Source organism: Rattus norvegicus, chromosome Y (assembly GCF_036323735.1).
Source record: "Rattus norvegicus strain BN/NHsdMcwi chromosome Y, GRCr8, whole genome shotgun sequence".
Classification (NCBI taxonomy): domain Eukaryota; kingdom Metazoa; phylum Chordata; class Mammalia; order Rodentia; family Muridae; genus Rattus; species Rattus norvegicus.
Window position 1 is genome coordinate 43,543,481 of NC_086040.1, and position 72,089 is coordinate 43,615,569.

Here is a 72,089-nt window from a genome sequence, read left to right on the forward strand (position 1 = left end):
AGAAAGACCAGTTTGGGAAATGACATTTGAAATGTAAGCAAATAAATAGATTATTTTACATATATAATGTATATAATTAATATTTTTTAACAGCAGAGATATTCCCATCTGTCTCCTTAAGGACTGTATATTTCATTATCTGTACTATAGCTTTATTGATAGTTGAAATCCATAAGTACTGTGAGTTTCTTATTATTGAAATTTCACATAGAAACACCCAATCAATGTTTTATCTTCTGTCCTTATAGCTTTAAATATTTAGTTTGACAAAAAACATAATTAAATAAAAAAATAGTTTTTATTTCTGTTGCATATGGTTTTCATTCAATGCCTCAAACGTCTCCCAATTTAACTGTACATCTCTACATTCCCTCCATTGTCATACTCTTCCCACTCTCTTCACATTTGACATTCCTGTTCCTGACAGTATTCCTCTGCAATCCATAAGTACATTTGTACATCACAAAGTGAGGATAGTCTGGACCACATCCCTTGACTTTTACACTAAACTAATCAAACTGATACAGTGTGGAGAATTAATATTCAGATTAAAGTGAAAATATATCCCATTTTTCTCTTAGGTCCGGATTATCTCATCTATGATGACTTTCACATGATCCATTCATTATCCTGAAAATTACATGCTTTCCTTTTCCAATCTGTAAAAGCACCACATTTTCTTTATGCATTCATTTGTTAAAAAACAACGTGAATATTTCTAAATATTCAAGAGTCTCTATACTAGCATGAATCAACATTTCGATATATTTTCCTCGCGTTATATCTTTAGGTGCATACATTTCCATGTTCCTGAAGAAACATCATACTGATTTCCAAAGTTGCTGTTGAAATTTGCATTCCCACCAGAAGAATATCATTCTTCCCCTCTCCCCATAACACAGCAAACATAAGTTGACTCATGTGTTATAAAACTAAAATTTCTGAAAGGGAGGAAAAAAAAATATCAGAATAATTTTGATTTGCATTTCTGTATTGTATAAGGATGATAAATATTTCACTTTCGATTCTTAGTCACTTGAGTTTCTTCACTTTTGAATATTTTGCTTAGACATGTAGCCAAATTTAATTATGTTTTCTTGACATATAGTGTTTTAGTTTTTTCTATTATTATTTATAAAAGCCCGTTTTTGAACATGTACATGGAAATAATGCTTACTATTTTTGAAAATAGCCACTTTAAACTTATTAAGATCAAATTACATAATGCACATATTCAACTCACAGAATTGGCAGATCTGTTTTAACCAAGCGAAATCATAAGGTCGCTTCATGAAGTATCCCTATATAATAAAATATTTTCTATGTACATAACATTGAGGAATAGAGTTCATATATTTTATTCTTTGAGAATTTCCGCCAATGAATTTTGATGATAATCTTTCCATTTATTTTACCCACTCACTCTATTTCTTTGAATCCTAAATTTGTATATCTTCTACATTAAAGTACTGTTTAATAACTCTATTATAAACCCTTACAAATAATTTTTTTATGTACAGCAGTTTTTAGGCCTTTTCACTGCATTCTTGACTGTTGACTGACTTGAAGCTTTGCAGGAAACCACAGCTGCTATGTGACATGAGGGCAGCACCTCTTGTATCAAGAAGACGCTTTATGTCTGATCCCATCCACAATTTTGGGGACCTATAGTCTCTTTGCATCTTGTTTCAGGATGGCTTTTTAGCCTTGGGGAAGGGGTATAGCATGTATATCCAACTCATCATGGCTGAAATCAATAAAATGTAGACAAATGTAGACAATATAATGAATGAAAGGAAGGGGTCACTCTTGGAAAGTATTAACAGGATCGTCATAACCTCTGGCCATGTTAGGTAATGAAAGGTTTGAATTAATAAAATGAAAGAGAAAATCGGAAACATGGAGAAAACACAGATTATTTATATTTACAGTCCAAAATCTAGAATTTTTTTAAAGCATTCGGATTTACTGTGGGGAGCGGGTATAGCGGCAATCCCAAAATGGAGCCCGGGACTGCTGCCGCGTCTCATTAATAGCACCTGAAATTAAGCCATTCCCCATCGTGAGAGCTGCGCAGGCGCACCATGACGATATATCAGACCATGTGACGTGGACCTAGGAATGGAGGTCACGCAGACTGGACGGTTGAGGTGGTTGAGGGAGGATATAAGGGATTGGGCTCGGGGGCTGGATGGAGGCATTGTTCCTGCTTGCAGACAAAAGGGTTCCTGAAAAAACTGCTTTGAGAAGAATGTGTGGTGTCTCTCCTTTCCTGCTGGTCGGGGTTGGAAGTGACAGTAAATACTAGATGTATTTATATACCAATATTAAATCAGCTCATTTTGCATAATTTAAAAAGCTATATTCTAAACAATTACAAAGAATCAGGTTTTTAATTTCTCCCACCTGAAATATCATAGGACCACATGTATTCAGTTGAACAGAAATGAATATACATTTAAATAGCATTTAAAGTATCTAAGACTATTCAATAAAGTAGACAAAAGGATTGAATACATTAAAATTGTATTTTGAATCTGGTATTATCTAACAATGACAGACAAAATAAGGAGAGAGAATGAGACATGGGGACAATGAGGCAAAAGGGAAGGTAATGAGAGAGGGAGAAAGAGTTACAAACGACTGACACAAAGAGAGGAAGAGAGAGAATTACACACTAATTTACTCATATACACACATATTCTCAATAAAATACTTGTGAACAGATTCAAGTCAACAATAAAAATAATCTTCTACCAGATAAGCTTTCTTCAAATCCCAACATAAAAGTTTGATTCATCCTGGGGAAGCTGTAGATATGGAGGTTATAGTTCAACATAATAAAGGCAAGGTACAAGAAGCCCAGCACAAGCATCGTGCTAAAGAGAGAAAAATTCAAAGCAGTTCCACTACAAGCAGGAAGAAGACAAGTATATACACTGGTTTCACAACTATGTATTACAGTATGTGTAATTTTAGCTAGAGCAATATGACAACCGAAGAAGATCCAGGGAATACAAATGAAAAATGAAGAAATGAAAGTATTCTCATTTGCAGATGTCATGATACCATTTTAAAAACTCTAAAAATATGTCAGTCTCTTAAGACTGAAAAATACAGTCATAATAGCAGAATATCATACGAACACACAACATTCCTTAGCCTCCTTTATGCCAATCCAAACCATACTGTGAGGAAATATGGGTGAAATTCCCCTCACAATACTCTGAAAATATAAAACAAAATATTGTGGACGAAAGTATTTAAAATGCAAAGACCACTATGAATTAGCTAGACGTGATCCTGAATAGAGACAATTTTTCTTTAAAAGATTAAGTTTCTTAAAGCTGAAAATGCATTCATGAAATAGTAGAATTCAAAGTGAACACTCAAAACACGTTATCTTTTTGTTTTCCAATTTCAAACTATGGGCGAGTCATCAGAGAAATATTCCACTTAAACACTCTTAAAATATATATCAAATACCCTGAATTCGCATTGTTAGAAAGAACACTATGAGTTAGAAGACATATGAAGTAACCATGATACATCCAGATTATACATAAGAACGTTCCAGCTGATGTTCTGAAGGACCTTACAGCCTTGAATGAATCAAATCTTTTATAGTTTTAAGGATAACTAGATAGTATAATAATGTCAATTTTTGATTAATTAATAAAGTTAATGCAATAAATATTGATTAGAATATTTTACTACAACAAATCACCCACTTTTATGAAAATCAAAAATTTGACTATACTATTTCTATGGGACATAAGATAACTTAAAACGACAAAGTGCTAACATGTTTAGGGAGATAATTTTAAAGAGAAAAAATGTGGGAGGAAAAATATGAGATTAAAAAAGTAAGTTACATACACAGTGTGATTTTGTTGGCAGAGTGAATATGTCAAAAGTTTGGAGTGACTTAGATTTATTTATTAATTTAAAAGGGTAGGTTACATGCCAGCAGGAGGATTGACTATCGGATCAGATCTCAAGAAAATGCCAAATGTTCCAGTTAGTATGACTATGTTATAGTAAACATAAAAATGCCAGTGTGGGAAATTGAAGGTTTAATTCACCTCACAAGTTCCAGTTCATAATCAATGGAATCCAAGAAAAGAACACAAGGCAGCAGCATGAAAATAAAGAGGAATTCTGTTTACTAATCTGCTCAGCTACCTTTTCTCTGTAACCTCTTCAGCTTACTAGTGCTGTTACCATCCACAGTGGGCTAAGTCACCTTACATAAACTAACCATCAAGAAAATGCAAAATACTGATGCCCGCAAGCCATTCTTATGGAGTCAGTTGCTCAATAATGCATCATTTAGACAGTCACAATAAGCAATCACAGCAAGCCATAAAAGCAAAATAGAAAACTTAGCCAATGAAAGATAAGAGTACCTCTTCATGAATGGAATTTGAGGTCAAAAGTGAAGTTCTATGTGAGGAAGAAATTAGAAGGAATTATGCCAGAAATCACACTTTATTTAAAATAAAAAGTGAAAAAAAGACAAAGCCACAATTAAAATATTGTTATGTTTGACACTTTGAAACCTCTTCTGGATTGCAGGGTAGAGTCAGGACTTGGTTTTTGGCTGGCAGCACAATTGATAGTCCAGAGTTTTGGTGGAGGATTTTCCATCAGAAGCCTTAGCTTTACCACAGAGGCTAGACCCAATTTAAAAATCATAGTCAGTCAACAGTTTGCCAGATCTTGTGCTCCAAAGAAAGGAGCAGTTCATTTAGTGATGATTTGGTGATGACTCTAATTCATTTCAGAGTCATAGATATTGCCAGCATATAGAAAACCACAAAACCCATTGTCAAACACCAATATTCTCTGCATTGCCCACAGTCACCATAGTAATATCAGTGTTGAGCTCTACAATATGATTTTTTTCTCTTTCCTGTTGTTGCAGCTTATAAACCTTGTTTCTTTGACCCACAGAGAAGTTTCAAATAAAATAATGACAAACTTTTGCATTGAAAGCTATTGGTGACTTGTAGTTGTAGTTAAAAATGAGGACCTCAAGCAATCTTCACTCAGTCCTCTTCTTTTAGGATTGGGTTGATTAGCTATTGCTTTTGCTTTTGGTTTCATTTTGGTGATTTTTTGTTTTATTTTGTTTTCTTTTTCTTTTTGTTCTTTTCTACATGCAGAGATCAAGAGTGGTTAGAAGAATTTCAAGTACAAATTCAGATGGCTGGAAAGAGACCAGTCTTTCTAACAGGTCCACATTGTTTGCTGTACTAGGGATTTTTCTCTTGCCTTTAATGTTGCCCATTTCCACTTTTTGGATCCTTTTATCCTGGCATAATTAATACTACATATATATTATAATTATTTAAATTTCAACTCTGAATCTAAGTGCTCTATCTCCCTCCCAAAACCAGAGACATGGATTGAGTCTTGTTTGCTATTGTTTTGATTCTTAGATCGGGAATCATCCTGCGAACACTGAAGGTCCTGTTCCCAAATTGATTCTGTATAGTTCAATAAAGATGCTCTTGGCCAATCAGTTGTGTGGATTTCTACCAACAGGCTAGTAGACACAAGGGTGGAGAAAAGATTTAGGGTGGAGCAAGAGTTACCAGTCATGTGAGATCTAGTATGGAGTGGCCATTGGTGTAGCAGGCAGGATGTTAAAAACACAGTAAGATGAGTGCATATTTGGGGTGCTGAGCTATGACTAATGTCAATTGAGAAATTGAGTTAGGGCAGATTTAGAGGTGTTGAGAAGGGGGTAAAAAGGACAGCTTGCTATTTGGTAGAGGCTTAAAAAAACCTGACAATAGAGCTAAAGCACATCAAAAGTTCCTAAGCATATGTGGCTTTCAAGTGCATTGTAAGGGAACTTGAACAGCTCTGGTAGCTTGTAATTCCTGGAGTTTAAAGTGAGGCAGTAGGAACAACCATCTGCAGAGTATTATGAGAGCCATCCATGACCATAAGGAGAATGTGCAAAGTCATCTTGACCATGAGAGTTAGACTGTCCCACATGTATCTTTTGATTATAACCATTTCTTCTTTGTGATCTTTTAGTGTTCCATTTGCTTAAAACTATTACTTAAAAGGGTAAAATGATTCTAAAGCCTACTCTTCATTGTCAACTATTCATTAGAGATTAATTAAACCCCAACGATAGAGGGAATATGTGAAGAATTTCTGCATAATATAAGGTCAATGTCAAATGAACTTCTTATATGTATCTTTGTGGTAAGATGTTTCAACTTTAACCTAGATCTTTATCAAGAAATATTCTTTCTATAATTTTTTCAGGCATCTGCAGATACATCCTTTTGAGGAATGAATTCTTCTTACTGGAGACTATAGAGGGGACCTGCATTTCAGTGATAATTAAACGTCACTTCAAGACATCAAAGCAAAATATCAAAGTGAGAATGGAATAAATTTATTAAGACAGTGTTTTGCAAACAACTTCTTTCACAAACATCTTTGGAAGGAGAATTCTGAAATTTTGCATTTCCTATTTGACTTTGCTAGTACTCTGACAGAATCAACTCTCAATTGTTTGGGACTTTACGGGGAATTAAACACTACAAACAGAGATGAATGCATCATATGCTCTGCCGTCTGTGTTAATATGGCTTCAGTGAAGAACAACTATGCTACAGCTATTCTTCTGTTTTTTCAAATATTATCCTCATACAAAGTGTGGAATCTAAGGGTTGCTGGATGGATAGGTCGAGAACACTGGCTGAGAGCTACAAATGCAGAAGTGGGATGGTACATGCTTGGGGCGTAAAAAGCCTGTGTGTAGATCATAAATAACTTCAAAATATTCATTGCTTTAATAATTACTTGGAAGTGGACTTCTGTAAAATGACTTCAGCAGACCAGCATGGTAGAGAAACAGTAACTGATTCCCTGGAGATTTAAATGCACTGGATTGTGAAACATGGACTTAGAGGTAGAGACAAGTCAGTGAATGAAGACTGGATTATCAATCCTCTGTTGTCTCTTAAGTTTCCCTGCCCCATGGTTTGAGGCCTACAGCAAAAGATTTTTTGGAATGAGGAATAGAATGAGGAATAGAATGAAAGCCAATTTGTTGAAAATCCCAGTCATAAGAAAATACTGACATCATCTGTGACAAACATCAAGTCTCAGCATGGCTTCAGCATGTCTGAATGTCTGCTGTCAGCATGGGCTTTTACTGCCATCCCTTTAATAAATGCAGAGCTCCAATCTGCTTCAGCCACATCATCATCTCTTCATTCTGTTGCAGGTAGATTAGATCACTGTGTCTGCCTATGCGGTCTTTCTCTACATATAAGGACCCAAGGAACAATTCTCACTCCAGGGAGCTGTTGAAAGTAATCTTGAATTGCATTGGTGTTGTTAGTAGATGTAATGTCTTCAAATCCCAGAAGACCATGTTTGCAAAGGAGTTGATTGAGGAAGTCTTGGGTATTTTAGTATTAGGGGCAGGTTGGATCGATGAACAGGACCGCCTTCCCAGACTAGATCTTGCAGTTCACATACACGTGAGCCATGCTGACAGGGTGCAGCTTCCAAGAAAAGAATGTTCAGTTGAAGATATTGGTCTATTTGAGAATGGCAAACCCAATGTATTCTAAACCATGCATTCTATTTGAATCCCCGTAGAAAACATGGAAGAAAGAAGCCTTTACTTTTTCATTTTTGCACTCACAGTGATACCAAATCCTCATAGACATTAGAACCTGCATACTGAATATTTATCCATATGTCAATTACCAGATAAGACATCTTGCCTTTTGGACTAATAAACTAATGGATTCTAGGACTTTAAAAATAGTCAGTCATTGTTAAATTATGTGTTCCATAGTCTGTGATCATTGTGACTAGTCCGATTTCTCTGTACAGAGAGATTCATCCTTTACTGTCTGTTGGGGAACACCAACTACTACACCAGATATCTAGAGAAGACCTTTTATGGCATTTTGTCTCTAGTAAGAGTTTCAGGTCAGTTACAAATTTCCAATGGCCACATTACCTTAGTCGGATTTTCATATGATGCTTTGATACAGTCCTTCTTTTTTTCTATAGTTCTTGGCAACATAATTAAAATAGCAATTGTAACCTATTAAAGAAATGCACAGTAATCTATTTGCATGAATGCAGCAGAGAGGATTATAGGATAAACAAGAATTGGAAAGCAAGATATCCTTCCTTCCTAGGACCAAGACCAGGAAATCTTAACTACATAAAAATCTTAGACAAGTTGTCTGAAGTTTGTTCTTTTCTTCAATCATGGGGATCCTAGTGAAGGAGCTCAAGTCTGAAGAGTTGGCAAAAATTACCTTCATTTCTGATCCAGGTCAACTGCTGAATACCTCATTCATGGACCTGAAGAAACTCTGTATCCATCCTTCTATAATGTGTATATATCAATGTATCATTCATAGAATGGACACTTTACTGTTGGTTTGAAAGCAACAATTTGTCCCTGGAGAGACACAGATTTCTTCTTTCGCACATTATTTGACAGGCTGATGGTGGGTCTCATAAGTTCATTCCGGGATTTGCTTTACAATAATCATTCAGTTATCTGGAAGAAACACTTTTTAATGTAGTGAGATCTACTAGAACAATATCAACCATCATCTTCCATTCCCAGTTTAATGCTGAATCATTCTCCACTAATTGTCTGTGGTCTCTGATGACAGCAGCATCTCCACAGACTAGTCTGAATATTGCTCTTAGCACTGCATTTAGGATACATCAATGTGATTTCCTTACCACTTTCATTCCCAGGAGAGTTTTTCAATTCATTTCATCTGATGCGTCTAATCTACATTGTCAGCCAGGATGAGTTTTGAGAGTTTTTCTAAAAAAATAAAGAAAAAATGGAAGAAATGAAAGAAAGGAATCCGGCAAGTATATCTCACCAATTGACTCAGAAATCTAAAGTGTTAGTCAGTGGAAATACTAGTGGAAAGTCTGAGATCATGAAGTCTCAACTAGAAGCACTTCTCTCTCCAAGATATCAGTGTAAGAGAGAAACTGCACTATTGGTATCCAAAGCATGGAGAAGTTTACTCTGAGCAGAGGACACAATACTTTCCTTTTATTTCTTACTTAAGACCTTTTTATAATTGACAAAAAGAATAAATGCAATGAGCTCTCAGTAAAACATCTGTTACCTTCAAAATTCTTGGCATTTGGAATAAAGAAATGAATGATATAAAAACTCTGACTTCCAGGAGCCATAAGAACTGCGAAGTCCAGATGTTTCTGAGAGGCTCGCAGCTCTAGATTCCCATATGCAGAAGGCTCAGAACAAGTCTATCTCTTCAGTGATCCTACTCAACTCCTACAAGGACTCACTGAGCTTTCTGAAATACCATGTATTTCATCCTTTTTTTATAACAAGACAGAAGACCACCTCCTTCTTCCCATCTCTGATCTCATCATCCTCTTCCTTCTCACTCCACAATGACTGTTTACTCTCGATTAGAGTTAAATTAGTAAACACTAGAGGTACTGAAGGGATATCTGAAGGGAGTTGCAGTCACGACAACACTTGTGACATCACAGAAGAAGCTAGTCCTCTCCAGGTTTCAATAGATGTTTCAGGGAGGGCCTACTGATTATGTCATTGTGATGTGCCATGGCTTACCTGTTAAACATCTTTCCTTACATTGATCAGATTCAAGGGTGCCCATTCCATGTATGTCTCATGTGACACAGTAGAATCCTTTATGTACTCCATCTCTCTAAAGCTAGAGACTTCTCCTTGCTTTATTAGCAGTTACAAACTTGGGATGGAGAAAGGTAGTCACTGGCTTGGCATGGGTAGAAAAGATTTTGGAACATCTAGTGCAGAAGATTCTTCTAGATAATATTTTTATTCTCAGGTTCATTCCTGAGATATAGAGTTCAATTTTCTTGGTTATCTATGTATCACAAAGGCCAGTATTTTCCCTACAGACCTTTAATTAAATGAATATTTTATATCACTTTCTTATTGTACTTTCCTTGACAGGGGACTTCATAAATATTCCTGAATGTGTACTGAAAAATTCTTTTTTCCTATTCCATTATCTGCAACAAAGTGATTTTTGCAACAAAGTGTGCCCAGCTATAGAGTGAGCATAACAGTGTGAGTACTGTGTACTCACTTCAATTAATAAACTCCTAAAAGCTTCTTTTATGTAAAAATTACCAGGCATCAGAAAAGCAAAGGGCAACATGGACTACAGAATTCGGTTCTCTAGTCCCATTTGATATCAAACCTGCACTACCTATCTTCCTGTGTTCCCATGGCCAGAATTAAGGGTTTTGGATGTTTTATCATTATTCGTCCTTAAGTAGCAACCTTAGATACAGGAGGATAGGCAGGGAGAAGAATGACATGTTTATCAGTCAAACCTCAAACTCATTATGTTCATAATACAGGAGGGAGTCTATTTGACATTGTCATTTCTGAATTCTACATTCTTGACCTAGTTTGGCAGATTTTATGTTAATATTCCACTGAACCACCTAGCTGTAGGAGCCACCAAAAGTGTATATATATATATACATACACACACACACACACACATCTGGCACCAAAATGATATAAAATTGATGAACCTAAGAACTGCAATCGGCCAGGAATCATATATAGACATTTCCTGAGAGACACTGCTAGAGTATGTGAAATACAGAGGTAAATGATAGTGGCAAACCCATGAACTGAAAATGGACTTCTTGTTGGTAAATGTTGAGAAAGGATTACAAGATCTGAATGGGGCTTTAATCCCCACAAGGACAATGCCAATACACGAAACCTTTCTGGTACTAAATCAATATTCAAAGACTGCTCATGGGCAGACCAATGTCTCCAACTGCAAATGTAGCAGAAGATGGCCTTCGTGACACCAATGAAAAAAGAGGCCCTTGGTCCTCCCTAGATTTGATTCCCAGTTCAGTGGACTGTCAAGAGGCAGTAAGGGGGGGTTATTGAAAAAGGGGAGGGGGACAGGTTAGGGCTCTTATGGACAGGAAACTGAGAAAGGAAATTACATTTGAAATGTAAATATAGAAGTATCCAATTAGAAACGCAATAAAAATTCCTAAAGAAATGATAGAGTTAAAAGAAAAGAAAACTGTCAATGAATCACACATATTGACACAGAAATCTAAAGGGTAACTGTCAGGGAATGGTAATCAGAGAAATACTAGTGGAAAGACTGAGATGATGATGTCTGAACTAGATGCACATCTCTGTCCCAGATATCTGTGTCAGAAACAAAGTGCACTATAGGAATCCAAATCAAGGAGGAGTTTACCTTGAGATGACATGACGATACAATACTTGTTGTCCCTCCTTCCTCAGGACTATTTTTCCTGGGGAAAAAGAATGAAAGCCATTAGCTCTCAGAAAAACAACTGTAAACTTCCAAATACCTGACTTTTGGAATAAAGAAATTAATGATAAACAACCTCTGACTTCCAGGAACCATAACAAGCAATGAAATCCAGATGCTACTGAGAGGCTCCCACCTCCTGAATCCCATATGGGGAAGGCTCAGATCAAGGCTATGTGTTCAGTGAACCCTCACAACCCCTACACAGCACTCCTTGTGCTTTCCCATGTACCACATATTTCTTCGTTTTTTAAACTAAAACTTCCTAGGCCAACTTCCTTCTCCCCTTCTCTGATATCTACATCTTCTTTGATCTTCCTCACAAATAGGTGCTTACACTGAAATAAAGGCCAATTAATAAACCTTAGAGGTACTGAATGAATGTCTGAGAGGCAGTTGCAGTCTGGAAAATACTGTGACATCACAGGAGAAGCTAGGGATCTCCAGTATACAAGAGATTTTTCAGGGCCAGCCTAATGATGATGTCACTGAGAACTGCCATGGCCTACCTGCTAAAGAGCTTTCTTTATATTGACCAGATTCTAAGGTGACCTTTCCAGGTGTGTCTCCTTTGACACAGTGGACACATTTATGTAGAACATCACTCTAAAGCTAGACAGTTCTCTTTGCTTTATTAGTGGTTACATGCTCTGAATGGAGAAAGTTATTACGGGTTTTGCATGTGTAGAAAAGATCTAGGAACATGGGATGTAGGACAATCTTCTGGATTATAATTTTATTCCCAGTTCCATTCCTGTGACAAACAGTTCAATTTCCTAAGTTCTATCTGTTTCCCAAAGGCCATTGTTTCCCTACAGATATTTAATTGAGTGGATTTTGTATTTCATTTTCTAATTGTTCATTCCTTGATAGGGCACATTATAGATATTCCTGAATATGTACTCAAAAATTCTGTTTTGCAATTCTAGTTTTTTGCAATGATTTTCGCAACAAAGCTGCTCAAGCTAAAGAGTGAATGTAATAGTGTAAATATTGTGTTCCTACTTCAAGTGATAAACTCCCAAATTTTTATTTTATGCAAAAATTACCTGACATCAGTAAATCAAAGGACAGCATGCGGTTCTGTAGTCCCATTAGGTATCATTTCTGGAATATCTACCTTCCTGTGTTCCAAGGGTGAGACTTCAGGCTTTTGGATATTTTACAATGATTCTTTATTCAGGCCATACAAAAGATACAGGATGATGGGAAGGGAGAGGAATGCCTTGAGGCCCAGTAAAAGCTCAACTTCGATAGGCGCACAAGAACAGGAGGGAGTATATTTGGTATTGGCATTTGTGGATTCTCCATTCTTGACCTAGGACCTCAGAATCCATGTTAAAATTTCAACTAACTTCATAGATGTATAAGCCATCAAATATATGTACATATATATAAATAGATATAGATAAATAGATATAGATATATAGAGATAGAGAAGAGATAGAGCTAGAGACAGAGGCAGAGATAGATAGATAAATATATGCATAGATAGATAGATAGATAGATAGATAGATAGATAGATAGATAGATAGATAGATAGATAAATAGATCAGACACCAAAACTAGATACGATTCAGATTAATAAAGCTAAGAAGTGCATGCTGCCAGTAACAGGTTATAGATCTTCCCTGAGAGACACAACTAGAGCATGTCAGTTACCGAATTGAATGCTAGTGGCAAACCAGAGAATTGTAAACGGACCTCTTGTTGATAAATTTTCAGAAAGGATTACAAGAGCTGAAGAGGCTATCAACCCCATCAGAACAATGAACAAGAACTTTCTGGTACTATACAGATAATCAAAGAATGTACATGGACAGACCTATTGCTCCAACTGCATATGTAGCAGAGGATGGCATTGGTGGACACCAAAGGAAGGAGAGGACCTTGGTCCTCCCTAGGTTTGACTCCCAGTTCAAGGATATGTCAAGGGAGAGTAAGGGTGGTTTAAATGTCAAGGAATGGAAACATTTAGGTCTCTTATGGAGAGGAAACTGGGAAAGGAAATAACATTTAAATGTAGATATTGAAATATCCAAAAAATATTAAAATTAGCTTAAATTAAAAAAAATATGATAGAGATAAAAGTAAATAAAACTGCAAGGTAATCAGACATATTGATTCAGAAATCTAGAGGGACACTGTTAGGGAATGGTAGTCAGCATAACACTAGTGGAAAGACTGATATGATTAAGTCTGAACTAGAAGCATTTCTCCCTCCCAGATATCAGTGTCAGACACAAACTACAGTGTAGAAATCATGTACACGAAGGAGTTTACTCTGAGCTGAGGATACAATACTTGTCTTTCCCTTCCTCCTCAGGACTTTTTCCTTCTGGAAGAAAAAATAGAAGCCATGTGCTCTCAAAAAAAAAAAAAAAAAAAAAAAAAAAAAAAAAAAAAAAAAAAAAGCTGTACCCATCCCAACACCTGACTTTTGGAATAATGAAATTAATGATAAAAAAAAAAAAAAAACCTCTGACTTTCAGGAACCATAACAAGCAAGGAAATCCAGTTGCTACTAAGAGGCTCCCACTTCCTGAATCCCATATGTGGAAGGCTCATGTGTTCAGTGAACCCTCACAAACCCTACACGGCACTCACTGCACTTTCCCATGTACCACATATTTTTTTCATTTTTTTCAAACTAAAACAGAAAGCCAACTTTCTTCTACTCATTTTTGTTATATACATCCTCTTTGTTCTCTTTCCCAAATGGCTGTTTGCACTGAAATAGAGGCCACTTAGTAATCCCTAGAGGTACTGCAGGAATATATGTGATGCAGTTTTTTGTGACATCACAAAATTAGGGCTCTCCAGGGTACAAGAAATTTTTCAGGGAGGGTCAAATGATGATGTCAGTGAGAACTGCCATGGCCTACCTCCTAAATAGCTTTCCTTACATTGACCAGATTCGAGTTTGCCTTTTCCAGGAATGTCTACTGTGACACATTGGTAACATTTATTTACTACATCTCTCTACAGCTGGAAACTTCTCTTTGCTTCATCAGTGGTTACAGGCTCTACATGGAGAAACTCAGTTAGGGGCTTGTATTGAGAAGAAAAGATGTAGGAACATGGGATGTAGGAGATTCTTTTGGATAATAATTCTATTCCCAGTTCCATTCCTCTGACAAACAGATCAATTTCCTATTTTTTCCCTGTTTCCCACAGGCCATTTTTTCTTTACAGATGTTTAATTGAGTGCATATTGTATTTCATTTTCTAATTGTTCATTCCTTGAAAGGGGTCTTTATAGATATTCCTGAATGTGTACTCAAGTATTCTGTTTTCAAATTCCAGTTTTTTGGCAATGATTTTGGCAACAAACGTGGCTAAGCTATGAAGTGAATTTAACAGTGTAAATATTGTGTACCTACTTAAAATGATAAACTCCCAAATTTTTATTTTATGCAAAGAAATAACTGCCTGAGTAAATCAAAGGACAGCATGGACTTTGTAGTCCCATTAGATATGATCTCTGTAATATCAACCTTGTCGTGTTCCAAGGGTGAGATTTCAGGGTTTTGGATGTTTTAAAATGATTCTTTCTTCACGCCAAAGATAAGATACAGGAGGATTGGCAGGGAGGGAAGAACTAGAGGTCCAATGAAACCTCAACTTCTTTAGGGTCATAAGAATAGGAGCGAGTCTATTTGGCATTGCCGTTTGTGGATTCTACCTTCTAGACATACCTGCTCAGAATCCATGTTAAAATTGCACGTAATCTCATAGTTGTAGGAACCACCGATATATATATATATATATATATATATATATATATATATATATATATACACAGAAGTGAATGTGTTGTTGCAAAAATATAAAAATAAAAAAGGTGTCTTATATCCCGCTATCTCTGGCACTGTAGTTTCCCAAGTCTCTGCTAGATATCTTGGTTGAATACATCACCACTCCTCAGCTGCCCAGTGTCTCTTATTGCCACACATGTTTTTACACTCAAAACCTCACATGAAAGAACACACAACACAATAATCTTTGACCGAATTGATAAGATATAGTAGCCCACATAAGCATACAAAGCCTGGTACGATCCATACCTTTGGGACAATAATAACAACCAGTAAATACACAGAGCAGTATCTTAAATTCACCTGCCATGGCTTCTCACCCTCTCCTCTTCCTGTCTCTCCTTTTTCCTCTAGTCTCTTCTACTTCCGTCAAACTTCATTCCTGCCCATACTTCCTTCTCTTCCAATGATAGGCCTGCTTCTATCCTGTACCTGCCCCTCACCTGTACTTCACAAATTTAATGTGAAAGCTGTTCTGTAGAATTCACCAGAGTTCTGAGTACAGGACAAGGCAGCTGTCCTTGGAGCAGTGGATTAGCATCAAAATACAGATAACTTTAGTGTAAACAACGTTTCCCCCTTTTTGTCCAGTTAAACAGACTTTTCATTTATATATATCAATTGAGTAAGATTATTACTATTCTACAATTTATAAAGCATTTGATATACTCAAAACCCAGTATGTCACTATATCAGTTAGAAGGAGCATTTAGTTCTTCATTCCAGCTTCAGAAAGGCTTAAAATCTATATTATGTCTTGGCTAGCTTGTATACTATCTGATAACTATCCAGTAAAATATGTATATTCAGAGTTATACAGCCTGATAAGCAATGAGGCTATAATCAGTCTCCTACTCCGTCAGAAATCTGAGAGTGACCAAATATCTATACACATAGGATGTCTTAGAGGGCTTCTAGAACTGAGAGGTTGTAGAGACAAATCTCCAATAGCACAATCCCCTGTTGGCAACATGTGAGCTTAAGTCATCAGCCTTCTGACACAAGATCAACTGACAGCCTATTGAAAGGCATACTTGGAAGGGCTGATTACCCTGTATTGGCAGGGTTTATCCCTCAAATCCTCTGCATAATTTGTCCTTTTCTGGATAGTATTAATCTGCATATGAAACAGGCATTTTTTTTCCAGTGACTGCCTAGCCACAAAGTATTGCCTCATTTGGAGGTAGAGATGTTCAAATTCTTCATTAAATTTGCCAAAGGGGAACAGTTAGGAGAAGATATGACTCAACAAAAGATACGTAATAACTTTAAATCTCAAATTTTGTGGATTTCTTACATTTTTGAAAAGCATCTATCTATCTAAGTCAATCTGGACTGTTGTCTTTATATCTTAATTTTTTCTTGATAGTACTCTTACAAAGTCAGATGCATGACTTTAATATTTCAATCTTAACTCACAGGTTTAATCAACTCAGAAGTGTGTAATGACAAAAATAATAGAACTGGCTCTTGTAATTTTAATTTTTTTTCCAATTATTTCTATACCCAAACAAAGATACGATTAAGCTTAGTTACCAAATACGATTATGACTGTATAACTAAATCTAGCTTATTCCTCCCTGCTAAATTTCAACCAATTTTCAATTCTTTATAAAAACATCTTTAGAATAACCACTTCCAACCCACCCCACAAATTCCAGGTAATTGAGACAACGGATCCACCATAACTTCTTCAAGTTGTACATGGGCATCCTTAGGTGTAGGGGGTAGGAAAAATGAAACAATTGCGATAGCCGATATGTCATGACTGGACCCAGCTGAAATTCACTGAAACCAGGATTCCAAGTAGGTACACTCTACAAAATACAACTCTCAGGAAAAAGGTTAAGAATCGATATATCTTTTGTTTGATTCTCCTGAATATATATTTGATAGCCGTCTACTGATATCAAACCTGATCAGTATGACTCTGTGAGGTTCCCAGAATCCTAATCACAATTTTTAAAAACACAAGGACAAAATCTTTCTTCCAAAATACTCTGTTTCTTAATCTGAAACTAGAGAAGCTTGTATCTTGCACTCTCTCCCAGAGTAATAATATAAGCATAAAACTCAAAGTCACATCCATTCTGAAGATTAAACAATTTTTAAAAAAGGAATTTAAGTATAAAATGAGCCTGATATAACTCAGTACTTGGTGATATCAGGAAATAAACCCAAAGTTCCCATGGAGCCCATGTTAAGAGAATTTGAACTTGCTATTGTCGTAAATATCAAAAGTAACCACAAATCATCGTTAAGCGTCATCAACGAGCCATATAGTGGGATAATTCATAAAACTAATCGAATACCTTCTATCAATTCTAATATCAATAAGAAAACTTCAAACCAGGACTTTTGCCCAAAATATCTCAGTCTGTTAAGCTCTCTACCTGAAGCCACAGATTTTTCTTTATCGTTAATAACTTCTACAATATATGTCTGCATTCACTTTCCCTGTTGTTACAGACATTTCATCAAAACTCTCTACTTGGTAGTGCCTAATTTTTCCCTAAATTCTGAGCAGTAGATGAAAATCCCCACCTGATTCAGGTAATCTCACTACTCTCTTCTTTCTTAAATAAAACTTAATCACTTGTTAATAATACCTTAATAGAAGAAGTATCTTGTGTAACTAGGATTTCCATAAAAAATTCCCCTGTGGAGCCTATGTTAAAAAGAAAATGTGTATCCTGAAAGACTTACTAAACAACTCTCATTAAAAAGCAGCTTTAATCTCTTAACTCTCTGAACTGCCATTACTTATCACACAGCAGGGGACCAACAGGCTGTCAGCCCTTGCTGCTTCCCCATTTTTGTTTTATATTCTGCTCTTAAGTTATCAAGAATTAATATGGCACAGGTGTCCTCTTACTTAGAAAATAAAAAGGTTCTCTCTACTTTTTGATTACTAGTGGATTCTTGCCCATCACCTTGTTTTGCCATCTGTTGTTGTAAAAAAAAAAAAAAAAAAAAAAAAAAAAAAAAAAAAAAAAAAACTTGTCTTTTACCATGCTATCACTAGCACCGTAGTGTCCTAATATAATAGGTAGATATCTTGGTGAAAACACATCCCTACTCCCTGTCAGCCCAGTGTCCCTTGCCGCCACACACTTTCCTATACTCAATCCCTCACATAGAAAACACACATCACAAAAATTTTGACCCAATTGCTAAGATATAATTGCGCACTTAAATATACAAAGCCCTTTACCATCCATCCCTTAGGAACATTAATAATAACCTGTAAATACACAGACCATAACTGTAACCTCACCTGCCATGACTTCTCACCCTCTCCTCTTCCTATCTCCCCTTTTTCCTCCAGTCTCCTCCTCTTTCTTCAAACATCTTTCTCACCCATTCTTCCTTCTCCTCCAATGACCTCCTTCTTTACATGGTAAAGAAAAGTTCTTTACATAGTACAAGTAAAGAAAACAAATTACTCCCAAAGCATCCTTCTATCATGTACCTGCCCCACACCTGTACTTTACAAATTCAATGGGGAGGTGGTTTTGGTGAAGTCACCTGAGTTCTGAGTACATGAGTAGGCAGCTGTCCTTGGGGCAGTGGAATTAGCATCAAAATACAGATAACTTCAGGGCAAACCACAGCAAATAGCTTTGATATCCTAGTGAAATCTTTCAAGCCAAGTAAAACGGCAAATGTGATAATGTTCTAGTTTCTTCTCATGCTTGATGCTGAAAAGAGTGATAGTGTATGAGAAGAAATATTACATAGTACACGTAAAATAAACAAATTACTCCCAAGGCCAACAAGGCTCATAAGTAAGCAATTTGTTATAGAGTAACAAAGAGTAAGCAAAGTAGTTTTCTCATTCAGTTTCCCTTCACTGTAGGCAGCAATTTGAATTTACAGAGAAATGGTTGATACTGTATCATTTATCTTTAAACGTACTCTAATAAGAATCTTTTAAAAAGCACAAATCTAAATATGTGTATAAAAATGTCATATCTACTTTAAATGATCAGAATGCACACCTGTGATTGTCAATCCTTATTAAATCCTATCAGGAACTGAGGCTAAACCTGGGACAGAAATCAGTCCTCAACAGTCCAGCATGTGTGACAGTCACACCATTAGCCTGTGCCACCATTGTTCTTGATCCCTGGCCTTAAAAAGTCCCTGTCTTTTCGAACTTCAAATTGTTCCCTAATTTTTTTTACATCAGAGGCAGTAGTTAAAACATGTTAGCCAGCCTAACAAACAATTTTATTTTTCCAAATGCTTTTTAAGGGTGCTGTTCGTCACTAATTATTCTACATTTCCTTTGGTGATGGTGGAAGCATTGGTCTTCCACAGAGGAAATTCCTAAAAGACCTCGACCACTATTATTGCAAATGCCAATGATGTTGCTCCCTGAGTGGTGGTAAGCTCCAGGAGGATTTTTATGTACTTCTTAGAATTAGAGAGATATGAGGGGAACAACCGAGCGAAACGCTGCATGAAGTTCTCAGTACAGTTGGTCCTTGGGGCTATGACTCACCAAAGAGCAATGAGGCTGTTCTAAAGAGTGGGCCATACCCCAGGATTTTTAAAATGTTGTGCCATTCCTCCTTCACAGCACTTGGCAATACTCCATGTCAGAACCAAATTTGAACCATGCTTTTACCCTGGATAGAATTTCAAATACTATACTGAATAGGGAGAGTGGGCAGCCTTACCTTGTCCTTCACTTTAATGAATTGTTTTAAGTTTCTTTATATTTAGCTTGATGGTCATTACAGGTTTCCTCTCCCTTGCTTTTACTATGTTTCTCCATAGGACTTGTATCCCTTATCACTCACACTCTTTTATCATGAAGTGGGGCTGGAATTGCTTTTTCTGCATCTAATGAGATTATCATGTAATTTTTCCTTCAGTTTCACTTATAGTGGATTATACTGATGGATTTTCAGAATTTGAACCATCCCAACCTCCGACTAGAAATTAAAAATTACACAGCATAACCTACGGAAGTACTCGCCTGCATACTCTAACAACCCCCCCAAAAAAAACAAAAACAACATGCAAACAAAAAAAAATCATTCACCCTACAGAACAGATTTTATACTAACATACACACTCAAACATCCCACCCAAAAAAAACAAAAAAAAAACAAAAAACCAAAATACATGCAAGCAAGAAAACCCTGCACCCACAACATCAAAATAGCATGAAGTTAATATCACTGGTCATTAATACCGTTAAGCATTAGTGGCCTCTATTCAACAACAAAAGGACAGAGGTTAAAATAATGGATGTAAAAACAGGATCTGTCATTCTGTTGCACTCAAGAAGCACACTCCAGCAATTGAGATAGACATAACCTTAGACTAAGGTGTTGGAACATGTTTTCCAAGAAATAAAACAAGAAACAAGATGGTGTAGCCATTCTAACATCCAGCAATCAGACTTCCAAACAAAAGTAATCAAAAGAGAAGGGGAAGGACACTTCATATTTATTAGAGGAAAAACCCGCCAAAATGGCATCTCAATTCTGGATGTCTATATCTCAAAGACAAAAGTAGCAACATTGGTGAGAGAAATATTGCTGAAGCTTAAATATCACATCGAACCTCACACATTAATAGTGGGGGATATCAATGTCCCATCTCACCAAGGGCAGGTCATTGAGACAGAAACTAAAAATAAAACAATAAAAATAGAATATATAACTGCCAATGGTTTCAATTAATCTGACCTCATTCATATCTACAGAATATTTCACATGAACACAAAAGTACACACTTTCTTTTCTGTACCTCATGGAACATTATCCTGAACTGATCATGTTCACCCTCAATAAACAAGTCACAACAGACACAGAAAGACTGTGCTAACCATTGGATCTTCTCAGATCACCATGGATTTAAACTGGACTTCAACAATCACAAAAAGTCTATAAACTCGTGGATATTCAATAGCTTGCAACTGAAGAACCACAAGTTCAGAGAAGACTTGAAAAAAAAAAGTTCCTAGAATTCAATGATAATGATGGCATATCGTCTCCAAACTTAAGGTACATAAGGAAAGCAGTGTAAGAGGAACGTGCACATGCAGCACAGAGCAATTTTATAAAGAAACTGGAGAGACCCCATACTAGCAGTTTCCCAGCACACATGAAATCTCTAGAATAAAAAGAAGCAAACACATATTAAAGGAGGGGACAGAAAGAAATGATCAGACTCAGGGTGAGAGTTATCCACCAGAAACAAAAAGAATACAAATATTAACAAAAACAAGAGCTAGTTCCTTGGGAAAATCAACCAGACAGACAAACCCTTAAATAGATAATGTAATACGAGGTAAGACAGCATCCAAATAACAAAATCAGAAATGAACAGGGAGACACATCGATAGACAAAGATGAAAGTCACAGAATCCTTAGGTCTCACTTCAAAAACCTGCTTTCTACAAAATTAGATTCTCTGAATTAAATGGATGTTTGTGTAGATGGATAACACTGACCACAGGTAAACTAAAGTAAGATAAACTATGTAAATAGCTGTACAACCCCTAAAAAGACACAAACAGTAATTGAAAGTTTAACCACTGAAAAATTCTCAGGGCCAGTTTCATTGAGCGCAGACTTCTACCAGATTTTCAAAGAATTCTCAACCTACTCCAAAACACAGAAACAGAAGGAAAATCACCAAACAGATTCCACGACACCACTGTCGCCCTGACACCGAAATCACAAAATGACTCAACAAAGAAAGAATTTCAGACGAATTTTCTTTACAGACAATGGTGGAAAAAATACTAGGTAAAATGCTCAAAAACAAAATGAAAAGCATTTCAAACTGCCATTCAGTGCAATCATGTAAGCTTTCTCCTGAGGATGCAGGAGTGGATCAATCTATGAAAACCCATTAAAGTGATCCACCATATTAACAAACTTAATTGAAAAAAAAAATTGTGCCCTCTGCACTTCAAATTAACGTGGGAGCTCCGCTTGGATTTAACTTTTTGGTAGTTGCATATCATAATATATATTTTTTTAATAAAATACATATATATTTTAATAAAGTAACATTAAATTGTTATATCCTAACATCATAATATATAACTAATATTAATATACTATGTTAATATTAACATGTATTTATACATTAAATTATTATATTAATAAGGTAAATATAATTAATATTAATATATTATGTTACTATATTAAATTAATATATATTGATATAATAATGTAACTGATATATTACATTAATATATCAAAAATAATATATTAATTATTAACATATTTAATATGATTTATTAATATTCACTATTACTCAATGGTGTGAAGGAGCAGAATTAAAGAAAGAAGGAAAAAATGCAAGACTATCTCTTAAATGCTGAAAATGCTTTTGACAAAATCCATCGTCGTTCCATATTTAAGGTCTAAGGGAGACCAGGGATGTCAGGCACATACCTAATGTAATAAAATACTAAAATAAATACAAAAAATGTTATATAAAATGCAATATAGCAAGCCAACAGTTAATATCTAAATAAGGGGTAGGGAAGCAAAAGGCAATTCTACTAAATTGGAGAATGAGAACAGACTGCACACCTCGCAGCATCCTTTCAGTAAAGTCCTTAAATTCCTGCTAGAGCAATAAGACAACCAAAGGAGGTCAAGGGGGTGATATCGCAAAAGGAGAACTCAGTGTATCACCATTCACACATCATATAATAGTGAACATATGTGATGCAAAAGTTTTACCAGAAATGACCTACATATGAAAAACACCTTCAGCCAAGTGGATGGATGAAAAATTAAATGAAAATAATATGCCATGCAAATGACAGAGAGGCTGAGAAGAAATTATGGAAGACATGCCAATCACAATGGATATATATATATATATATATATATATATATATATATATATATTATGAAATATAAATTAACTCTTACCTAGCACATCAGAAGCATATCTGGTGTGAACTCCAAGTCTCTGAAAAGAGACACTGAGGAAGGTAGCAGAAGACAGAAAGACCTCCCATACTCACAGACGGGTAGGATTAAGAGAGTTAAAGAGGCCATCTTAATTTTGGGTGTAGATTCAAAGTTCCTATCTTGCAGTCAGGATGACATGGTTGCCAAGGTGCATGCAGGAGAAGAGGCAATCTTGCAGTCACATGTGGAGTCAAAGATGACATCATCTTGCTGTTTGGGTGTCACATGGTTGCTCATTGTGCACATGTGACATAATTGGCTGTGGAAGCAGGGTCAACCTGAAACATCTCTGGCTTTCTACCATGCAGATGGTGTTACAATTTCTAAATCACATCAATCACCAAAAATAACCAGGGTAAAAACCTGTGACAGAGGGATGGCAGCCATTACTGGAGAAGGAAATGGCTTTGATGTCCCTAAGAAAAAACTGCTCATGCCATGGCCATTCAGGCAAAGCAAGCATAATGGGATGAGGAGATCTAGATTTAGAGACTGAATGTTTAATGTTTTCTTGGGAAATTTTAGCCTACTCACGACGGTTCACTGTTATCAGAAAATTTTTAAAGTGGAATTATATGCAGGTATGAGCAATAAGGACATTGTGAAGCTGCGGTTAACTAAGTGGAACAAGTTGAGAAACCTGAAACTCCTCTGGGTGAGATCATTGAAAACCTTGAGAAAAAGGAACACTGGGCATGGATCATTGAAGAAACAGATATCCACAGAAAATACAAGAGACATGACTGAGGAAGAAACAGCTGTATCTACTGGACTATGGAGCAATGGTTAGAGCCCCTACAAGGGGTGATCTCTATTAACAGAAAATTTGATTCAGAAATACTGTTGAGGAAAGCTTGTTGGAATTTCCAAACCCAATGACCCATAAAGAAAACACACAACTTGGTTATTATAATTATAATCTATAAACGTGTATTGGGTAGATCTAACGTTATCATAACTTATACTCCAACAATAAAACCCCTGCTACATGTGCATTCTTCAGGCCACATGGATTGTTTCCATCATTACTTCCTCCTCTTTTTCTTCAGTCCTCTCCCTTCCCCTCTTACCCTCTTCTGCCTCTCTACCTAACCCCACTGTCATACCTCCGGTACCAACTTTCCCCTCCGGCTATCAGTAATAGGCTCTAGCATTTACTGACCGGTTAAAATGGGAAGAAGTTTCATATGTGATCACCAGTGTCCATGATAGAGGGCTAGTTGGTGGGGGGAGACCTCCTTTGAAGAAGCAAATAAATATCAGGATACAAATTGCATTTGCTTGGGAAGAGCAAATCTGTATAATGCTATCAATATCTGTCCAGTGGATTGTGAGAAAATGGGGAATATTCTTCCTAAAGACCCAGCTATACTATACCTGGTCTTATATCTGAAAAGACCTCTGCCATGCAGAGAGTACATGTGCTCCATCATGTTCCTAGTGGATTTCTTCATAATGAACAGAAAATAGAAATAAGCCAGATGCCCCTCAACCAAACAGTGGCTACAGATAATTTAGTTCATTTACACTATGAAATACTATACACATATGAAAAATAAGGACCCCAGCTCTGAAAAAAAGAAAAAAAAAAGAAAGAAAAATAAGAACATTGAGAAGCTGCGGTCAAGAAGATGGAGTGAGAAAGTATTGTCCTGAATGAAGTAATTGAGACCCAAAATAACATGTATATATTCACTTAAAAGAGGGTATTAGTCATTAAGTACAGAATTCACACACTAAGTTCTATGGAACCAAAGAGGATAAACAATAAGAAAGGGCCAAGAAAAATGTTTGAATTTCACTCAGAAGGAGGAACAAAGTAATGAGAAGAGGCAGTTGGAAGGAAAGGATTGGGTGACTGAGGGGATGGGAAGGTAAATAGGGTTTGAGAATCATTTCTTGGGAGAGACGAGCAAGAGGGACAGAGCGCCAAGAGAATAAACTGAAATCAGTGACTGTCCAGGGTTGGTACTATCTCTATGATTTGCCAGCAATCTGGGATGTGTGAGGATACCCTGGCGTCCATGAGGGTGACTTTAGCTGAGACTCGTAACAGTGGGGATACGGACACCGAAATGGTCAATTTCTGAAGCCACAGAGGACCCAAGGTGGAAGGATAAGGAACCAAACACATCCCCAAAATTTTGACCCAGAAATTGCCCCCTCTATAAGAGACACACGGAGAGAGATCGAAGAGGAAATGAGGAAATGGCCAAAGGAAAAGTGGCCGGTTGTGAGACTTACCCTATGGGCAGACGGCAAACACTGACATTATTAATGGTCCTTTCTTATGTTTGCAGACGGCAGTGTAGCATTATTGTCCTCTGCAAGGCTCCAACGAGCAGCCGACTAATACAGATGCACAGGCACAGGGCTTGATATCAGACAGTGCTCAGTGTGTCTCACTAAAGAGCTGAGGGAAGGACTGAGAGAGGTAGAGGAGCACAATGGTTCTCACATGAGTTCAGTAAACCCGTCGCCTGTCTGTGCATCCTGTTCTCCTACCCGGGCTGCGTTTTCAGGACCTAGTGGGAGACGATGAGTCTAGTCCTGCAGAGACTTTATGTGCCAGGAGACGGGGTGTACCCAGAAGGGTCCTCTACTCAATAAGAGTAGAAGGGGAGAGGATAGGAGGAAGAACTGTAAATGGTGGGTGCCTGGAGGAGTCTGGTGACAGGGCAGAATTCAGAATGTTACCTGGTGAATATATACAACCATTCTAACAAGGGGCCAAGGCATGACATCATGGGGGTGGGGCATGACATCATAGGGGTGGGGGAATGACATCATAGTGGTCGAGGCATGATATACTGAAGCCAAAGAGAAAATAGATGAAACTAGAAAAAAAAATCAGCCCAAGAGGGAAATGAGACCTAGAGACACAAACATGGCAGGCGTTTACCTATGCATGGTATCGGCTGTGAGATAAATCATATTCCATCTACAATCCACAAATGCAGAGAGGACAAAGGAAAGGAGAAGGCACCTTGAGAAGAAAAGCATCGACCTATCTGAAAGGAAAAACTGGAACAGATTCTGTGAGTGAGTGAGTGCGACTGAGGACAGGAGCAGAAGTTCAGAGGGGAAGATGGAGGGATAGCGGGTGTAGAGAGAACTGGCCAGAAATAGAGGACATACGGGTTAATGCAGAAACTCGATGGAAGCACTGGTTATTTCATGATGTCTAGAGGGCCACGTTCCTGAGGATTTATTCTGACAGAGAATGCATAACATGAACCTGCAATCCTTTGAAATCGAGCAAGTAGGACCTCAGGGTTGGGTATGGGGCACATTCAGTGGAGTCGATTTCTGAGTAGGTAAAATGGAGATCACTGAACAACAGACCGATGCTGGGTCAGAGATTATAAAGATATAGCAATAGAGGACTTCCTGGTACCTTAAGCCTGCAACTGATGTAAGTGCACACAAAAACCCCTTCCTGCTCTCCAAGGTTCGTTTAGCCCTTTTGACCCTGAGTAAATTATATGCACACAACCATAGCGTGTCCCTGAATACCTTCTAACAGAGCTGTGACACTGAAATCCTTGGAAGACACCAAAATTCACTTGCACGCAGACCAATATTCTGCTGACTAACTGTTTCCTGGGTCCACTTCATCCTTTCACACGTTTTATGCACCTGGACACTCTAGGTAGGAGACAAGAGATGAGTGTGTGTGTGTGTGAGTGTGTGTGTGTGTGTGTGTATGTGTGTGTGTGTACATAAGTGTGTTTGTGTGTGTGTGTGTGTGTGTGTCTGTGTCTGTGTGTGTATCTGTATATTGGTTATCATCTCTGTGTCTGTGCTTCTGTATATTTGTGTGTATACGTGTGTGTGTCTGTGTGTTTGTGTCTGTGTATGTGTGTCTGTGTCTGTGTGTTTGTCTGTGACTGTCAGTCTCTCTGTGTGAATGTCTGTTTGTCTAACTGTCTATGTCTCTTTCTGTGTGTCTCTGTGTATCTGTGTGTGTGTACATGCATATGTGTCTGTGTGTGTGTGTTTGTGTGTTTGTGTATATGTTGTGTGTGTTAGCCATGCATAAGCTAACCATCCTCACACAGAATGTCTGGATTGCTTCTCTTTATAGAATGTTGGCGAATCTTTCTCTTGTCCTAAAAGACCACTCTGGTTCTCAACTCTCTCTGTGAAGCCATGACAGTTTGAGTGATTTTCATGTGAGAGGAGTCTGTCCTATTGAAAATTGCTTTCCTGGATACAATATCACTTAAAAAAAAACACATCTCAATATTTATTTTCCTTATAACGTGATACGTCGAGGGGATTTTTCCATCATCATCATCATCATCATCATCATCATCATCATCATCATCATCATCATCATCACTAATATTATTATTACAGGACTATTCCATTATATTGTTATCTGTGTTGTTACCAGTGTGCTAAAGTTCATTGATGGCAGAAAGAAAGATTTTGTTTCATGTGGGTCATGGACAGCCACGATTTTGTTCTTGGAACTGAAAGATTTATTTGCATGCTCCCATGAGTAAATACATGCAAGTACAGAAAGTTCCTTGGTCTTCTACATGAGAGTGACATCCTCACATAGTCCTCAGATCTACATGAGAAACAGAGAATTTAGATGGGCAATGAAAAGTATGGTGATCAAAAACCAAGTTGGGGAGAAATAAGACAGTTTTGCACAATGTTTCAGGCTTTGGGGATTGGTAGACATTACATAACCATCTTATTATTCATAGCAGAAATAGTCAAAATTAATAAAGGCAGAAATTTTAACAACATATTTATGCTGGCTAATTAAATTCCCATATTTCATCTGTGGAACATTATATATTCTCTTTCAGGTTCTTCTTGAAATTATTTGAAGAAGTGAAAACTGGTATGTGTTTATCTGTTCACATTCATAAAGCATCACCGTTGCTCTAGTGATGAACAGACTGCACAACTGTCAAGAGACAGACTGACTTTCTTGCCAAAGAAAAAAATCTTCACCTTCATGGAGGCAGTTTCATTCTTAGGTGCAGAAGTTTAAAATCCCCTGAGAATGCTTCCTACAGGTACCATTTCCTGTATATTGTAATATCCTAGAAAATGGGTTTCTTTTTGCATTTTATTTCAAGTGTTAAGATCTATAAACAAGTTTTGAGTGCATGTACTATTTGTAGATGTTGTCTTTTTTCTTTCCTATAGATGGATTCTGGTTTGTGGACTCTCAGGCATTTTCTGATCCATCTCTCACAGCAGGGGCTGCAAATGAGATGAGTCTTCATCAGGAATAAAGGAAAGAAGAAAGGTAAGGTAATAGATGATGCCCTTATATATTTAACCCCTCTGAGTCTGAGATGGCCGTTGTCATCAACCTGTATATCTAAACTTTAACTTTGAAACAAAGTACACTCACATGAGTTTAAGCCTTTGTACTTTTCATTGTGTAAATATATGCAAAGAAGAGAGCTTTCAAAGTAATAAAGTTGTGTGATGTGTGTTACTCATTTAACAGATGCCCTTGTATAACTTAAAAGAATATATAAATGGTTTTCCTTCATATTGGAGGTAATGAAGACAGTGTCTCTTCTAACAGTATATGTAGGAATTTTGACAACTATTAAATTAAATATGTTCATATCTTGACAAAACATCAACCACAATTGCTTATGGGATACTTCCTATACTTTCTCAGTGTTTTTTCCTAAATATTGACTTTAAAATGCAGTTAGCAGAATTGATATTGAGGAGGATGGAGGGAGAGAGGAAACTGAATGAGAGGGGAGGTTGGGAAGGGAGTGGCCTTTGCAGGAATTAGGTATAGGGAAAGCAGGGAAATGAGAATGGAAGATAACCTCATACTAATACTGTCCAAACTCTTCCACAAAATTGAAACAGATGGAGAACAACCACATTCCTTATATGAATCCACAATTACTCTTATACCTAGCCCACACAAAGACTCAGCACAGAAAGAGGACTTCAGACCAATTTCCCTTAGGGATATTGATGAAAAAATTCTCAATAAAATTCTTGCAATCTGAATATTACAACACATCAAAAAAATCATCCATCATGATCAAGTAGACTTGAACCAAGGGATGGAAGGATGGTTTAATATAGGAAAATTCATAAATGTAATCCATCATGTAAACAAACTCAAAGATAAGGAGCACAAGGTCATTTCATTAGATGGTGAGAAAGCATTTGACAAAATTCAACAACCCATGCGAATAAAAGTCCTGGCAAAATCACGAACTGAAGGCTCATATCAAAATAGAGTGTAAGAAATATACAGGAAACCTGTAGCTAACATCAAACTAAATGGAAAGAAACTTGAAGCAATCCCACTAATATCAGGGACTAGACAAGGCTGCCCACTCTCTCCCTACTCATTCAAAACAGGACTCCATGTTATAGTCAGAGAAACCAGACCACAAGGGGGTCAAACTGACACAAATTGGAAGGGAAGATATCAAAATATCACCATTTGCAGATGATATGATAGTATATACTTAAGTGACCCAAAAGTACCACCAGAGAACTTCTTAACCTGATAAATAACTTCATCAAAGTGTCAGGGTATAAAATTAACTCAAACATACCAGTAGCCTTCCTCTCCTCAATGGATAAACAGGCTGAGAAAGAAAATATTGAAATCACACACTTCACAATAGTCCCAAATAATATAAAATATCTTGGTTTAAGTTTATTCAAGCAAGTGAATGATCTGTATGACAAAAGATCAAGTATCTGAAGAAAGAAATTGAGTACTATCTCAGAAGATAGAAAGAGCTTACATGCTCATGGATTGACAGGATTAATATAGTAAAGATGACCATTTTGCCATTCAATTTAATTTTACACATTCAATGCAATCTCCATCATAATTCCTACTCACTTCTTTAATAGAGATAAAAAGAGAAATTTCCAAATTTATTTAGAATAAGAAAAAACTAGAAGAGCTTAAACTATCCTCCACAAGAAAAGAACTTCTGGGGGAATCATCACCCCTGAACTCAAGCAGTATTACAGAGCAATAATGATAAATACTGCATGGTATTGGTAAAGACACAGATGGATAGACCAGTGGAATAGAAGTGAAGACACAGAAATGAACCCACACACCTATCATTTGATATTTGGAAAAGTAGATAAAAACCATTCAAAGGCAGAAACATAGCATTTTCCAAAAATAATTCTGGTTCAACTGGAAATCAGCATGAAGAAGAATGCAAATTATCTCATTTTTATGACCATGTACAAAGCCTAAGTCAAAGTGAATCAAGGACCTATACATCAAACCAGAGGGAGAGGAGAAGGAGAAGGAGAAGAAGAAGAAGAAGAAGAAGAAGAAGAAGAAGAAGAAGAAGAAGAAGAAGAAGAAGAAGAAGAAGAAGAAGAAGAAGAAGAAGGAGAAGAAGAGGAGGAAGGAGAACAGGAAGAAGAAGAGATTGAGAAGGAGGAAGAAGAGCAGGAAGAAGCAGAAGAGGAAGAAGAAGGAGGAGGAACAGGAGGAAGACAAGGAGGAGGAGACGAAGATGACGAAGAAGGAGAAGAAGAAGAAGAAGAAGAAGAAGAAGAAGAAGAAGAAGAAGAAGAAGAAGAAGAAGAAGAAGAAGAAGAAGAAGAAGAAGAAGAAGGAGAAGAAGAAGAAGAAGAAGAAGAAGAAGAAGAAGAAGAAGAAGAAGAAGAAGAAGAAGAAGAAGAAGAAGAAGAAGAGGAAGAAGGAATTTAAACAGAAAGAGAACTAAACTTCCATTCTTCCCCATTCCCTCTCTTCCTCAGCTGTTGTTTAGGCAGTTGTGTTAGTGAGACGTTAACAGTGTAATTTCTGGTGTTACTTTGAGACACCAACTCATAGTAAATTTTAGTCTCTTAAAATCTTCTTGCATGAAGTAAGACACCCATGGCTACATCATTCTCTATTCTCCAGCACTTCACTTAGTTCCTTTGAATAGGCAGTGTCAATATTATATAGGGTCTGTTCAGATAGATGTAAGTATTTTGAGTTCTGGAGGGCCACAATTGTATCATGCTCAGTGGACAGCACCTCACAGATCTCCTTACCTATTAATAAGCCCTTGAAAAAACCCAAGGCCTGCATATCACCTTATCTCTAATTTGGAAGTTATCTCCATTGGATAATCATGTGAAAATGAAAACTTAGTTTTCTCCAAGGGAATATCACTGGGTACACAAACTAATTTTAAGGGTAGACTGCGTATAAAGCACTAAGGGAACTGAACATCATCTTTGGAGGATCCTTGTCTCATAATGGGTCAGGACTTTTTCTTCAGAATATCTTTTTTATTTTGTTTTGTGTTTATTTATCTATTAATTTTTGCTCTATATGTTTTGTGTATATATTTTTCCTGGTTTTATGTTTCCATGGAATTCCAGAGTGTGTGAATGGAAGTCTGGGTCTCCGTGTCTGTATATGATTCTTGAACCTTGTTTTGGCTCTTTTCTATATGCTTGTTTTGTTCTACTCCAATTCATTAACTTTCATTTTATTTTTATCCCTTAGATGATGGTTTGTTTTGAGAGTCAGAAGGATGTAGATACAGATGACAGGAGAGGAATAGAAGGGGGGAATAGAGGGTAGAGTAATCATAATTCAAATATATTGCATGAAAAAGTCTAATTTTAAGAAAAGAATTTTAAAAACATACTTTATGTGGCCTGTCTGCCCCCTTTTCTCAAAATCCTTACTAGTTTCATATAAAAAGTTAATGAAAATATTTTAAATCTTTTCCAAGGCAAAGAAAATTGTTTGTTTACATCTGATCTGGAACTGCCACTATGGGAGTGAAGCTTCTGTAGAGTTGCAATAATGCAGTAGGAGAGTCTTTAAATGCTTTCAGAGAAATCAATCCACTGAGGTTCAGCGGGAGTTTCACATGATTGATGTTACAAATTTTCAATGGGAAGATATACATTTTCGATACCTCAGTTTTCATGAAATTCTTCAAGATCAAATTACAAGTAGTATGGAATACAATCATAAAATAGGTTTGTTCCTTTGAAAATTTAAAATTACCCCAAATAATACTTAAATATCATTAATAAATCAGAACATATTGTATCCTAAACCCATATAAACATGACAATTATGAAATAGAAGTAGATGCGTATTAGTGGATAAAAGCTGTTTCTGGAGAGGCACTATTTTATGTCTGGGATAATTTCACTTCATTGGTAGATGGGTTAAATCAAAGTCTGATAATGAAGACCTTGCTGTAAAAGACCATTCTCTCACTAAGGGACTCTAAAACCCTGTTGTATAGAGTGCTAGCATTTCAATGTATCTCTTAATGACACTCCATTGGTTAGATGTGCCATATTTCCTGTATTCATTCCTCTGCGGAAGATCATCTGGGTTCTTTCAGCTTCTGGCTATTATTAATAAGGCTACTATGAACATAGTGGTGCTCATGTCTTTGTTATATATTGGGGCATCTTTTGGGTATATGCCCAAGATAGGTGTAGCTGTGTCTTCAGATAACTCAATGTCCAATTTTCTGAGGAACATCTACACTGATTTCCAGAATGGTTATATCAGTCTGTAATCCCACCAACAATGGAGGAGTGTTCCTCTTTCTCCACATCCTCTCCAGCATTTGCTCTCACCTGAGTTTTTGATCTTAGACATTCTCATTGGTGTGAGGTGGAATATCAGGGTTGTTTTGATTTGCATTTCTTTTATGACTATAGTTGTTGAATATTTCTTTAGGTATTTCTCTGCCAATTGATATTCTTCAGCTGTGAATTCTCTGTTTTGCTTTGAACCCCATTTTTCAAATGGTTATTTGTCTCCCTGTAGTCTCACTTCATGTGTTCTTTGTATATTTTGGATATAAGCTTTCTATCAGTTGTAGGATTGGTAAAGATCTTTTTCCAATCTATTGGTTTCCATTTTGTCCTAACAACAGTGTCCTGTACCTTACAGAAGTTTTTCAGTTTTTTTAAGATCACATTTGTTGATTCTTCATCTTAGAACATGAGCCTTTGGTGTTTTGTTCAGAAAATTTTCTCCAGTGCCCATTTGTTTGAGATGTTTCCACACTTTGTCTTCTATTTGTTGGAGTGTATCTGGTTTGAAGTGGAGGTCCTTGATCCAGTTGTACTTATGCTTTCTACAGGGCAGTAAGAATGGATCGATCTGCATTCTTTTACATAGTGACCCACAGTTGAACCAGCACCACATGCTGAAAATGCTGTCTTTTTTTCCTTTGGATGGTTTTGACTTCTTTCTCAAAAATTAAGTGACCATGGTTGTAGGGGTTCATTTCTGGGTCTTCAATTCTATTCGACTGGTTTATTTGCCTGCCTCTGTCACAACGCCATACAGTTTTTTTTTTTTTTGTTTTTTTTTTGTTTTTTTTTTTTTTTTTATCACTGTTGCCCTGTAATACTGCTTGAGTTTAGGGATAGTGATTCCCATGGAAGTCCTTTTATTGTTGAGGACAGTTTTAGCTATTCTGTATTTTTTTTTATTCCAGATGAATTAATGAATGTTCTGTCTAAATCTTTGACGAATTGGATTGGAATTTTGATGGGGATTGGAATGAATATGTAGGTTGCGTTTGATATAATGGCCATTTTTACTGTATTAATCCTGCCAGTCCATGAACATGGGAGATCTTTCCATCTTCTGAAATCTCCACTTTCTTCAGAGACTTGAGGTTCTGCTCATATGCTCATATTTTTTACTTACTTGGATAATGTCACCCCAAGACATTTTATATTATTTGGTGCTATTGTGAAGGGTGTCATATCCCTACTTTCTTTCTCTGCTTGTTTAGCTTTGTGCAGAGTTATTTTTATACTCAGCCACTTTGCTGAAATTGTTCATCAGGCTTAGTAATTCTCTTGTGGAATGTTTGAGGTCACTAAGTATACAATCATATCAACTACAAACAGTGCTATTTTAACTTCTTTTCCAATCTATATCCCTTTGACCTCCTTCAGTGTCTGCTTGCTCTGACTAAGATGTCTAGAACTATATTGAATAAGTTGTGAGAGAGTGGGCACCCTTGTTCAGTCCCTGATTTCAGTGTGATTGCTTTAAGTTTCTATCCACTTAGTTTAATGTTAGTTACAGATTTGCTGTATATGTTTAGGTGTGGGCCTTAAATTCCTGTGCTTTCCAGGACTTTTTTCATGAAGTGATGTTGAATTTTGTCAAAATCTTTCCCAGCATCTAATGAAAGGATCATGTGGTTTTTATCTTGGAGTTTATATAGTGAATTATGTTGTTTGTTTTCTGTATATTAAAGTATCCCTGCAAGCCTGGGATGAATCCTACTTAAACATAGTAGATGATTGTTTAATGTGTTGTATGAATATGTTTGCAATAATTTCATTGAGTATTTTTGTGTTGATATTGATAAGAGAAATTGGTCTGAGTTATCTTTCTTTGTTGAGTCTTTCTTTGTTTTAGTTATAAGAGTAATTGTGACTTCATGAAAGCAATTTGGTAGTACTCCATCTGTTTCAATTTTATGGAATAGTTTGGACAGTATTGTTATGAAATTTTCAATGAATTTTGGATGGATTTCTGCACTAAACCCATCTGATCCTGGACTCTTTTTGGGTGGGAGAGTTTTGATGATTGCTCGTATTCCTTTGGGAGTTATGGGTTGTTTAAATGGTTTATCTTTTCCTGATTTAGGTTTGTTATCTTGTATTTTTCTGGAAAATTGTCTTTTTTTTCCAGATTTTCAAGTTTTTTGAACCTAGGCTTTTGTAGTACAGTAATTTTTTTTAATTTCCTCTGATTCTGCTGTTCTGTCTCCCTTTTTAATATTTGATTTTGTTAATTTGGACACACTCTCTGTATCCTCTGCTTAGTCTAGCTATGGGTTAATATTTCCTGTTGATTTTTTCAGAGAATCAGGTATTGGTTCTGTTGATTCTTTGTATGGTCCCTTTTTTTCTACTTGGTTGATTACAGCCCTGAGTTTGATTATTTTCTGCCTTCTACTACTCCTGCATGTATTTGCTTCTTTTTGTTCTAGAGCTTTTAGGTGTGCTGTCAAGCTGCTGATGTATGCTTTCTCCTGTTTCTTTCTGCAGGCACTCAGAGCTATGAGTTTTCCTCTTAGCACAGCTTTCATTGTGTTCCAAGAGTTTGGGTGTGTTGTACCTTCATTTTCATTGAATTCTAAGAAGTCTTTAATTTCTTCCTTTATTTCTTCCTTGACCAAGTTATCATTGAGTAAAAAAAAATGTTCAACTTCCATGTATATGTGGGCGTTATTTCCTAATTTTTATTGAAGAACAGCCTTAGCCCATGGTGGTCTGATAGGATGCGTTGGATTATTTCTATCTTTCTGTATGCTTTGAGGCCTGCTTTTTGTCTGATTATATGATTAATGTTGGAGAAAGTGCCAGGAGGCTGTGAGAAGAAGGTTTATCTTTCTGTTTTAGGATAGAATGTTCTGTAAATATCTGTTAAGTCCATTTGGTTTATACCTTCTGCTAGTCTGTCTATATCTCTGTTTAATTTCTGCTTCTGTGATCTGTCCAGTGATGAGAATGGGGTGTTGTAATCTTATACTATTATTTTTTGCGGTGCAATATGTGCTTTGATTTTTAGTAAGGTTTCTTATGTGTATGTAGGAGCCCTTGTATTTGGAGCATAGACATTTATGATTTTGAGTTCATCTTGGTGGATTTTTCCCTTGACGAATATGAAGTGTCCTTCCTTATGCTTTTTGATGACTTTTGGTTGAAAGTCGATTTTATATATTCTTCAGATCATTTGTTTGGAAAATTGTTTTCCAGCCTTTTACTCTGATGTAGTGTCTGTCTTTGTCTCTGAAGTGTGTTTCCTGTAGTGCAAAATGCTGGGTCCTCATTATATATTGTGTGTCAATCTGTGTATTTTTAGTGAGGAATTGAGTCTATTGATGTTGGAGATATTAAGGAATAGTGATGGTCACTTTCTGTTATTTTCATAATTGGAGGTTAGTTTATGTTTGTGTGCTTCTCTTCTCTATGTGTTGTTGTGAAATGATTAATTTCTTGCTTTATCTATGGTTTTACTTGAATCCTTGTGTTCGGTCTTGCCAGTTAGTGTCCTTTATAAGACTAGATATGTAGAAAGGTATTGTGTAAATTTCGTTTTGTCATGGGATATCTTGAATTCTCCTTCTTTGTTAATTGAGAGTTTTGATGGATACAGTACCCTGGGATGGTGTTTTTATTCTCTTAGTGTCTGTATGACATCTGTCTATGATCTTCTGACTTTCATAGTATCTGGAAAGAATTCTGATTTAATTCTGATAGCTTTGCCTTTATATATTACTTGACCTTTTTCCTTACAGTTTTTAACATTTTTATTTGTTTTGTGCATTTGGTGTTTTGACTATTATGTGATGGGAGAATATCCTTTTCTGGTCCAATCTATTTGGAGTTCTGTAGGCTTTGTGTATGTTTATGGGCATCTCTTTCTTTAGATTAGGGAAGTTTTACTCTATAATTTTGTTGAAGATATTACTGTCCCTTGATGTTGACAGTCTTCACTTTCTTCTATACCTGTTAAGACTAGGTTTGATCTTCTCATTGTGTCCTGGATATCCTTTATGTTTTGAGCTAGGTCTTTTCTGTTTTACATTATGTTTGACAGTTGTGTGATTCTTCTGCTCCTTAGATTATATCTTCTATGTCTTTTATCCTGTTGGTGATTCTCACTTCTACGACTCCTGGTCTCTGTCCTAGGTTTTCCATTTCCAGGGTTATCTTCATTGTGCTTACTTTATTGTTTCTATTTCCATTTTTAACTCATGGGTGGTTTTGTTTATTTCCTTCTCCTGTTATGCTGTTTTTCAAGTAGTTCTTTAAGGTAGTTTTGTGTTCTCTCTTTCTTGCATTATATTTGTTTACTTCAGTTTTTTCTATTGTCCTGCATTTTCTTAAGGGAGTTATTATTCTTAACATCCTCCATCGTCATGATAAATGTGAAATTAAATTTAGATCTTCCTTTTCTGGTGTGTTTAGATATCCAGTGTTTGTTTTGATGGGAGAATTGGGTTCTGTTGAGCCCAAGTAGTCTTGGTTTCTGTTGTTTGTGTTCCTGTGCTTTCCTGTGGCCATCAGGTGGTCTCTGGAATTAGCTTGTCTTGCTCTTTCTGACAGTGGCTTGACCGTCCTGTAGGCTCGTGTGTCAGGGCTGCTGTAGACCTGTTTTCCTGTTTTCTTTTACCCAGTTAAAGGAACAGAGTATTCTGCTCTCAGGCATGTAGGTGCTCCTGTCTACTTACTTTCAGCTGTCCCTGTGGGCAGGAACCAGAAGGAACTTCCCATACTTCTCCTAGGTCCCTCTGTGGGGGGAGGGTGCACAGATGGTACAAGGTCTTTTCCTCTTGAGTCAGGAATCTGGGCAGAGAGTAGTCTCCTCTGATTTCCCAGGAGTGTCTGCTTCTCTGAGGCTCTAGTTACCCCACCATCATGATTTGGGTACAGGGAGCTGTTTGACAAGATCTGTTCAAATCCAGGCACAGTCTGGAACATGGTGCTCCAGTAGATTTACTCCTCCTCTATTCCAGAGTCACTATGGAATTTTGTCTTGGGCCAGAGATGTGGGTAATTGTGGGCAGAAGTGGTAGTCTCTGTGCATTGTATGCTCAGTATTGCCCACACTCCTGGGTGATCAGCTCTCTCTCCCACAGTTTCTAGGAGAAGGGAGCTTTGTGCTGGAATCAGCAAGGTTCAGGAGCCAGCTAGAAAGTGGAAATGCCTGATCCCAGAGGAGTTCTGCCTTTGCATGTCCTGAGTCAACCAGTGAGCTCGCTTCAAGCAGAAAAGTTGGAATCACCTCTTCTCTCAGGCCTGAACTCACTTGTTGGGCTGACTTTCAGCTTTCCATAAGGGCTGCAACCAGAAGTGTCTTGACCCTACTGCTCCTAGGTTCCTATGCACAGGAGGCCCAGATGGAGCTAGGTGTTTTTTTCTTGAGTCAGGAATTTGAACAGAGTTCTCACGGGTTTCTGCCCCTCTGACAGTGTAATACTTCCCCACCCCTCATGACATTTGGGTGTAGAATACTGTTTGGACAAGTTCAGATTCAGCTGCAGTTTGGACTGCAGGGCTCCTACAGATTGACTGCTCCTATATTCATGTGTCCAGTGGCACTATGCAATTTCCTCTTGGGCTAGGGATCTGAGCACATGTGGGAAGAAGTAGCAGGGTCTCCTCGCTGAGGTCTCAGTATTGCACACTCTTCTGGGTGTTCAGTTCTTGTCCCACAGACTTTCCAAGGGATTTCAAATGTTCACTCCCTATCTTACAGGTCCTCAGTCTTTCCAGTTCTCCTCCAAATTTTGTTGGAGAAGACGCCTCTGGTTAAGGGGAGGTACAACAGGCCCAATCAGAAAAAAAAAAAGGACTGGAAATCTTCTTCTCTTAAAGGTAATCTCAGTGATTTCTCATATTCCACAAGTGGAATAAGTCCTGCCCCTTCTCCAGAAGAGACTTTAATACCTTTGCCAGCTGCCAAAGCAGGGCAGAGAGCTCTGTCCATTCACAAAGACAGTCAAAGATGTGCCCTATCTCCACCAACGTGCTTATGAAATCTGCTTCGGGTAAAATGAGTTTGAAACCTGATTCTGCTGACAAAGCGGATTGGAGAACTACCCTATTAAGCCAAGAGGACATTCAAAGTCCTCCACTATTAAAAATGCGCTTAAATCATCATTTATGATCCAAGGCGTACAAAATACAGTTACAAATACCCAAGTGAACCTCATAACACACATACCAGCCCAAGAAGAGACAAAATTTTCTGCATGTACACCATTAGATCAAGGACCATTGACAGTTTCAGAAGGGGCTCTTGAGAGTTCCACACCCACGCAAGATGTGGTAGAAATTTCTGAATCCACCGATGGAACTCCTGTGCCTTCTGAACATAAAAAATATGTTCTAGCAGCCTCACCATATCCCCCAGTACTTCAAATGTCCCTATATAATAGAGAATTATTCAAATATCCTCTACCACTGAAGGGACCCTCCTGACATCCCATTAGGCCCAAAAAAGCCAAGTTTATCAAAACACACTGTCAATGAGCCATGCAGACTCCATATTTATACAATGTGCAGAGAAGATAAAATATCCCCTACCTCCTCAGGGGACTCTAAGTCGTTCTGTCCTGAAAGTAGAGGCTCCAAAATTTTCCACATATACATCAGAGATGCTAGAACTTCCCAAAACTGAGCAGTATTCTCTGAGTATTACTCTATCTCATAAAGAGACTGTGGGACAAGAAACTTCTACAAAAGGAGGTCTACCCATAGCCACATCTTTAGAAATGTCTTGTGGATGTGACACATATACAAAAGATATTCTAGGACAGATTCCATCTGTAGAGAAGGTTATGGACCCAAACATATGTGAACCATGAAATGCGAACACCAGAGTCTGTAGCATCCTCAACAACTGAGGAAAGGGATTCCTTGTATTCCCTTAGTGTAAAAGAATGAATACGACCTCCACAAATTCCACAGTAGGCTATAGGAACTTCCTTATCTCCTCAAAATCAGCCATCTTCCCCAACTACAGAAGATGCTACACACTCTTCCAATATTCAGAAAGGATTGCCATTCCTTCTTTATACCCACAAGCAGACCCAGAACATCTGCCAAATACCTCAAAAGCTCTGGATTTTACCTCATCTTCTGAAGGGGCTTTGGAGCCTGTTTTGCCTCTCAAGCAGGCTAGGGAACCTGACACTTCTATAGGAAAGTCGGTTTCCACTTCTCCAGCAGAAGAAATTTCTCTTGGAACTTCTACAGTTACAAAACAATATCTAGAATATGTCTATGATGCTCAGGGAGAGGTCACATTTTCAGAGGTAGCTCTAATACATACCCTCCATTCTGATATCACAGTAAGGATTCTACACGTATACACGGTACATTAAGACCTTCCTCATCTGAGAAGGATGTCTTAGGATCTACTGCATCTGAACAGCATGTTTTAGAACTATCCCCCTATACCTAAGTAGATTTATTTAACATGTCCACTCTGGGGATAAAGAGGCGACATTCTCCCTCTACCAAAGTGGACCACAGGCATCCAGTTTCTATAAAAAAAAAAGGTTAAGATTTTATCCTTCTGATGTAGTCTTGAGAAATTTCCTCTAAAGAAGATAGTTTCAAACATCCCCCTTCTGCCAAAAGGGATCTTGTGCCATCTTCTGCAGCCAAAGAGACAGCAAAAGCTACATCTTCTCCTCAGGTGAGTCCTAACCTTCTCCATCTGTCCAAAGGGCCATGGAATTTCCAAAAATTATGAAGGAATTGTGCAAAGATGCCATTCCTTGAAAGGACTTGCTGGACATTCCATATTGTCCCAAGATGCTCAAGTAACTCCTCCTTCTACAAAAAAGGCATGTTCACCGTCTACCCTAGGGTTTCAGAGAATTTCTTCACCCCTTTCTAGGGCTGCAGCAAGTGTTCTCCATGCTCAAAGTGGTTTGTCATTGTGCAAATTAGACTTCAAACATATAAAAGCTTTTTTTTATATTACCAAAGGTCTGAGGGAAAGTCCACATCGAAAAAAAAATCATTTAGACCTTGTGCCATTGGTCCAAGTATATCAGAAAAATTCCATGTCATTTAAAGCACCTAAAAATCTATCTTGCTCTAGCACTCGTCCTAGGAAACAATTACCTTTAGTCATACAATCCCTAGGATCATTGAAATACAAAAAGGGGTGTCTAGAAACTTTACCATCTGCCAAAAGGTCTTTAGGATGTTCACCAAATTCTCCAAGAGCTCGGTTAACCCATAGAAGAACAAAAGAACTAAAGCCATCTGCTCAGGGTGTTTTCCAAAAACCACTTATTTCTTCTTTACTTTTATACCAAGACAAGAGGCCAGCTTCCTCATCCCCATCTCTGATCCCTTCTTCCTATTTGTTCTCTCTCCCAAATCGCTCTTTACTCTGAATTAGATGCCAATTACTAAACCATAGACATATGGAAGGAGGTAGTTGCTGTCAAAACAAAACTTGTGATATCACAGAAGAAGCTACGGCTCTCCAGGACACAATAGAATTTTCAATGAGGGCCTAATGATGATGGAACTGCCATAGCATACCTGCTCAACAGCTTCCTTACATTGACCAGATTTGGTTGTGCACTTTCCAGTAGTGTCTCCTGTGACACAGTAGAAACATTTACATGCTACATCTCTATAAAGCTAGAGCCTTCTCTCTGCTTTATTAGTGATTACATGCTCTGAATGAAGAAAGTTAGTCAGGGGCTTGTCATGGGTAGAAAAGATCTAGGAACACAGAAGGAAAGATATTCTTCTGGAGATTAATTTTATTCTCCGGTCAAATCCTGTGACATAAAGTTCAATTCCCTAGGTTTTCCCTGTTTCGCTGGTGCCAGTATTTTCCCTACAGAACTTTAATTGAGTGAATATTGTTTTATATTTTCTGATTGTAAATTCATTGACAGGGGACATTATATATGTTCCTGCATGTGTACTCAAAATTTCATTTTTCAAATTCCATTTTTTGCAATGAATTTGGTATCAAACGTGGCTCAGCTATAGAGTGAATATAAGAGTGGAAATATTGTGTACCTACTTCTAATGATCAACTCCCAAATCCATATTTTATCCATTAATTACAAGACATCAGTAAAGCAAAGGACAACATGGAGTATAGAATGTGGTTCTGAAGTTCTATTAGATATCAGTCCTCTAATATCTACCTTCTTGTGTTCCCAGGGATAGGCTTGAGGGTTTTGGATGTTTTACCATGATTCTTTCTTCAGGCCACACATCAGTTTCTGAGTGATGGGCAGTGATAGGAATGGCTTGTGGTCCAATGAAACCTCAAATTCAATAGGTTATAAAAAACAGGAGGGAGTCTATTTGCAATTGTCACTTGTGGATCCTATAGTCTTCACCTTGTTATGCAGAATCCATCCAAATACTAAACCAAAATTCCTAGTTGTAGGATCCACCAAAAGTATATATATATATATATATATATATATATATATATATATATATATGTATATATATAAATGTATATATGTATATATATGTATATATGTGTGTGTATGTATTCACATATATATATGTGTGTGTATGTATTCACATATATATGTATGTATGTATTCATGTATATATATGTATGTATATGTATGTATATATATATGTATATATATGTATATATATGTATATATATGTATATATATGTATATATATGTATATATATATATATATATATATATATATATATATATATATATATATCAGGCACAAAAACTAGATAAGATTGATGAAGATAAAATTGCATTCTGCCAATAAATGGTTTTAGATCTTTCATGAGAGACACAGCTAGAGCATGTCAAATACAGAAATGATTGCTCGTGGCAAACCAGAGAACTGAATACAGACCCCTTGTTTGAAGAAGTTGAGAAAGGATTACAAGAGCTGAATGGGCTTTCATCCCCTATAAGTACAACAAGTTCAATTAACCAGAGCTTTCTGGTATTAAACCAATATTCCATGACTGTTTATGTACAGACCTGTGGCTCCAACTGCATATGTGGCAGAGTATGGCGATGTTGATCATCAATGGAAGGAGTAGCCCTTGGTTCTCCCTAGTTCAAGGGAATGTCAAAGCACAGTAAAGGTTATAGATAAGGATAAGGGGACCAGTTAGGAATATTAAGTACAGGAAACTGGGAAAGGAAATAACATTTGAAATGTAAATATAGAAATATCCAATTAAAAAAAAGGTATATACGGGGCTGGGGATTTAGCTCAGTGGTAAAGCGCTTACCTAGGAAGCGCAAGGCCCTGGGTTCGGTCCCCAGCTCCGAAAAAAAGAACCAAAAAAAAAAAAAGGTATAAAATTTGCTAAAAAAAAAAAGGAAAAAAAAAGACAAAAGATAATTAGCAGCTAATCAGACCTATTGAGTCAGTAATCCAAAGGGTTCCTGTCAGGGATTTATAGTCAGAATAATACTAGTGGAAAGACTGAGATGATGAAGATCAAATTTGGAACACTTCTCTCTCCCAAATACCAGTATCAGACACTTACTGCTCTATAAGTATCCAAATAATTGAGGAGTTTACTCTGAGCTGAGGAAAGTATACTTATTTTTCACTTTTTCCTTAGGACCATTTTCTTCTGGGCAATAAGAACAAAAATCCATGAGCTCTAAGGAAAAGAACAGTGTCCTTCCAAACACCTGGCTTTTGGGAGAAAGAAATTAATGATATAAACTCTCTGACTTCCAGGAACCATTAGAAGCAGGGAAGTCCAGATTCTTCTGAGAGGCTCCCAGCTCCTAATCCCATGTGTGGAAGGATCAGATCAATTCTATCTCTTCAACTTACATAGTCCACTCCTACCAAGGCTTCAGTGAGATTTCTCAGGGATGATGTATTTCTTCCTTCTTTTATACCAAGACAGAAGACCAGCTTCGTTCTCCCCATCTCTGATTTCTTCATCGTCTTTGTTCTCCCACCCTAATGACTGTTTCCCCTGAATTTGAGGCCAATTAGTAAAACCTATAGGTACTGAAGTAATATCTGAGAGGCATTTGCAGTCAGGACAACACTTATTACATCACAGAAGAAGCTAGTGCTCTCAAGGATACAAGAGATTTTTCAGGGAGAGCCTAATGATATTGTCACTGAGAACTGCCATGGCCTGACTCTAAACAGCTTTCCTTACATTAACCAGTTTTGAGGGTGCCAATTTAGGTATGTCTCCTGTGACACAGTGGAAACTTTCGTTCTCCATCTCTCTAAATCTAGTGACTTCTGAATGGAGAAAATGAGTCAGGGGCTTGGCATGGATAGAAATTATTTAGGAACTTGGAGTGGAGGAGATTCTTATGGATAATATTTTTATTCCCAGGTCAATTCCTGTGACATACAGTTCAATTTTCTAGGTTTTCTTAATTTTATAAAGGTCAGTACTTTACCTACACAACTTTCGTTGAATGAATATTGTATTTCACTTTCCTATTGTACATTCCTTCATAGGGGACATTATAAATATTCCTGAATATGTACTCAAAAATTCTGTTTTCAAATTCCATTCTCTGCTATGATTTTGGAAACAAAGTGGGCCCATCTATAGACTGAGAATAACAGTGTAAATATGGTGTACCTACTTCAATTATAAATTCCCAAATCCTTATGTTATTCAAAAATTACCAACATCAATAAAGCAAAGGACCACATGGAGTATACAATTCGTTTCTCTAATCACATTTGATATCTGTACTACACTATCTACTTCCTGTGTTCCCATGGCCAGACTTGAAGGTTTTAGATGTGTTGCCATGATTCTTCCTTAATGTCATATATAAGAAACAGGAGCATGGGCAGGGGGAAGAAAGACTTGAGGAACAGTGAAACCTCAACTCAATACCTTCATAAGTACAGGAGGGAGTCTCTTTGATATACTTATTTGCAAACTCTACATTCTTGACCTAGTTGTGCAGAATCCATGTAATCATTCCACCTAACCTAATAGGTGTAGGAAGCACCTAAAGTATATATATATATATATATATATATATATATATATATATATATATATATATATATATATATATTCAACCACCAAAACTGGATAACATTGATGAAGCTAAGAAATGCATTCTGCCAGGAAACAGATATAGATATTTCCTGAGAGACAAAGCTAGAGCATGTCAAATACAAAAGTGAATGTCAATGGCAAACCAGTAAACTGGAAATGGAGTTCCAGTTGGTAGATTCTGAGAAAGGATAATAAGAGCTGAAAAGGCTTTCAACCCATAAGAACAAAAATGCCAATGAACCAGATCTTTCTGGTACAAGACCAATATTCAAAGGTGGAAAATGGAAAGACCTAAGGCTCCAACTGCATTTGTAGTAGAGGATGGCCTTGTTGGGCACCAAAGGAAGGTTAAGCCCTTGGTCCTCCCTTGGTTTGACTTGCATTTAAAGGGAATGTGAAGGGACAGTAATGGGATGGTTTATAGAAGAAGTGGAGAGGGACCTGTTAGGGATCTTACGGGAGGAAATTCTAAAAGGAAACAGTATTTTAAATATAAATATATAAATATACATTTTAAAAAAAGAAATAAAATTTGTAAAAAATAAAAGATATAAGAAATAAAAGAAGAGAAAACTACCAGCTAATTACAGCTATTGACTCAGAAATCTAATGAGTCACTATCAGGTAATGACAGTCATAGAAATAATAGTTGAAGGACTGAGATGATGATGTTTCAAATAGAAGCTCTTCTCTATCCCAGATATCAGGGTCAGGCACAAACTGCACTATAGGAATCTAAAGCATGGAGGAGTTTACACAGAGCTAGGGTTACAAAACTTGTCCTTCCCGTGTTCTTTAAGTCCCTTTTCTTCTTGTCAAAAAGAATAAAGGCCATGCACTCTCAGGAAAACAACTGTGCCCTTTCCATCCCTTGGCTTTTGGAATAAAGAAATGAATGATATAAACTATATGACTTCCAGGAACCATAAGAACAGGTAAGTCCAGATGAGTTTGAGAGGTTCCCATGTCCTCATTCCCATATGTGGAAAGCTGAGATGAAGGCTGTCTCTTCAGGGAACCCACTAAACACCTACCCCGGACTCACTGAGCTCTCAAATGGACCAGGTAATTCTTCCTTTTTGATACCAAAACAGAAGGGAAGCTTTCTTTGCACATCTCTGATTTCTTCATCCTCTTTGTTCTCCCTTCAAAAATGTCTGTTTATTCTGAATTAAAGGCCAATTAGTAAGCTCTAGGGGTACTGAAGAAATATCTGAGAGGCAGATGCTATCAGGACAACACTTGTGACCTCACAAAAGGAGCTAGGGCTCTCTAGGTTACAAGAGATTTTTTCAGAGAGGGCCTAATGATAATGTCTCTTAGAACGCCCATGGCCTACATGCTGAACAGCTTTCCTTACATTGACCAGTTTCAAGAGTGCCTTTTCCAGGAGAGTCTCTTGTGTCACAGTGGAAACATTTACGTACTCCATCTCTCTATAAAGTTAGATACTTATCTTTTCTTCATTAGTGGTTAAATGCTCTGAATGGTGAAAGTTAGTCAGGGGCACGTCACGGGTAGAAAAGATTTAGGAAGATGGAGTGGAGGTGATTCTTCTAGATAATATTTATACTCCCAGGATTATTCCTGTGACATACAGTTCAATTTTCTAGGTATTCTCTGTTTAGCAACGGGCAGTATTTTCCCTATAGACCTTTAATTTATTGAATATTGTATTACAAATGTGATCATATTCTAGTTTTCTTCTCTTGCTTAGTGATGAAAAAAGTGATACCCAGTACTGTATTAGAACAAACATTATATAGTACACCTAAAGAAAACAAATTGCTCCCAAGGTCAACGTAACTTCATAAGTAAGCAATTTGAATTCACAGAGAAATGGTAAAGTATTGTATTATTTATCCTTAAAAGGATACTTGTAAGAATCTTTTAGAAACAGAAATCTAAACATCTGTATAAAAATGTTATACCTGCTTTAAATGATCAGAATGCACATCTGTGATTGGCAAACCTTATTAAATCCTATCAGGAAGCTGAGGGTAAACCTGGTTCAGAAAGCAGTCATCAACAGTCCAGCATTTGTGACAGTCATACCATTAGCCTGTGCCGCCATTGTTCTTGATCCCTGACCTTAAAAGATCCCAGCCTTTCCGAACTACAAATTGTTCCATACATTGTTTTTTATATCAGAGTCAGTAGGGAAAAGATCTTAGCCAGCTTCACAAACAATTTTATTTTTCCAAGTGCTTTTAATGGGTTGTGGTCCTCGCTAATCATTCTACATTTCCTCGGGCAATGATAGAAGCAATGATATACCCCAGAGGCAATTGCTAAAAGACCTGTATCACTCTTATTGCAAATGCCAATGGCACTGCCCTCTGAGTGGTAGAAAGTTCCATGAGGATTTTCATGCAGTTCTTAGATTAAGAGAGAATGAGTGCAATAACTGAGCACCACTCTGCCTGAAATCCTCGTGGGGTTCATGACTCACCAAGGTCCAACGAGACTGTGTTGAAGAGTGGGCCATACCCCAGGATTTCTAAAGCTCTGTGCCATTCCTCCTTCACAGGCCTTGGCAATACTCCATTTCAGAACCAAATTTGAACTATGCTTTTACCCTAGATATAATTTCAAATACAATACTAATTAGGGAGAGTGTGCAGCCTTACATTGTCCTTGACTTTAATGGAATTGCTTTACATTTCTTTCCTTTAGGTTGATGCTGGGTACCGGCCTGCTGTCCATTGCCTCTATTATGTTTCTGCATAGGACTCGTATCCCTGATTGCTCTCACCCTTTTAACATGAAGGTGGGTTGGAATATTTTTGCAAGCTTTTTAAATATCTAATGAGATTATCATGTGATTTTTCTCTTTCAGTTTCATTATATAGTGAATTATATTGATGGATTTTCAGAAATTGAAACATCTCTGCCTCCCCCTAGAAATTAATAATTACAAAGCATAACCTACAGAAAGGATCTCACATTCACATGCATACTCCAATAGCTCCCCAAAAAAACAAAAACAAAAAAATACAAACAAAAAAAATCATGCACCCTACTGAACAGATGTAATACTCACATACATACTCAAACATCCTAATCGAAAACACAAAAACCAAAAAACATGCAAGAAAAAAAAAAAAAAAAACCCTGCTCCCGCAACATCTCATTAATACCTTTAAGCATTAATGTCCTCTACTCAACAGTAAAAGGACACAGGCTAACACAATGGATGTAAAATCAGGATCTATCCTTCTGTTGCACTCAAGAAACACAATCCAGCAACCAAGATAGACACAACCTCAGACCAAGGGGTTGGAAAAGTTTTCCAACCTAATGGACACAAGAAACAATATGGTGTAGCCATTCTAAAATCCAGCAAATCAGACTTTCTACCAAAAGTAATCAAAAGAGACGGGGAAGGATACTTCATATGCATCAGAGGAAAAATCCACCAAAATGACATCTCAATTCTGGATGTCTATAGGCCAAAGACAAAAAGCAGAAATATTGGTGAGAGAAATATTGCTAAAGCGTAAATATCACATCGAACCTCACACATTAATAGTGGGTGACATCAATGTCCCATCTCACCAAAGGCAAGCCATTGAGACAGAAATTAAAAAATAAATAAATAAATAAATGATTTAACAAACACGGGGTTCAATAAAATTGACCTCACTGATATCTACAGAATAGTTCACACAAACACAAAAGTACACACTCTCTTTTCAGTACCTCATGGAACCTTATCCTAAAATGAACATGTTCTCCCACTCTAAAGAAGCCACAGTGGATACAGAAATACTGCACTAACCATTGGATCTTCTCAGATCACCATGGATTAAAACTGGACTTCAACAATAAGAAAAAGTGTATAAACTCATTGAAATTCAATAGCTGGCAACTTAAGATCCACCAGTTCAGGGAAGAGATGAAAAACAAAAAGTGCTCCTAGAATTTAATGAAAATGAAGGCACAACTTCTCCAAACTTACCTGCATATGCAGCACAGTGTGCTTTTATAAAGAAACCGGAGAGACCCCACACTAGCAACTTCCCAGCACACCCTAGATCTCTAAAATAAAAAGAAGCAAATACATATTAAAGGAGGAGACAGCAAGAAATGATCAGACTCAGGGTGAGAGTGATCCATCAGAAACAAAAAGAATACAAAGATCAAAAAAAAAAAAAACAAAAAAACAAAAAAAAAAAAACAAAAAAAAAAAAACAAAAAAAAAAAAAAAAACAAGAGCTGGTTCCTTGGGAACATCAATCCGACAGACAAATCCTCAGACAGATAATGTAATAGGAGGAGAGAGCATCCAAATAACAAATTCAGAAATGAACAGGGAGCCGTATCAATGTACAATGATGAAAGTCACATAATCATTAGTTCTCACTTTAAAGTGGATGATTGTGTAGACTGATTGCACTGACCACAGGTAAATTTAGGTAAGATAAACTCTGTAAATAGCTCTACAACACCTAATGAGACACAAACAGTAATTAAGTTTCCCTACTGAAAGAGCCCAAGGGCCAGATTGTTTGATTGCAGACTCCTACCAGGTTTTCAAAGAATTCTCAACCTACACCAAAAAAACAGAAACAGGAGGAAAACGCCAAAATGATTCCATGACACCAGTGTCGCCCTGACACATAAATCACAAACGACACAACAAAGAATTTCAGAAGAATTTCCCTTACCAACATTGGTGGAAAAAATACTAGGTAAAATGCTCGAAAATAAAATCCAAGGGCATATCAAAACCGCCATTCAGTGCCATCATGTAGGCTACCTCCTGAGGCTGCAGGAGTGGATCAATCTATGAAAACCCATCAAAGTGATCCACTATATAAGCAAACTGAACTGAAAAAAAAATATTCTGCCCTCAGCATTTCACATTAACGTGCGAGCTCCACCTGGAGTTAACTTTGTGGATGTTGCATACCATGCAGTATATATATATACACATATATATTTATATTGTATATAAATGCATATATATATATATTTATACACATATATAAAATATTATTATAATAAATTAATATATTAAAGTGATATGTACAATCATTATAATAATATAATTAATAATATACTATATTAACATATTAAAGAATATTATTATTAAAATAAATAATATAGTCATATTTTATTAATACATTATATTATTATATATTTATATCATAATAAAATATAATTGATACTAATATATTATGTTAGTATATTAAATTATTATATAGTAATAAACTATACCTCTCTGACCCTCTTCTGACTCTCTACCTAACCACACCCTCAGTACTCCAGTATCAACTTTCCCCTCTGGCTCACTGTCATAGGCTTTAACATTTAAAGAACAGTTAAAAGGGACAGAAGGTTCATATGCGATCTCCTTAATCCATGAAAGAGGACTAGTCAGGGGCAACCTCCTTTGAGGAAGCAGATAAATATCAGGATACAAATAACATTTGCTGGGGGAAGATCAAATTCGAATAATGACTTTGCATATCTATCCAGTGTATTCTGAGAAAATGGAGAATATTCTTCCTAAAGACCCAGCTATACTACTCCTGGCCTTATATCTGAAAAAACCTCTGCCATACCGCAAGGACATGTGCTCCATAACGTTCTAACTGCTTTCTTCATAATGAGCAGAAAATAGAAATAACCCAGAAGCCCCTCAACCAAAGAATGGCTACAGAAAATGTGGTTCATTTACACTATGGAATACTACACAGTTATGAAAAATAAGGACATTGTGAAGATGCGGTGGAGTAGATGGAATGAGAAAGTATTGTTCTGAATGAGGTAACTGAGTCCCAAAATAACATGTACATACTCACTTAAAAGAGGGTATTAGCCATAAAGTACAGAATTCAAACACTAAGATCTAAGGAACCAAAGAGGCTAAACAAGAAGAAAGACCCAAGAAAAATTATTGAATTTCACTCAGAAGGAGGAATAAAATAATGAGAGGAGGCAGATGGAAGGAAAGGAATGGGTGGCTGAGGGGATGGGACGGGAAATGGGGTTTGAGAATCATTTCTTGAGAGAGACGAGCAAGAGGGACAGAGGGCCAAGAGAATAAAGAGAAATCAGTGACTGTCCAGGGTGGGTGCTATCTCTAAGATTTGCCTGCAATCTAGGATTGGTGAGGCTACCCTAGCGTGTATGAGGGTGACTTTAGTTGAGACTCGGAGCAGTGGGGATACAAATACTGAAATGGTCACTTTCCATAGCCACAGAGGACCAAAAGTGGAAGGATAAGGACACAAAGCCACCCCCAAAATTTTGACACAGAAATTGCCCTGTCTATAAGAGACACAGGTACAGAGATGGAAGAGAAATGAGGGAATGGACAAAGGATAAGTAGCCGGATGTGAGACTTATCCTACGGGCAAACCTCAAACACTGACATGTTTGCAGACGGGAGGATAGCATTATTGTTCTCTGCAAGGCTCCACCGAGCAGCCGACTGACACAGAAGCAGAGGTGCACGGCCAAAGATCGGATAGAGCTCAGAGAGTCTAACCAAAAAGCTGAGGAAAGGACTGAAAGAGGCAGAGGAGCACAGTGGTCTTCACGAGGGTTCACTAAACCCGTCGCCTGTCTTTGGATCCTGTTCTCCTACTCGAGCTTCGTTTTCAGGACGTGGTGGGAGATGATGAATCTAACCCTGCAAAGACTTGATGTGCCAGGGGAGAGGGTGCACCCAGAAGGGCACTCCACTCTCTCAGAGAAGATGGGGAGAGGATAGAAAGAGGGACTGTAAATGGTGGGAGCCTGGAGGAGTGTGGTGACAGTGCAGCATTCAGAATGTTACCTGGTGAATATATACAACCATTCTTGCAAGGGGCACAGGCATGACATCACGGGGATGGTGGCGTGACATCATGGGTGTGGCTCATGACATCGTGTAGGTGGGGCATGACATCATGGGAGTGGGGCATATCCTCATGGGGATGGGGTCATGATATCATGAAGCTTCATGGAAAATAGTTGAAACTAGAAAAAAAAAACAAAAACAAAAACAAAAACAAAAACAAAAACAAAAAAAAAACAGCCCGAGAGCGAGCTGAGACCTAGAGACACAAACACGGCGCGTGTTTACCTATGGATGGTATCAGGTGTGAGGCAAATCATATTCTATCTACAATCCACAAATGGAGAGAGGACAAAGGAAAGGAGAAGGCCGGTGAGAGGGAAAGCATCAATCTCTCTGAAAGGAAAACTGTAACAGATTCTGTGATTGAAGTGCGGACGACTGAGACAGGAGCTGAAGGTTGGTGGGGAAGATGGAGGAATAGCGCTATGCAGAGAGAACCGGCCAGAATTAGGGGACATATGGGTTAATGCAGAAACTCAATGGATGCACTTGTTAGTTCATGGCGTCTAGAGAACAACCTCCCGAGTATTTAATCTGATAGAGAACGCAGAGTCCGAACCTTCAATCTTTTGAAATCAAGCAAGTGGAACCTCAGGTTTTGGGATGGGGTACATTCAGTGGAGTCGGTTTCTGAGGAGGTCAAATGGAGATCCCTGAATAACAGACCGATGCTGGGACAGAGATTATAAAAGCTCAAGCAAATGAGCCCTTCTGGTACCTTAAGCCTCCATCGATGTAAATCCACCCGAAAACCCCTTCCCGCTCTTCAAGTTTTGTGTAGCCCTTGTTCAACCTGAGTAAAATATATGCACACAGCGCGTCCCTTAATACCTTCTAACAGAGTTGTGACACTGAATACCTTGGAGCAACCCCCAACTCACTTGCAGGCAGACCAAGATTCTGTTGACCGAATAGTTCCAGAGGCCACTTCATCCTTTTGCACCTGGACACTCTAAGAAGCATACATCAGAGATGTCTGTGTGTGTGTGTGTGTGTCTATTTGTCTGTGTGTGTGTCTGTGTATCTGTGTGTCTGTCTGTGTATCTATGTGTCTGTCTGTGTGTCTGTGTGTGTGTATTTTTATGTGTGTGAGTGTTTGTGTGTGTTTGCATCTGTGTGTGTCTATCTCTGTGTATGTGTGTGTATGTGTGTTTATGTGTGTGTATGTGTGTTCCTGTGTTGTGTCTCTGTGTGTGTATTTTTATGCGTGTGAGTGTTTGTATGTGTGTATGTCTCTGTGTGTGTATGTGTGTGTATGTGTGTTTATGTGTGTGTATGTGTGTGTATCTGTGTGTGTGTATCTGTCTGTTTGTCTGTCTGTGTCTCTCTTGGTGTGTCTGTGTGTATGTGTGTGTGTCTGTGTGTCTGTGTGTGTGTGGATATGTGTGTTTATGTGTGTGTGTGTGTGTGTGTGTGTTAGTCATGCACAAGCTAACCATCCTCATACAGACTGTCTGGTTTGCTTTTCTTTTTGGAAAGTTGGCAAATCTTTCTCCTGTCCTAAGAAAAGACCACCCTGATTCTCAAATCTCTCTGTGAAGTCATGACAGGTTGAGTGATTTTCAAGTATGAGGAGTCTGTCCTAGTGAAAATAGCTTTCATGGGTAAAATAACCCTTGAAAAACATGTCTCAAAATTTACTTTACTTAGTCTGTGATCCCTTGAGGGGATTATCTATTATTATTATTATTATTATTATTATTATTATTATTATCATTATTATTATTATTATTATTAAAATAATCATCATCATATTATTATTATTATTATTATTATTATTATTATTATTACTATTCCAGGATTATTACATTATTTTATTGTCTGTGCTGTTACCAGTGTGCTAATGTTCACTGATGGCAGGAAGATTATTTTCCATGTGTGTCCCATTCGACGGCCATGTTTTAGTTCTTGAAACTGAAAGTTTCATTTACATGTTCCCAAGAGCAAATACATGCAAGTACAGAAAGTTCCTTGGTCTTCTACATGAGAGTGACACCCTCACATAGTCTTCTGATCTATTTGAGGAACAGAATTTAGATAGGCAATGAGAAGGTTGGTGACCAAAGACCCAAGTTATGGAGAAATAAGACAGTTTTCACAATATTACAGGTTTTGGGGCTTGGTAGACATTACATAACCATCTTTTCATTCATAGCAGGAAGAGTCAAAATTATTAAAATATTGTAGGCAGAAAATTTTAACAACATATTAATGCTGGCTAATTTAAATTCCTGTATTTTTTTTCTCTGGAACATTATATATTCTCTTTCAGGTTCTTCTTGAAATTATTTGAAGATGTGAAAACCGGTATGTGTTTATCTGTACACATTCATATAGCATGGCCGTCACTCTAGTGAAGGACAGACTGCACGACTGTCAAGAGACAGACTGACTTTCTTGCCAAAGGAATAAATCTTCATGTTCACGGAGGCAGTTTCGATCTTATGTGCAGATGTTTAAAATCCCCTGAATGCTTCCTACAGCTACCGTTTCCAATATGTGGTTATAACCTCGGATGTGGTTTGTTCTTTGAATTTTTTTTTAAAAACTACAAGAAAGTTTCGATTGCATATACTATTTGGAGATGTTGTCTTTTATCTTTTGTATCGATGTACTCTGGGTTGTAGACCGTTAGGCATTTTATGATCTATCTCTCACAGCAGGGGCTGCCGATGAGTTGAGTCTTCATCAGGAATAAAGGAAAGAAGACAGGTAAGGTAATAGAGAACTCCTAGATGTATTTATCCCCTGTGAATCTGAGATGGCTGTTGTCATCAACCCGTATATATAAACTTTAACTTTACAACAAAGTACACTCACATGAGTTTAAACCTTTGTACTTTTCATTGTGTAAATATTTGCAATAAAGAGAGTTTTCAAAGTAATAAAGTTGTGTGATGTGTGTAACACTTTTAATAGATTCTCTTGTATAACTTAAAAGAATATATAAATGGTTTTCCTTCATGTTGAATATAATGTAGACAGTGTCTCTTCTAACAATATATGTTGTAATTTTGGCCTCTATAAAATTAAATATGTTCATGTCTTGCCTAAACTTCCACCACAAGTACTTATGGAATACTTCCTATACTTACTTAGTGTTTTTTTCCTAAATATTGACTTTAAAATGCATTCAGCAGAATAGATATTGAGGCAGATGGAGGGAGGGAGGAAACTGAATAGAAGGGGAGGTAGAGAAGGGAGTATGTAGGAGGAATTAAGTATAGTGAGTTTGGAAGAATTAGGTATAGTGATTGCAGGGAAAAGGGAATGGAAATCACAAGTGTGGGGTGCACATCTCTAGAAATTGCCAGAGAATGGTAAAAGGCGAATCCCCAGGGTGGTTATTGGGGTGACTCTAGAAATAGAGATACAGAACCTTAATTTGCCATTTCTGTAGCCAGGCATGACTCCCAATGATGTGACACGGAAGAAAACACACCCACACAACGTTCAAACCAAAATGAACACAGCCTACAAGATCTTCTGAGACAAATATAGATACAACAGACATGGAAGGAATGTCCAACCAATGGTTAGCATAGATTGAGAACTACCTCGTGGTCAAGCACCGATCCCTGACACTATTAAAGATACTCTATCGTGATTGTAGACAGATTCCTAGCATAACTGTCCTCTGAGTGACTCCACCCAACAGCTGAGAGAAACAAGTGTAAAGATTCATGACCAAACACTAGCTGGAGCTTGGGGAATCTTAAAAAAAAAACAAAGAAAAACAGGTGAAGAATTTAGGCCCAGATGATATGAGGGACTCCACAGGAAGAACAATAGAGTCAACTCACAGTGATTCTTGTGATCTGCCAAAGACTGAACCACCAATCAGAGAGTGAAAGTGGACAGAACCTGAGCCCCCAGGACATAGGTAGCAAGTGTGTAGCTTTGTCTTTTTACAGGTGCCATCGAAAATGAGTTTGCCATCCCATGAAGACGGAGCACCGATTTTTGGATGTAAAGTGAGTAAGTAAATAAATGAATTTTAAAGAAACAGATATCCCATCAACAGACAATATGTTTTGGGAAATTCCAATTCTAGTTGTTAGGTATCCGCATGAAGACAAAGACTGTGGAGTGCCTATGTCCTTAGAGGCCATAATCCTTTTCATTCTATTCTTCCATCATTATCCCCAAGCTCCAACTGTGGTTTGACTAATGGGTTTTTGCATCTGTCTGAGTGAGCAGATTTGTGGAGTCTCTGAGACTAGACTCCTGTCTGCAAGCATAGCAGAGTGTCATTAATAGTGTCAAGGATCGGTGCTGATCCATGGGGGACTTCTCAATCTGTACTAACCATTGGATGACCATTCCTCACACTCTGCTCTATGCACGGACCCTGCATTTCCTGTGGTCAGAATACATTTTGGGTCAAAAGTTAGTGTCTCTATCACTCCATTTTGGTTGCTCTCTGGCTACAGGAGGAGGGCTCCTCAGGTGGATATCACTGAGGCTGTGAGTCTCAAGTAAGGAAAAACCCATTGATTCATGGGCAACATTCTTACCCCAGCTCTAGGCCTGTTTCTGTATATGACCTCAACCTCCCCACCCCTATCCATCTAGACTGATGTGTCTGGACTCAGTGGCAGAGGATGTGACTAGCATCACAGAGACTGGACATGCATCATGAAAGAATAACCCTGTGGGGTCTGAAACTCCTTAGAGGAGAAAGGGCTGGGAGAAAGATTGTGAGAAGTGTGAACTAGAGGGGGCCAGAGTGCAGTATGTAAAGTGCATAAATAAACAAATAACTATATAAATAACTAGGTCTACTTGAAGGAAGGATGCAGTTGTGTGTGTGTGTGTGTGAATGTGTTGTCTGTGTGAGAATATATATATATATATATATATATATATATATATATATATATATATGAAGGTAAGAAGCAATTCTGTGAATTTAATATTAAATTATCACATTTGAGACAACAGTGGTCTATGCAGAAGACAGGCAGCTTAGGCACTATATTTACAAAAAAAATGGCGTTTGCTGAATATGAAGAAATGATTCGGTGATTAATAGCACTATCTGTACTTGCAGAGGACCCAGGGCCAATCCCCAGCTCCCATGTTACAGCTTACAGGTGGCTGTAATTTCAGCATCACGGAATCTCACATGCTATTCAACCTCCTGGGCAGAAGGCATGCATATGTCTCACATGTAGACAAGCAGGTAATACACTTACATAAGTACAACAAAAAGTACTAAGCTGTTCCTTGTTGAAATCATTTGATTTACGTGAATATTCAAAGTGATAATCACAGTCAAATAAACATTGTATTGATCCATAATAATCAAAGCCAGAAAAAGTTAGCAATCACCTGAGTCACTTTAAATCTATTTATTTAAAAAAATTGTAATAAAAATTTGCAGTAATAAAATTTAAATTTTATTAATATACATATAATATACCTTAGTATACTCATACATAGCTGAAAAATTATACTTTCCACATATTTGTTTAACTTTTATAAAGTTTACAGTTTGTGGTTAGTTTTTGTTGGATATTGTAGGTGTTTATTTTCAGGTATTAGCTCATAGACTCTCTAAACTCATGCAGAATATATTACAGGAACTGAGGTCCTCTTCTGTTGAATCCAGGAATGCTGCTATCTGTTTTTCTTGCTGTCTGATCATTTTTCTCTATGTATATATGAACAAGGATATTCATGTTCTGGAATTCTTCCAGTTTTGTCAAGCTGATACCTGATAGCTGATAGCTGATAACTGGAGAATATGTAATTTTTGAAGATCATTTTAGGAACTATTTCTGATATCTGCACTATCAATGTTGTAGACTTTCTAATACATGTTCAAATGAATGGCTATTCAGGGAGTAAACATGCCTTAGTTACTGTTGTTTTGTATTTTTAAAAGAAGAAATGTGAAAGGGATGGGGGTTGAGGTAAGGTACTCTGAGGGGGAAAATAGGAAGGAGGGCAGCATTTGAGACATAAAGAAATTAATAAAATGAATAAATACAAAAAAGCAGAAGTCAAAATATACAGAAAAAAATCAGATTTAATTGATAGGAAACAATACTCTTTTGTATCGTACCCCACTCCTGAATTTTATATTACATAATCCATCTAATAACTAATTCTCAAAAATTAGATAATTGAAAAAAAACATATTACAAGTACCACAGTAGGTTGACCAAATCATAAAAGCAATGTTTGTACTACTGTACACTTTCTATATTCTATGCCCATATCCAATCAAGAAATCCATTGACATTCAATTGTTACATACTGTACGTTATTCTATTCTGTGATAATTCAATACTATTTTTATCTTCTATGACCAGACCTTTGAAGAGAAATAATTACTTTGGTAGAATGTCTCTGATTTTGGATTTGCCTAGCGTTTTTTTTCTTTTTTAGGTTGAGATTGTATGTACTTGATGCACATACCAAAAATTGTTTCCTGCTTTTTTTGTCTCAGTTCAGCACTAGGTGGACACCTGGCATCTTAATATCGCCCCATTAGGGAGCAATGAAATTATTTTAAATTATTTTCCTTTGATAGTTAAAAAATATTTTAATGTATTTTTTATTGGATTTCCTTTTAAAGTAATAGAAGTTTTAGAAGAATTACTTAAATACTATGAAAAGACTGTGTGTCTCTTCAAAATTTTAGGCTTTGTTTTCAGTTTCTCGGTCATTTTTTTTTCCAAAACTTTGGCCTTAATGGTCCTTCCTACCTCTAAGTAGACTCAAAACAAGACTTCTGAGGAAAATATAATCATTGTCTTAATGTTTGGGTGACTCATGACTCAAACAATACTCTAGTTTTAGTATCACTGTAATTTATATTTTAAAATCTTCCATATTGTCTGCACACCAAAATGGAATTCTATTTTTCTTTCATTATACACATAAAGACCCAAGATTCTAATTTTATTTTATTGGGGAATAACAACCAGTATCTAATTTTCTAACACTAGCTGACCTTTTATATTAGTCTTCTGTCACTTGTAAACTCACTTATTTTCCTTTATAATGTGTGCATGCATGCAGATGTGTGTGTGTGTGTGTGTGTGTGTGTTTATCTGAAACTATGATGTTGATTTTGAGAATCACCTGGCTGAAATTCTTTTCCAACACCCTGTTAGAAATCATAAAAGGGAAGAATGATTACTCCTGTTCCAAAATCATAGGCGCTGGGTGCCCAAATCTGACATGTGGACTGACCAAATGGTACACAAAGCAGAGTCTAACAATTCACTCCCCTGAGAACTACTTAGGAATTCCAGTCCAGTGAAATGAATTTACATGTACTTAGGAAAATGGAATTGTAGCAAAATGAGCTGAGATCACTTGGAAGTATTTCTTGTAAGATCTCCAAATAGCTAAGAAAGGATACAGAGAACTTTCAAGGACCCTGAGACATTAGCATGTGGTTTAAACTCTGCCCAGATCAATATATTTAAGTACTGGACTAATCTACTAAACTTATTTAATAGTAATCGTATTTTACCACTGTTTGCAATTAAGAATGGTGGTGAATGTAGAGAACACTCTAAAACAAAGTTATGTTTCTAAAAGTTTGTTTCAAGACAGCCAGAAAGAGCACAGTGGTTTTGTTTTCTTTCTTTCACAGACTATGCACCTTTTTGAAAAAGCACTTTGTGATCCTCAATTACCTATTTGTTATCACAACTTTCTTCAGACCCAGAGTTTTTCTCAATGCAGCCTTGACTTCTTGTTTATTTAGGCTTTAGATGATGGTGTTCAGCATGAATGTCACTGCTGTATAGGCCAAGAGATTATCAACTCCTGATGGGTGATTAGATTTGGGCCTCAAGTAGTTTTGTCCCAAACCTACAGGGCATCCCATTCTCCATGAAATAATTGCCAAATGGACACACAGACCACGACTCTATGGGTTGCATAGTGAAGCTGGGCCATACGCTGGGCAAAGGCATGGGTGCCAATATGCATCACTCAGTTATACCAAAAAGTGTGAAGAAAAACATCTGTGTGGTACATCCCTCCTGAGAGAGCCGTAAGTACAAGGCTCTCCACACCTTAGGTGTGACAAAGCCCATGTAACCAATTTCCAGGATACATAAGTTCACCAGAAAGAAGTACATGGGGGTGTGTAGAGATGGACTGGTGAAGATAGCTAAGGCAATGAGAGAAGAATGTGGGTGAACAGAAGGAAGCATTCTCCAGGGACCTCAGAGAACTTGGCATTTGCAAAGCATTTGACAGTCAAGCCCTTCTCCTGCCACAAAGAGCAATTGACATAATTGACACTCATCTCCAGAAACACAGATCAGTAAGCAATTTTTAGGATTATTGTAGATGAGAGATATTAATTTTTTAGTATTTTAAAGCCTCAGTTACTTCAGAGTCAAAGTCAGTCTGCAGTTACAAAAATCAAAGCTTAGAAAAGATTTTTTTCTCACATAATTTCATATCTTATACTTTCTCTCTTAACACCAGGGGATTTTTCAAAGTGTGCTAAGCATTGAGCCAAGTGTCCAAATATTTACAAAAGAATTTGGAAACATGTAGTCCTGGACTAATGATGCTCAGGCGGAAGATTTACCTTCGGTTTAAGTTCAGTTTCACAGGCTGTATAAGCTATCATTCAAACGAAGGACAAGAAAACCTTGAGTGTATCTCGATTTTTACACATTCTTATCATTAACTAGTTATCAATGTTATACAGAAAAACTGATCCACCCACTCATCTCTATGCTTTCCTGATGCCACAGGTAAAGTCTCTCCAACCACCCTGTGTGTGTGTGTGTGTGTGTGTGTGTGTGTGTGTGTGTGTGTGTGTGTGTTGGGTCCAGATTTTTCTCTGTTTGCCATTATGAATATTCAAACCCACACAATAAAGTTATCATTTCCTCAAGACTCATCATTTTTGAAGATGAATTAAAATCAAATAATCATTGGATAAATAAATAATTACTGGTTTACATACATAAATTTAAAGGCAGTGAACATCTAGATGTCTGCACAATAATGATGTGGACAGAAACAAATCTTAAGAAGTGTAAAATGAGCCATGAAAGAGAAGAAGGATCAACCAAACAACACCATAATTCTTCATGATGCATCGTTCAATATGACAGCTGTTATCTGTAACTTAATAGTTCCAGTCTCTTTTTTTTTTGGTTCTTTTTTTTTCGGAGCTGGGGACCGAACCCAGGGCCTTGTGCTTCCTAGGCAAGCGCTCTACCACTGAGCTAAATCCCCAACCCCTCCAGTCTCTTTATAGAACATGTTTTCTTAGAGAGAGTATGATTGCGTAGGCTTTAAATTTCTGTTTTCTTAATATTGTTGATGATATTCTATCAATCAGACTATTGATTTAAATTTAAAAAAAGAGAAAAAAGAGGTGGTGTCTTGATATGTATTCCAGGCTAACCTGAAATTCCTAATTCCTCTCCCTCGGTCTCTTAAATGTGGGTATTGTAAGAGCAAGACATGGTGCCTTGCTTGATAGAAATTTCTTCCTATTCTTTCATCTCAACATCTTAAAATTCTACCAAATTGCCTGTATTTCTGTACACATAGTATCTATGCAGTTCATTCCTCTTTGCTCACTTTTGCATCAGGCAGCTGCTGTATTCTTGCTTGGTTACTTACATGGAAAACTGTTCAGTTCCAGCACAGCCTTGTCTGTTTTCAGATATCATCCTTCTCTTCTGTCTACAGTTAAATTCTGTATTTCACACTGTAACTGATAAAGTAGTTGTTAGCACTGTAGTGGTGACTACATTTCACCTTGTTCAAATTGTAGCCTTATATGGATATTGAATATGGTCTGCAAAGTTCTTATCATTATTTTTACCATACTTACCAATCCGTGAGCTCTCATGTAATGAGAATTTCCAGTGTTTAGCTTATTTTGGCTCCTTAGAGATTCTGTCGGTCCCATCCCATTATATCTTCTGAAGTTCAATCTCATGTCTCTCAAGCATTGAAGATGTGTCAAACTCATTTTTCTCCCAGTTGATATCTTTTCTCTTCAAATGACATAACCTTACCTGTTTTTTTGGGGTGTGTATGTCTTTGCTGAAGTTTGGCTTTTCTTGCCAAAAAATACTTTCTCCTTACAAAGGTAGAATAGGAGATACCACCTGCCTAATAGCTTCTCTCTCTATTCACTTGATATAATGGGATTTCAGAGATTTGTGAGTAGATCAGTCACATGGTTGATCCACAAATCAAACGTGAGTTTCAGTATATCCAAATTATATATACACATGTTACCTATGTTTACAAATACCATATAAGACACACACACACACACACACACACACACACATACACATGCACATGCACTCACATGTATGCCACATACACATGTGTGCCTACATATTCATGCAAAACACAGACACAGAGAAACAAAATAGAGAAAGAGCACATTGAGATTGTACATGAATTAAAATGTTAGTATAAACAAAAATGCAGGGTAACAGTATTTGTTTACATTCCATTTCACCATTAGATCACTTAAAGAAGCGACTGAGAAAAAATATATTCCCCATTGGATTGTTTCTATGTGAAATAAGTTAATTTCCCAAATCACTTAAGTTGATCTGGAGTTGAATGCTTGTCAGCTACATGAGTCAAGAGCATGTGTGCATGTCTACCAACACACATTTCAGATTTAACTTTGTGTACACTCTGTTTTGGGGAACTTCTCATTATCATACATAATTTTCGTTTCTATTCAATAATTCATCACTAGATTAATTTTCTATTGGGGATAATGAAAAAGATAGCTCCCCAAACATCAACAACAAAAGAGCAAAACAATACGTACTTTCTCATGGGGGCAGGAGACATAATCACGTATACTAGCTTATTAGATCTATTACATTAGATCTGCACCCATTCATGCAAAAGTTATAAAAATCTAAGTGTAGAGAACATGAGACAGACTTAAAGCTCTGACAATTATTAAGCAGTATGTTTGTTGTACATAGTTGACCTCTCAGTGGACTTTGCTCTTGTAGGAAAATTACTAGAATGCAGAGGATTCTACTGTGATGGATTTCACACTTATTTTGATGTATTGTAAATATTTCTCAATTTTCAATTAAAACAAACAAATTAACAAAAACAAATAAACAACCTTCCCACAGCTAACACAAAAAATGAATACTTTTATAATTTGAAATATTTTTAAAGAAACTTCCTTTTCTTTTTTTCTGTGTGTATAATAGGGCAACATATTTATTGTTCAGAGGCATAAAGTACAGACTACTGAGAAGCTAAGATGAAATAGTTATAAACCTGTCACATTATCAAAATATTCCATTTGCATAGCAGCATGGAAAGGTCTTTATACATTGTGACCCATTTTTTTCAATTTTTTTTATTTATTTAATACTTAATAATAATTCTTTGGTTTCCGGGCAAACATCCCCCTCCCCCCTCCCCTTCCTTATGGGTATTCCCCTACCAACCCTCCCCCCATTGCCACACTCCCCCAAACAGTCTAGTTCACAGGGGGTTCAGTCTTAGGAGGACCCAGGGCTTTCCCTTCCACTGGTGCTCTTACTAGGATATTCATTGCTACCTAAGAGGTCAGAGTCCAGGGTCAGTGCATGTATAGTCTTTAGGTAGTGGCTTAGTCCCTGGAAGCTCTGGTTGCTTGGCATTGTTGTACATATGGGGTCTCGAGCCCCTTCAAGCTCTTCCAGTTCTTTCTCTGATTCCTTCTACGGGGGTCCTATTCTCAGATCAGTGGTTTGCTGCAGGCATTCACCTGTATTTGCTGTATTCTGGCTGTGTCTCTCAGGAGCGATGTACATCAGGCTCCTGTCGGTCTGCACTTCTTTGCTTCATCCATCTTGTCTAATTGGGTGTCTGTATATGTATGGGACACATGTGGGGCAGGCTCTGAATGGGAGTTCCTTCAGTCTCTGTTTTAATCTTTGCCTCTCTCTTCCCTGCCAAGGGTATTCTTGTTCCCCTTTTAGAGAAGTAGTGAAGCATTCACATTTTGATCATCTGTCTTGAGTTTCATTTGTTCTAGGCATCTAGGGTAATTCAAGCATTTGGGATATTAGCCACTTATCAGTGAGTGCATACCATGTATGTCTTTCTGTGATTGGGTTAGCTCACTCAGGATGATATTTTCCAGTTCCAACCATTTGCCTACGAATTTCATAAAGCCGTTGTTTTTGATAGCTGAGTAATATTCCATTGTGTAGATGTACCACATTTTCTGTATCCATTCCTCTGTTGAAGGGCATCTGGGTTCTTTCCAGCTTCTGGCTATTATAAATAAGGCTGCGATGAACATAGTAGAGCACGTGTCTTTTTTATATGTTGGGGCATCTTTTGGGTATATGCCCAAGAGAGGTATAGCTGGATCCTCAGGCAGTTCAATGTCCAATTTTCTGAAGAACCTCCAGATTGATTTCCAGAATGGTTGTACCAGTCTGCAATCCCACCAACAATGGAGGAGTGTTTCTCTTTCTCCGCATCCTCGCCAGCATCTGCTGTCACCTGAGTTTTTGATCTTAGCTATTCTCACTGATGTGAAGTGAAATCTCAGGGTTGTTTTGATTTGCATTTCCCTTATGACTAAAGATGTTGAACATTTCTTTAGGTGTTTCTCAGCCATTCGGCATTCCTCAGCTGTGAATTCTTTGTTTAGCTCTGACCACATTTTTTAATAGGGTTATTTGTCTCCCTGCGGTCTAACTTCTTGAGTTCTTTGTATATTTTGGATATAAGGCCTCTATCTGTTGTAGGATTGGTAAAGATCTTTTCCCAATCTGTTGGTTGCCGATTTGTCCTAACCACAGTGTCCTTTGCCTTACAGAAGCTTTGCCGTTTTATGAGATCCCATTTGTCCATTCTTGATCTTATAGCATAAGCCATTGGTGTTTTGTTCAGGAAATTTTTTCCAGTGCCCATGTGTTCCAGATGCTTCCCTAGTTTTTCTTCTATTAGTTTGAGCGTATCAGGTTTAATGTGGAGGTCGTTGATCCACTTGGACTTAAGCTTTCTACAGGGTGATAAACATGGATCAATCTGCATTCTTCTACATGTTGACCTCCAGTTGAACCAGCAACATTTGCTGAAAATGCTATCTTTTTTCCATTGGATGGTTTTGGCTCCTTTGTAAAAAATCAAGTGACCATAGGTTTGTGGGTTCATTTCTGGGTCTTCAATTCTATTCCATTGGTCTATCTTTCTGTCTCTGTACCAATACCATGCAGTTTTTAATCACTATTGCTCTGTAATACTGCTTGACTTCAGGGATAGTGATTCCCCCTGAACTCCTTTTATTGTTGAGGATAGTTTTAGCTATGCTGTGTTTTTTGTTATTCCAGATGAATTTGCAAATTGTTCTGTCTAACTCTTTGAAGAATTGGATTGGTATTTTGATCGGGATTGCATTGAATCTGTAGATCGCTTTTGGCAAAATGGCCATTTTTACCATATTAATCCTGCAATCCATGAGCATTGGAGATTTTTCCATCTTCTGAGGTTTTCTTCAATTTCTTTCTTCAGTGTCTTGAAGTTCTTATTGTACAGATCTTTTACTTGCTTGGTTAAAGTCACACCGAGGTACTTTATATTATTTGGGTCTATTATGAAGGGTGTCGTTTCCCTAATTTCTTTCTCGGCTTGTTTCTCTTTTGTGTAGAGGAAGGCTACTGATTTATTAGAGTTAATTTTATACCCAGCCAATTTGCTGAAGTTGTTTATCAGCTTTAGTAGTTCTCTGCTGGAACTATTGGGATCACTTAAATAAACTATCATATCATCTGCAAATAGTGATATTTTGACTTCTTCTTTTCTGATCTGTATCCCGTTGACCTCCTTTTATTGTCTGATTGCTCTGGCTAGAACTTCAAGAACTATATTGAATAAGTAGGGAGAGAGGGGGCAGCCTTGTCTAGTCCCTGATTTTAGTGGGATTGCTTCAATTTTCTCTCCATTTAGTTTAATATTAGCAACTGGTTGGCTTTTTATGGCTTTTACTATGTTTAGGTATGGGCCTTGAATTCCTATTCTTTCCAGTACTTTTATCATGAAGTGGTGTTGAATTTTGTCAAATGCTTTCTCAGCATCTAATGAAATGATCATATGGTTTTGTTCTTTCAATTTGTTTATATAATGGATCACGTTGGTGGTTATCTGTATATTAAACCATCCCTGCATGCCTGGGATGAAGCCTACCTGATCATGGTAGATTATTGTTTTGATGTGCTCTTGGATTCGGTTTGCCAGAATTTTATTGAGTATTTTAGCACTGATATTCATAAGGGAAATTGGTCTGAAGTTCTCTTTCTTTGTTGGGTTTTTGTGTGGTTTCGGTATAAGAGTAATTGTGGCTTCATAGAAGGAATTCGGGAGTGATCCATCTGTTTCAATTTTGTGGATTAGTTTGGATAATATTGGTATGAGGTCCTCTATGAAGGTTTGATAGAATTCTGCACTAAAATCGTCTGGACCTGGACTCTTTTTGGTTGGGAGACCTTTAATGACTGCTTCTATTTCCTTAGGAGTTATGGCGTTGTTTAACTGGTTTATCTGTTCCTGATTTAACTTTGGTACCTGGTATTTGCTAGGAAATTGTCCATTTCCTGTAGATTTTCTAGTTTTGTTGAATATAGGCTTTTATAGTAAGATATGATGATATTTTTTAATTTTTCTCTGAATCTGTAGGTATGTATCCCTTTTTATTTCTAATTGTTTTCATTTGGACACACTCTATGGGTCCTCTCGTTAGTCTGGCTTAGGGTTTATTTATCTTGTTGATTTTCTCAAAGAACCATCTTTTGGTTCTGTTGATTCTTTCTATGGTCTTTTTTTGTTTCTACTTGGTTGATTTCAGCTGTGAGTTTGATTATTTCCTGCCTTCTACTCCTCCTGGGTGTATTTGCTTCTTTTTGCTATAGAGCTATTAGGTGTGCTGTCAAGCTGCTGACATATGCTCTTTCCTGTTTCTTTCTGCAGGCTCACAGCGCTATGAGTTTTCCTCTTAGCATAGCTTTCATTGTGTCCCAAAAGTTTGGGTATGTTGTACCTTCATTTTCATTAAATTCCAAAAAGTTTTTAATTTCTTTCTATATTTCTACCTTGGCTAGGTTATCATTGAGTAGAGCATTGTTCAATTTCCACGTATATGTGGGCATTCTTCCCTTATTGTTATTGAAGACCAGTTTTAGGCTGTGGTGGTCTGATAGCACGCATGGGATTATTTCTATCTTTCTGTACGAGTTGAGGCCCGTTTTTTGACCAACTATATGGTCAATTTTGGAGAAAGTACAATGAGGAGCTGAGAAGAAGGTATATCCTTTTGCTTTAGAATAGAATGTTCTATAAATATCCGTTAAGTCCATTAGGCTCATGACTTCTCTTAGTCTGTCTACATCTCTGTTTAATTTCTGTTTCCAAAATCTGTCCATTGATGAGAGTGGGGTGTTGAAATCTCCCACTATTACTGTGTGAGGTGCAATGTGTGTTTTGAGCTTTAGTAAGGTTTCTTTTACGTATGTAGGTGCCCTTGTATTTGGGGCATAGATATTTAGGATTGAGAGTTCATCTTGTTGGATTTTTCCTTTGATGAATATGAAGTGTCCTTCCTTATCTTTTTTGATGACTTTTTATTGAAAATTGATTTTATTTGATATTAGAATGGCTACTCCAGCTTGCTTCTTCTGACCATTTGCTTGGAAAGTTGTTTTCCAGCCTTTCACTCTGAGGTAATGTCTGTCTTTGTCTCTGAGGTGTGTTTCCTGTAGGCAGCAGAATTCAGGGTCCTCGTTGCGTATCCAGTTTGTTAATCTATGTCTTTTTATTGGGGAGTTGAGGCCATTGATGTTGAGAGATATTAAGGAATAGTGATTATTGCTTCCTCTTATATTCATATTTGGATGTGAGGTTATGTTTTTGTGCTTTTCTTCTCTTTGTTTTGTTGCCAAGAGGATTAGTTTCTTGCTTCTTCTAGTGTACAGCTTGCCTCCTTATGTTGGGCTTTTCCCTTTATTATCCTTTGTAGTGCTGGATATGTAGAAAGATATTGTGTAAATTTGGTTTTGTCATGGAATATCTTGGTTTCTCCATCTATGTTAATTGAGAGTTTTGCAGGATACAGTAACCTGGGCTGGCACTTGTGTTCTCTTAGGGTCTGTATGACATCTGTCCAGGATCTTCTGGCCTTCATAGTTTCTGGCGAAAAGTCTGGTCTGATTCGGATAGGTCTGCCTTTATATGTTACTTGACCTTTTTCTTTTACTGCTTTTAATATTCTTTCTTTATTTTGTGTGTTTGGTGTTTTGACTATTATGTGACGGGAGGTGTTTCTTTTCTGGTCCAATCTATATGGAGTCCTTAGGCTTCTTGTATGCCTTTGGGTATCTCTTTTTTAAGTTAGGGAAGTTTTCTTCTATGATTTTGTTGAAGATATTAACTGGTCCTTTGAGCTGTGAGTCTTCATTCTCTTCTATACATATTATCCTTAGGTTTGATCTTCTCATTGAGTCCTGGATTTCCTGTATGTTTTGGACCAGTAGCTTTTTCTGCTTTACATTAACTTTGACAGTTGAGTAAATGATTTCTAGGGAATCTTCTGCTCCTGAGATTCTCTCTTCCATCTCTTGTATTCTGTTGGTGAAGCTTGTATCTACAGCTGCTTGTCTCCTCTTTTGGTTTTCTATATCCAGGGTTGTTTCTATGTGTTCTTTCTTGATTTCTTCTATTTCCATTTGTAATTCCTTCAACTGTTTGGTTGTGTTTTCCTGGAATTCTTTCAGGGATTTTTGTGTCTCCTCTCTAAGGGTTTCTACTTGTTTATTTATGTTTTCCTGGAATTCTTTCAGGCATTTTTGTGATTCCTCTCTGTAGGCTTCTACTTGCTCTGTAAGGGAGTTCTTCACGTCTTTCTTGAAGTCCTCCAGCATCATGATCAAATATGATTTTGAAACTAGATCTTGCTTTTCTGGTGTGTTTGGATATTCCATATTTGTTTTGATGGGAGAATTGGGCTCCGATGATGGTTTCTGTTGCTTGGGTTCCTGCGCTTGCCTCTTGGCATCAGATTATCTCTAGTGTTACTTTGTTCTGCTATTTCTGACAGTGGCTAGACTGTCCTATAAGCCTGTGCATCAGGAGTGCTGTAGACCTGTTTTCCTGTTTCCTTTCAGCCAGTTATGGGGACAGAGTGTTCTGCTTTCGGGCGTGTAGTTTTTCCTCTCTACACGTCTTCAGTGTTCCTGTGGGCCTGTGTCTTGAGTTCACCAGCAGGTGACTTGCAGGGGAAAAGTTGGTCCTACATGAGGTTCCGAGGCTCAAGTGTGCTCGTGGGGTACTGCCTAAGTCCTCTCTGTGGCGGCAGCAACCGAGAAGATCTGCGCCGCTCTTTCTGGGAGCCTCCGTGCACCAGGGTTACAGATGGCGTTTGGTGTTTTCCTCTGGCATCTGGATGTGCTCAGAGTGCAGTCTCTTCTGGTTTCCCAGGCGTGTCTGCCTCTCTGTAGGTTTAGCTCTCACTCCCACAGGATTTGGGTGCAGAGAACTGAAACTTCCTTTTCATAAGTAGTTTCTGTATTTGTATAGGTAGCTCTCTAGCTAGAGAGTAAGGCCTTTCCTCTGCCAGTTAAATATCCAGAAAATCACCTCAAGAACCAGAATGTTATATTTACATTTAAATTTGTGCAATAAAAATTATTCGCAGGAAATCTTGAGGCTGCAGGACAGGTTCACACATCTGCCCACCCCAGCCCACATCCCTGATGCAAAAAGAAATTGAACAGTGCTTCTGGACACTGGGATATAGGAACAGTCAGCTACCTGTACCCACGGTTCTGGTCTGTACCGAGGACTGCACTGAATGGCAAAACAGTTCCCTGTATCCAAATCCAATAGGGGTGAGAGTTGGACCCTCAAGAGTGTGGATTTCCTGAAAAGTCAGAGGAGAATACCCACCTTCCCACCGTACAGTCCCAAGAGTGTTTCCCACAGTCCAACTTTGGCCATGGAGGGCAAGGTCATACAGAAACAACCAGGGTCATGATCATTTGATTCCTGCCTGCAGCTAGAGCTGGACGAATGTCTCCAGGAGTGCCTACACCCATGAGAACAGAACACCTGTTCACAGGAAAGTCTAAAAGAAAACAGGAAAAAAGTTCTACAACAGTGCTGACACAGAGGACTACAGCAGGGTCAAGTCACTCTCAGAAGCAGCATGACAAGCAAATACCAGAGACAACCCAATGAAGAGGGTCAAGCATAGAAACCTAAGAAACAAAAACCAATACTACGTGGCATCAGCAGAGCCCAGTTTTCCCACCAAAGAAAATACTGGATATTTAAACACACCAGAAAAGCAAGATTTAGATTTAAAATCACAGTCATTGATAATGATGGAGGACTTTGAGAGAAACCTAAAGAATTCCCTTAGAAAAATGCAGGAAAACACAAGTGAACAAGTAGAAGTCCTTCGAGAGGAAACACAAACATCCATGAAAGAATTACAGGAAACATGACCAAATAAGTGGACGACTTGAAAATAGAAATAGAAATAATAAAGAAAGCAAAAAGTTGACAAAGGAGGAGAGAGAAAAACCAAGGAAGAGACAAGGAGCTGTAGATACAAGAATCACCAACAGAAGGCAAGAGATAAAAGACAGAATCTCAGGGACAGGAGATTCCATAGAAATCATCGAAACAACTGATGAAGATAATGGAAAACAAAAAGTTCCTGGCCAAAAACATACAGGAAATCCAGGACAAAATGAAAAGTTCAAACCTGAGGCTAATAGGTATAGAAGAAGAGATGACTCCCAACTTAAAGGGCCAGTAAATATCTTCAACAACATTAAAAAAGAAAACTTCCCTATCCTAAAAAATTGATGCCCATGAACAAACAAGAAGCCCACAGAACTCCAAATAGATTGGAGCAGAAGAGAAATTCCTCCCATCACATAATAGTCAAAACACCAAACGTGCAAGACAAAGAAAGAATATAAAAAGCAGTAAGGGAAAAAGACCAAGTGATATATATATATATATATATATATATATATATATATATATATATATATGTATTCAGATCTATAAGAATTACACCAGACTTCTCACCAGAGACTATGAAACTGAGAATACCCTGGACAGATGTCAAATAGACCCTAAGAGAGCACAATTCCCAGACCTGGTTACTGTATCCAGTAAAACTTTCAAGTAATAGAGACAAAGAAACCAAGATATTCCATGAAAAACCAAATTTATGAAATCACTTTCAGTAAATCCAGGCCTACAAAAGATAATAAATGGAAAACACTAACACAAGGAGAGAAAATACATCATACCGAAAACAAGAATATAATTTCCTTGTAATGAAATGAAAAGAGGTAATCAAACATAATTCTACCTCTAACTAGAAAAATAAATAACTCTCAACATCAATGAACTGAATTCCCCAATGAAAAGTCACCGACTCACAGAAGGGATACATAAAGAGTATCGAGCATTTTGCTGTAGGCAGGAAACACACCTCAGAGACAAAGACGAATACTACCTAAGAGTACATGGCTGGAAAACAAATTTCCAAGAAAATTGCCTGAAGAAGCAAGCTGAAGTTGGATTATAATATCAAATAAAATTGAACTTCAAACAAAAGTCTTTAAAAAGGTAAGGATGGACATGGCTTTCTAAGGAGGATAAGAAGGATGATGACTTCATAGTCATCAAAGGAAAAATCCACCAAGATGAACTCTCAATCATATATATCTATACTCCAAATGAAAGGGCACCTGCATTCATAAAAGAAACCTTACTAAATTACAAAGCATACATTGCACTTCACATGATAGATAATAGTAGGAGATTTCAACACCCCACCCTCATCACTGGAGAGATCATGGAAATAGGAATTTGAAAGAGATGTAGAGAAACTAAATGAATTTATGAACCAGATTTATTTAACAGATATTTATAGATCATTCCATCCTAAAAATAAAATGATATACATTATTTTCAGAACCTCCTGGAACCTTCTCCAAAATTAACCATACAATCAGTCACTAAACAGGCCTCAACATATGCAGGAAGATAGAAATAATCCCATGCATTATATCAGACCACCACACACAAAGACTGGTCTTCAATACTAATAATAATGATAGAAAGCTCACGTATACATGGAAGTTGAACAATGCTCTACTTTATGACATCTTGGTCAAGGAAGAAATAAAGAAAGAAATTAAAGACACCTTAGAACTTAATGAAAATGAAGGTACAACATTCCCAAACATATGTGACACAATGAAAGCAGTACTAAGAGAATAACTTATAGGTCTGAATGCTTGGGAGAAGAAACAGGAGAGAGCATATATCAGCAGCGTGACAGCACACGTAAAATCTCTAGAAGAAAAAGAAATAAGTGAACCCAAGAGGTGTAGAAGGTAGGAAATAATCAAACTCAGAGCTGAAATGAACCAAGTAGAAACAAAAAGGAGTTTACAAAGAATCAACAACAACAGAAGCTGTTTCTTTGAGAAAAACAACAAGATATATAAACCCTTAGCA

The 72,089-nt window shown here is 37.3% G+C and overlaps 1 long non-coding RNA gene across 2 annotated transcripts; it reads right to left on the reverse strand.

Moving 5' to 3' along the window:
- Positions 1–8,576: 8,576 nt before the first annotated feature.
- Positions 8,577–45,929, reverse strand: LOC134484313 (uncharacterized). Of its 2 annotated transcripts, XR_010061716.1 has the most exons (3): positions 45,736–45,929; positions 11,292–11,349; positions 8,577–8,842 (listed from the first exon to the last, which is right to left on the reverse strand). It is a non-coding gene; the product is annotated as an uncharacterized LOC134484313 (long non-coding RNA). The 2 variants fall into 2 exon arrangements; XR_010061717.1 differs by lacking the exons at positions 11,292–11,349; positions 45,736–45,929 and adding an exon at positions 9,159–9,614.
- Positions 45,930–72,089: the final 26,160 nt, after the last annotated feature.